The sequence below is a fragment of the Pterocles gutturalis genome, unplaced genomic scaffold (assembly GCF_000699245.1).
Source record: "Pterocles gutturalis isolate BGI_N339 unplaced genomic scaffold, ASM69924v1 scaffold18781, whole genome shotgun sequence".
NCBI lineage: Eukaryota > Metazoa > Chordata > Aves > Pterocliformes > Pteroclidae > Pterocles > Pterocles gutturalis.
Genome location: NW_010098285.1, coordinates 1 through 60780, shown reverse-complemented (window position 1 = coordinate 60780; position 60780 = coordinate 1). Strand labels below are relative to the sequence as shown.

Below are 60780 nucleotides of genomic sequence, written 5' to 3'. Positions count from 1 at the left end.
GAGGCATCCAGAGAGGGGCCAAAAAAAAATAAATCATCAAAGAACCGGCCCCTTTCGCTGCGCCTCTGAATAGGCAGACAAACCAGAGGTCCTCTTCTATCCGCCAGCGTGTTGGGAAAGACATTAGCATAACCTCTTTTTATTTTTTTTCTTTCTTTTTGTTTCCCTAAGCTACCGAAAACCTGGCACTGTGTTTGAATATCTTGTTTTGACAGTTTGTTGAGGGAAGGGAAGAGTGCTGCAGCAGCCTGATGGGTGTCTGTGCAGCTATTTTTTAAAAAAATACATATTTGAACTGAGAGTTTTCATTCGGGTCACCCTAGAATTGTTTAATTGTTTGTTGTCAAGTCGTTAAGATCCAGAATTAGCTCGCTGCCTTTGGAAAGGGTTTACTTCCGAGTGCTTTAGAAATGCAAAGGCGAGTTTTCAAGCCCTGCTTTCTTTTTCCAAATCTGTTTTGATTTCAGCTGGTTTTTGAAGTGAGTGGACACATACACCCTTCACTCAAGCAGCAGAAACTAACTGTAAATCCCCATCCCGCTCTTCAGCGCACATGAGATGGCAGCTCCTGAAAGGTTCACGCCTTTAGGGAAGCTGGCATCTGTTTCGCCGAAACCTTACTAGGCCGACAGGATGCAGACCACTTCTTGCAGCCATTGAAGTCTCAGAAATGAGTCATTCCGCCTTTGACCGGTGGCACATAAGCACTGCGATTGCCATAACTTTTGTGTTCCCCTCAGATGGTTCAGGGCTGTACAGTCAAGGAATGTTGTACATCTTCGGAGCATGTGGGAACGTAGCGAAGGCTTGCATAACTGAAAGGCTCTAATATTTTGAGTGTTAACCTTAATTGTAACTGATGGCGCTACTTTTCATGCTCAGAGCAGAAAGTTTAATACATTATTTATCCATAGATTTGTGGTAGCCACTTGAGTGCATTTAGTATAGCCGAGACCTTGTTTTCAGTTGGTGCTCCTGGGCTCGTTCTGGTTACTTTGGGGCATAAGAAAGTTAATATTGGTCCAGTGCTTTTGTAAATATCAGGGGTATCATTGGATGCTGACTTGGTTAACCTAATGATTTTTTTTTTCAAACCATTGGTATGTATGAGTTGATTAAAAAAAAAAGCAGAGGCTTCTTAAATATAGTCTGTTCTGAATTAAAGGGTGTGGTGTTGGCTTTGAATGAGCTTGATGCAGCAACAAGCATGCAGCAGTTGGTAAATAAAGATGGATTTTCTTTTGTTCTTCTGGTGCTTGCTGCTCATTATTCTCCACTTACCCCGTGAGCTTCCCAGGGAGTGGCAGCTGTTTCTGATGTTAGACACTCTATCAGTGGTAGACAGCTCCAGATTCGGTGAGATACTGTTGCAGGGAGAGAGGAAAATAACCTAACCCTGCATTATTGTAAATCCTCAGTAGAATTAACTTTTCATGAACCAGAAGAGTTTTGTGTTTAACTTTTTCTGAAATATTCAGGCATAAGCGTGCTTTGCAGTATGTGTTACTGTGAAAAAGCTTTTTCTGGCATGAGATGGATTTACATTCTGAGTGTGTGTTAAGTATTTTAATGTGCAGTGTGTGGGGGCAGACACAAGGCAATAAAGGGAAATCGGTCTGTAACAATCTTTGTGTATGTTTCCAGATATATACAGTTGGTGAATCTTTGCAATTTGAAAATTGCTTGGAGTAAACAGAATGGTACATAAAGATGTTAAATAATAAAGCTAGCAATCTACAGACGAGTCTATTTGGTTCCAGGATTTTATATGTAGGATTTATAACCCATGCTTTTGCTTTCCTGTCTCTGCAGTGTTAGCATTCTGTTAGTGAAAACAAAGAAGGCTCTGCCAGGGCATTACACAAGCAATGAATCACAGAGGAAAAAATGTTTTGCTTTGTAAATTGTTCACTTTTCCATGGTGGATCATTATTATTATTTTTTTAGTGTTGTCTGATAGAATTTGACACACATGCTTGCATTTACTGTACTCGGCACAATTCTTCTAGTGTGACTACATAACTACTAATATTAGTGACTTCAAGTAACTTCTTGGATATGATTCTTAAAAACAAAACCGCAACAGGAACAAAAAACGCAGGGCAAAAATTGAAACAGCTCAGTTCACTCTTCAGGCATGACAGCTTATTAAGTATATCAGAGGAAGGAAAAGGTGTTAATGTTTTTCAGTCAGCTTTGTCCCAGTGGTTCCACGTAATTATTTTTTGTCTGTACTGACAAACTCCTTTTCTGCCTAAGATACTTGGATTTGCTGTTGTGATCAATGTGGTCCTCCTCACAGGTTGTAGGAAGTTTATAGTGTTTTAGCTAATAATAAAAAATATAAACTTGTTTCTTAAGAATATGAACTTTGTGCGTTTTCTCAGTGACTCTGTTGGTGAATCTGTGTTTCAGAACTTCTGTAGAGGAACAATAGTTTGCTCAGGCTTGAATGTAAAATTGTACTTACAGATTATCTCATTGGGAGGTCACACACCAGGCAGTGTCTTGCCACTTTGATGCAAGATACAGAAGTAAAACCTCAGTGTGTTATAGTAAAATTTGTACCACAGATGCTGTAGTATGCCTCATACTGTCCTTGGCAAGAGCAATAATCAATAATATGTATGGTTGCCATATTACAGGATTCATTAAGCTCCAGACATATGGAAAAAGAAGTTTAAAATCATGTTACTTATTTGCAAATTAAAAAGGTGGATCAGCAACCAGAACCAGCTAAAGCAACGGATAAGGAAAGGGCCAAGTAGAATGGTCCTTGCAAAATGCCTGTCAGTAATGAAATCCTTGATTTTTCACACAGAAAGAGTTTTTTAAGAGTGTGGAGGGAATGCTATGTATATGTATGGAATACACCATTTTAAAGGCTGATTAATCCTGTTAGGTGATGGGTTTCTAACAGAGAAACAGAAAAGTGGAATAAAGCTGTAAGAAAGTATAAGAGATAAGCATAAGCATCTAATCGAAGAGAAGCCGTCTCTTGTGACAGTGCAGTGTTATTTTGTATAAAAATATGCATACTTAAGTGAAAATAGCCAGCTAATAATTTCAGAATCTGCAAAAAATAAATGTTTCTTCTGTAAATACCAACAGGGAAGACGTGTAGTGTAGATGAGGGAGTAAGCGCAGTGGAAACTCTCTTTCAGATATTTTTTTGTCCCATCCAATTTGTATTTAGTCCTAAGTGCAGGTATGATAAAGGGGTATGTGATAGTTCCTAGGTCTTCTGGGTCTCCTTTATGCAAGAGAGGAAGATACCAATGAGTAGCTTTGTAACAATGCGTTCCAAAATCATGATAGTCCAGGCAGCCGCCTCCCCAACCTGCTTACCTGGCAAACCTCTTGGCAAAGAGCTAGGCTGACCACGCCATATATCTTCTTGTCCCTGTTGTCACATCTGTGGTGTAATAGTAATGAGATTGGAGTAATCTCATGGATCTGGGTTGAGTTGGACTGATGATTTAAATGTGAAAGGCTTCATAATCTCCTACTGATCCCAGAAAGTTTTCAGTTTTTAATTAAGGTCAGAATTAAAAAGACGACAGCAACAAACCCTACATTTACTGCCTTGCTTATAAATGTTAAGTCATGACAGCTATAGGTGACTTCTTCTGAAATTCCTAAAGCAACAATGACATTTTGTAAACCCCTTATTAGGTTAGTATAATGCTTGTAGCTGTAAAAATAATCTGTAACTGAATGGGTTTGTGCTCATTGCTTTTTCTCTCATCTCTTGCCCCATGCCCCGTTTCATCAGTGCAAATGGATGTTTTCTGCAGACTTGGCTGCTTTGGTGGGGTAGCTCTGTGTGACTCTCCCCTTTGGTTCATTAACTCTTATTTTTTTGCTTTAGATTAGAAAAGTAAAAGCCTAACGAGGGCTAAACAGGTGAAAGCAGCAGCTAGAGGTGCTTGTGCCCATGGCCGCATGGCTTGGGCGTTGGGGTTGCTTGTGCTTCTGTGTGCAGGAGAGAAAAGTATGAGTCTGAATGGAGAAGTGACACAGCTGGTGCCTGAAGCAGGTTGAAACTGCACTGCAGAAGGAGAGGAGGTCTGTGGGGAGAGGAATAAGGCAAAGCAGCTGCAGGGGAGTTCCTGGGGCAGGGTGCACATCGCTGGGAGAGAAATTACCGGCAGAGAAGAGCTGAGCAGCAGGAAGAGAGGGCGTGAGCAGAGCCTGAGAGGAGAGCAGCAGAGGTTTGCCAGAGCCAATAAATCTGGGGAGCCTTTTCTTCTTGCTCCTCTTGGCGGTTGTTTGAAGAGCTCACCAGCAGATGAAACTGTCGGTGCTGGGTACCAGTCGTTGCAGGGGCAGTCTCGTGGGGTGCACAGGTGTGCTCCTGCTGCAGCAGACCCGAAAGAAGTTTGGCTCCTTGTCTGCTCCCTCGTCCTCTCCCTGATGTTGAACAAACAAGTGAGAAAACATACTGGATGGAGGAGGGTACAGCTGCATCCCAGCTGTGCGTGCTTGGTAGTGAGCACTTCTTTTTTATTTTTTTAAATCAGTTGTTGCTGAGGTGAGCGAACTTGGAGAATTGTGGCTGGTATGCTGATTAGAATAGCACCTTGAGTGAGGCTTTTGTGATTTGAGGTTCTGGAGAGACTGGCTGAGAAGAAGACAACAGGGGCAACAAGCAAGGGGTGAAACTGAGGCACACATTGACAGTGTCACCCAGAAGAGGCACAGGTGGAACCTGTCTTCCTTCCCTGAAGCCCAACTGAGTAAATCCATTAAAAAACTGAGGTTTTGGTCAACTCTTTTCTTTTTATTCTGCTGCTGGAGATGTTGAACATGTCTGTAAGGCGGTCACGCAACTGTCACCTCTGCAGGGCAGTACCATGGTGTGAGCAAGGGATGTTTTCTCTGACAAAGAAAGGTGGAATGTATCTCGGAATAAATGTTTTTTTTCATCTTTGTGTTCGCTATAGATCACCCAGTGTTTTCCCCTTCATATTGTGATATATCATCTCGTGTTTCATGCTTGAGATGTTGTGAGAGGAGTGAGTGATGTTATGTAACTTAAGCAGAGAATTATCTTCTTATGTTCTAAAAGTGACTGTTGGTTTGATAAAGCAGTTGACTAATTAGTAAATTACCCATTGTTGTTTAAAATACTTGCGCTGCAAAATGTAAATGAAAAAAATTTCTCCACTTGTCAGTATGAAAAATGACAATAGCAAAAATAATACATAGGACATCTGCTCTGATTTTTTTTAAAATTTAAAATGCATTTAAGGCAGATGTTGCAGAATTTGAATGGAAAGCGGGGTAGATGGAAGAAAAAACATAGCTGTTTACCTATTATGAAGTCCCATTTTTATGGTTAACATTGCTAGCAATATCTGACTCAGTGCCTGTATTTTTCCACTGTTTGTATCAGAATGAACTGAATGTTCTTAAAACTACTGCTATATCAGGATGACATATAGTTTTGATACTGAAAAAAAAAATATTGACATGTCAGTATTTCAGGGTATTTTCTGATGTTCTCTCCCTTTGCCCATCTTTCCTTTCCAGGAGAGTACATAAAAACATGGAGGCCGCGGTATTTTCTTTTAAAGAACGATGGCACGTTCATTGGCTACAAGGAACGACCGCAGGATGTCGACCAGCGGGAAACACCTTTAAATAACTTCTCAGTAGCTCGTAAGTGCTTTTTACATGCTCCTTCATCCAGTTTGGGGGTTGATGTCTTCTTGTGATCATAGTACCAGTAAGGTGCATCAATAACATTCAAATCTGCCCAGACCAATGGACTTAAACACTAAATGTGTTTATTTGAAATTATTAAAAAAAAACCCCTCTGTTTCTCAGTAATGATTGTGATGTGGAGGTTTGATGCTCTGCTTTTTTTGCAGTTTTCTACTAATTTACCATTTCTGATTATAGAATAAAACAGGTTTATTTGTTAATATTTTGTATGTCTGCTATTCAGCAAGTTGCTTTAAAGAGAAAAGTAACTCAGGTGTGTGTCTTTGTACTTCGAAGATGGGCACAGCTGAAGCATTTCAGCCTCTGTTCTGCCACCAGATGTGGATTCAAGTGGCATTGATGTAGGTCGAAGTTATTTAATCGTTAGCATAAGAGAACACAGAGTGAGCACTGCTTTTAGTGAAAGACACTCAGTTTTTCTTAATTTTGAACACAAAACCATATTTCTTCTATTAGAGCCAATGAAAGGATTTGGAAATAATAACATCTCCTAACCTCTGCATTCTGTCCTGTGCAAACATTTCCGACTTTGTTCAGGTGCTGCAGCACAGGATGTGATAGAAGGCTCTGAAGATAATTTCCTTTTCTTGCTCATGTTTTTAACCTTATGCTGTATACTTCCAGCTTTTATTTTCTCCTGTTCTTAATCTTTCCTGTCTCATGATCTGCCTGTATGTCGTTCCACCACTTAAAAATAGATCATTGTGGCACCTGCTATTAACAACGATCTGTTCTGTGATCCTGGTGACTAGGGGAAATGAAATTCTGCAGAGAGAAGGGTAGAGGCTTTCCCTCTTCGGTACGGGGTAGCTTGAAATATATGGGGTTCATCTTTGTAGTTGACCTTTAAGCAGACAGATTTATTTTGAAGCACCCTGGGCCCGGAAGAGGGCTGGGCAGCACTAGGAATTAATGCAAATGTTCTTTTTTTTTTTTTTTTTTTTTTTCCACTGGTAACAACATACACCTGTTCTGACTGATGATGGGAATAAATAATGGACATGCTGTTGCCCAGGGCCTCTGTGCAGGAAACCAAAAGCGCTTTGGGTTTTTTTGTCTCATTTTAGAGTGAGAATTGTCATAGTATTTTCATTTTGGTAATGATACAGTACTTTCCTCTTTAGACTGGTATCTTCTTATAGATCAAGAAGGTAAAGGAAAGCAGCAAAAGCCATTAATTCATAAATTAATTAATTACTTGGTCTGTAGCCAGAGGCTATTTAGCAAATGTACTTTCTGCAGGACAGTTCCATCCTGTTGCTAACTGCATTACTTGGAATAATTATTTACTGCAGCTCAGTCCTAAGGAGTAAAAAAAAAGATGTTTCCCTTGCCTTCTCTTTGTCCAAGTTGCCTTCAGAAAGCATTAACATAAATTGGTTTTCACAACAGGAATATGTTGCTTTTTTTGGTAGATTGAGCCCATCAGTCTTGGCATTTATAGATAAACAAATTTGTTACCATGGTATCGGAGCATTGTTGAAAAACACGCAACACATGCCTATAGAATAAGGTGTAGCCCCTATGAGAGGGATTGCAGGGAGGGTGGTGGGTGGAAGGATGTTCCTAGCATTGGCTCTTGCCTAGTGAACCGGTGGCAGGTCGTGAAGGCTTTGATGATGACAGGGAGGCCTCCTTGCTAGGAGTCATTATTGTGGTTTTGGGCTCACTGAAGCAGCTGTTGCCCCACCAGGATTTAATTTCTCATGTTGGTGCTGGCATGCAGTGCTGCCAGCACCTGATGTGCAGTTTCCTTCTGGGTACCCTTCACACTTGTATCATTTGGATGTGTTTTGCACCACAAGTTTTCCCTGTGAACCTGCTTGCTTGGTACTACATTTGGGTTAACTCGGCGATTTAGCATGAGTGAACTCAAGCTGTCTCTGGAGGAAGGCTCAGGCCAGAACTCAGACTTGTGCTGCAGAGGCAGCCTACAGAAACTCCTGCCAGTGAAAGGTGGGGGGAATTTAGCTTAAATGTTTTGTAAAAATTATTCTTCTTTTTTTTTTCTTTTTTTTTTTTTTTTTTTTTTTTTAAGGGACTATGATAGCCTTGACTCTTTTGTTAATTAGTGAACTAGTTTTTTTTTAATGAGATGACAGGCTGTCTCTGCCAGTCTGTTCTTTGGAAGTGGTCCCGTGTTTCTGATTAGAATCTTTACCCTCTTCTGTTGTAAGATAACGTAGGCTTTTTTGTCTTTGCAAATAAAAGGTTTTTCATGACTAGGGTAGTGTAAAATTCATATTAAGTGATTTTGTCAACTCATGAGAGGTAGGAAATAATTCAGGAGAAAAACGTGAAAGATAAAATCCAATGTTGTTTTGTCTTTTCACTTAACAGGTATGAGAAAGTATTAGCAATAAATACAGAGTGTGCTTTCCATGTGCTTAACAGTCTCTTTATTCTCTGCACAAGCCTTTTCCTTTCAGTCTGTGAGGGTTTTGATCATGCATCTTTGAAAGCTTGCTTATAGGGCCCGCCCGTGGGTAAGGAGAGGCTCACTTTTTTTTTGAAGTGCCTTTTTCTCCAACTAATTTTCCATTTAATATAGCTATATATCTATGTTTGTAATTTAATGATATGTTTAAGGAGTTTATTTTGCCTGGAAGTTACCTATTGGTGATTTGCTTAAAAAAAACCCCAACCAAATATAGCAAAACTTCTGAAAGGTGGTGGATGAGCATTTAACTGTGATTTTTTTGAGCCATATTTGTGTTCGTGTTCTGTATTTCACCACTAGTAAGATAGAAGCAATAAAAAAAGTCTGTGCCTAAATAGTTCTGCTCCAGAGACCCTGCAGATAAATAACCAATAGAGCCTGTGTTGTAAACCTGCGAGATAAGTAGCCTTCATACCAATCGTAATCTTGGATTATCATGTATGTCTGCCTATTAGGTTATAAGCCTTTAAAACCATATAGCTCAGAAGAGCCGTATGTTGTGAAAAACCACATGGAAGGAGAGGCTATTCCTGTTAGAAACAAGGGATTATTTCACCGACTGTCAAAAAGGAGGGTGGGCTGTGGTAGTTTTGTCGTACAGCTGAAAACATAATTGCTCAACAATCTAAGTGCTCCTTTTGGGACTGTGTGTGTGCAGTCAGGCATTTCTCAGAGGGCACGGGATGGCCAGATTAGTGGGTATATTTTCTTTGCTGTTACTAGGGGCCACCTTGGTCCAGGTCTGTAACTCGGGGCTCCCAGCTCCTCCCTTTTGCCATGCTGAGCTTTTTGGGGGCGAATCTGTCCAGTGGTGCTACCAGAAAAAGAGCACTTCAGCATAATACTTCTTTTCGCTTTTCCAGAGTTTTATTTATTCATAATTCTTCTTGCGTACTTTACCTTTTTTTCTTTTTTTTTTTTTTTTCCCCCTATCCCCTTCCTTAAAGATTTGAAGGATTCTTCCTTGATATTATTGTTTTAAAGTGTGATGTCATTACATAGGGAGCAGAGCTTGACACTTTCATCGCAAATAATCTGCCTTTTAGTTTAAGTGCTGGGGAAGCAAATATTGTGACATTTTATAAAGTCACTTGGATAATACTAAGTGTCTTTCAAATACAAAATGGTAATTTACATTTGAATGCCTTGGTGTCTATTCCTGTTAGGAACAATTTCTCTGTCCTACTTACTTTAAAAGACCAAATGCCAGGAAAGAATCAAGAGGTTCTTTAGAGCAATTTAAATCATTTTTAAAGGCTGCTGTTCATAGTACTTACTTTGTTGCAAACGAGGAATACTTAGGTGTGCCTGTTTGACAGCAAAAACTGTCTTCAAAGTGGGTAAGCGACCCTCAGCCTGTATTTGAAGTGTGAATGTTTTTATAGCAGAACCCCCAAACATGCCATGAATCAGACCCAGTATCTGTATCTATGCTCTGCTGTAGTGGTGTGTGTTTGTGGTACATGATTATAGAAGGCAGGTTTGGTGCTTCTGTCCCTTGCCAACTACCGTAAAGAGCACAGAGGCAGTTTTAAAAGTAAGAAAAAACCTACTGCTTCATCGTTTTGCTGATGAAATCCACGCAATTGTTGTATATTGGGAGAACTACGTGGTAGTGTCAAACTTTCTGAAACCTATATGGTACAGCACTTTGGTAAAGCAATTTAAAAATAAAGCCTTCTGTATTTCTTGATATGTGCTGTTATGATTGAGCAGGGTAATTAGACAGCATATTGTTCACTAAACAAAACACTTCGATGTGACATACTTGAATTATAGTGGTTATTAACTGACAAATCTCTATTATTCATCTTGCTGTATGCCTTAAAGATTGCTGGATCAGCAAGCTTAACAAATATCAATGGACAGTGCTGATTTAGGGGAAAAGTGCTGTTGTTTAATTGGTCCCCTTGAATGACAAAAAATGCCTTGTGTGGTTTATTATGTTGAAATTAAATGGTTAAAGTTTAGAGTTCATGGCTAGTTTAAATATCTGTGCTGCTACTTCAGAGTAAATACTCTGAGGTACTAAATGTGAATCTAAAGGCTGTTTTAAAAAAGTAAGCAAAACCTCTCAGTGTATTTCTTCATCACGTTGCGCTTCTGGATAAGTAGAGGAGAAGATCTCTGGATTAGCACGAGGTTAGAAATAGCCTGATTTTCTTCTTCGAGTCTTCAGCCAAATCCAGTATCCATTAGAGCTTTGTTGTGCAGGCTCATAGAGGACAGCCCCAGCCTTAATCTAATCATGTTAAGCAGACAAAAATGGGAGACAGAGCAAACACACAACAACAACAAAAAAAGAACAGCAGCTAAGTTAAGGTGGGCAATCCGGGTAGATCTCTTGAGTTGAATTTGTCAAAACTGGGCTTACTGGCCTGCGCCAGCTTGTGCAGTTGTGTTCGGCCCTAGGTGCCATTCTGCAAAAAGAGGATGGAGGTCACTGGAAGGCTAAATGTGGCGCTCTGCAAGCACGGCTGCGTCACTCTGTGGAAGTTCTTTAATCTCGGTGAATGAAGGAGTGCCGTTTAGCACACTAAAACCTTTTCATGATTCATTAATAAACTTTCTCTAATCTAATTGCAGTGCTTTATTAGGATGTAGTGTAACCTCAGCGTGCTATTAAAGAAAAATAAGATTTTCTCATCATGAAAAATGCAAAGTTACTCATTGAAAAGCTTATAATTCCAGTAGCAAATGAGGCATGAAATATATTGCCAGAAATACGGCTCCCAAAAACACTGGCAGTAAATATTTTATCTTGGTGCTAATTAAGAGTTTGAATTTAAAACTGAGCATTCTAAATGTTCACAATAATAAAATTAACCTAACGATACCAGTGTAGCCTTAGTAACGTGCACTGTTATTCTGGCTGGATTCTGTCCTCGGCTTGCACATCGCTGATGGTAGGATGTTCATAGCTGTAGCAGTAAGCAGAAATTTCTTCTTGTCTTCGTAGTGCCTTTTTATTTACTTGGAAGTTGATTTAGAACCTGAAGACCAAATAATAGCAAGCTTGTGGTTTCATTAACTGCAAGGAAAAGAGTTTAATGTAAGAAAAGAAAACCAATTATCTCTCCTTTTTTTTTTTTTTTTCCCTTTCTCCCCTGCTCACTTGGCTTCTTAATTTGACTTTCCTTTGACAGGAGCTGTTTAATTAGCATTATATTTTCTATTAATATAAATCTGAAAAAATGTGGCGTTTTGGCTTCTGTTGTTTCACTGATTTTCTTTTGGGTTTCAGGTCTTCTCTTTTAGTGTAGCTAGCATACTCTTCATCAGGTGTATTTTCAAGCCCAAATTTGAAAGATAAATATTCGTAACAGCCTATGAAGTCTGAAATAGTAGGTGTTATTTTTAAAAAATATAATGCTCAGCTCTCAAAAGACTATTATTATGAAGGAAGTGGTGTTTTTTCGTGTAGCTATACTTCTCTAGCCTTTTTAGGTTGTGCTTAAATACCAGCAGTGATGGAAGCTGTTAGCTGCGTGTCCGTACAGCATCCGACTCTGCCGCAGCTGTCACAAAGGCGTTTTGAACAGGGTCTTTTCTGGGGGTACCTCTGCAGTTTGATGTTCCCTCTAGTGTTTGAGGAATGGAAATGCTGAGTCTAATCTTTGTCAGGTTGCTGTGAAATGACCAAACACGCTCTCTAACAACTCCTTAAAAGCCAAGGACGGGGTTTTATGTCGGGAAAGTCAAAGGGAGGGAACGTGGGGGCTTGGCTTCAGTTTCAGTGGATGTAATTGCTGCATTATCAGCTGACTTTGTCCGTGTGCTCTGCTCTGGATGACCTTTGGCGTGTAGGACCTGAATCTGAATGGCTTCTGTGTCGTCACATCACATTTGTACTTACCTCTCTGGGCAGACTAAATGGGGAGCCTGTCTAAGCAAAATTTGATTTCGGTGCTGCTTAGATGACTATCTCCCAAGCTATTTATTGGTTTCATCAACACAGTAAATTGTCTTAAGTCTCCTAAAGAAGTACTTACAGAGATTTCTGTGGCTGATTAATTGCAACAGTTTGCTAGATAAGAATAAAGACAAATCATTGTTTAAACCTGCTTATGTACTATGACTCTTTCTTCCTTGATTGTGGTAGAGTGCCAGCTGATGAAGACAGAACGACCTAAACCAAACACATTTATCATTAGATGCCTCCAGTGGACCACAGTAATTGAAAGAACATTTCATGTGGAGACTCCAGAGGAGCGGTATGTTTCATTCATATTTAATACATAAACTACTTGCAAAAGCAGATGCAAGTGTTCGGCATTAATAGCAAGTCTTTTTCTGAAGCTCTTATTTGTCAGATGATGTAAATCTAGACTGAAAAGTGACAGTTTCTGAACAGCTCAGTTTTAGTGCATGTTCCAGTATTAAAGGTACCTTAACAGGGGTTTCAGAGAGTGGATCTTGAGTAGTATTTGTAAGTAAAATGTTGCTAGGTTGGGTATCCAAAAGGGACAGGTGCAGGTGTGTACCAGCACACAGGTAGTTATTTCTGGAAGCTCAGAGTTCGTTTCTCTCTGGAAATGTTGTGGTATGTGAAGTGAAGGGCTTCTGACCTGGGAGCTTCTGGAAGGATGAGCCCAAGTAAAATAGAGATTCAGGCAAAGCTGGGTTGTATCAAAATACTGACCTTTTAAAGCCTTTTTAGACACCTTGTTTTTAAAGGAAAAAAATTAGTTGTATCATTGCTGATTGCTAATGTTTTATGCAAATTAGATAATAAAGGTGATAGTTATCTGCTGCAGGTGCAGATTTCTGTTTCAGCTGTTAGGAAACAAAGCTAAGAGCACGCATCCTGTGCTCTCATCATTGGAGAATTGATCTCTTACCTCCTGGGAGAACAGTTTCCCAGTGTAGCTATTCTACAACTGCGGAGTACTTAAATATTTACTTGCTCTTCAGGAACTGAATTCAAATTATTCCAGTACCATTGCCCTAGGGGAAGGGGTGTTTTAAAACCCTTGTCCTCCCTAGATATGATACTGGCACATGTTTCTTTTTAAGATCAGCAAATTCTACCTAATATTCTTTGCTTTTTTCTTTCGTAGCCTTTGCATGCACTTATTTGAAAAAGGGTCTGGTTTGTTGCTTTTGATTCTATTACAATGATCAGAAGAAGGTGAAATCAAATTAAAAGCAAAGAAAAATAAACTGGTCCTTGTTTCCTTTAGTAGCTTCGTGTCAGTGACCCTAAAGGGAATGAATAACAGTTTCCACTTGGGGGAAGATTGTGTTTCAGTCTTGTTTTGTTCCCTCCTAGCCAATTAAGTCAGCTTTGTGACACTTCAGGGCTCACGGTGTTAGTCACCTCTGTTGTGTACGCTTGAGACATAAAAGCTGAGGGTGAAATTCTGGTCTCCCAGAAATCAAAGAGATTCACTTCAGGAGGGCCAAGATCTTAACGAAGTCAGTAACAAACCTTAAAAGTGATGTGAAAGTAGCTATGCCTTTAGACTTCCCTGTGTCTTAAATAGCAACATTTGTTTTTTGAGAGAGATGGAGAGATAAAAATACAGAAGATAAAGTTCTTTTTGTAGTAGTTTTTAATAAGAAAAATTACTAGCAAATAAAGGAATGTGTTTGTGATGGCGAATGAAGAAGTCTCTGCTGGGAACGTAGGGAGAATGTTCAGAATGTTTAGCATTACCTTGCTGCCCCAGACAGGGCTGGATAGTGCCTGTTCAGACAAAATACAAAATAAAAAGTGCACAGGGTGGGCAAGTTCTTATGCGTAATTAATGCAGTTTTTATTAGAATCTTGTGTTGGGTACTTTTTCTAGTGGACTTTGCTGTCTCTGTGGAATGATCTGCCTCTTCCACCCATCACAAACTGAAATTCACATGTTCAGATACAATTTTTAGTTTTTAACCTGTTATTTCCCTGTATAATCTCATAGAACCAGTGAAAAATATGACGTTGATTAGGGTGGCATGGCTTCACTGCAGATTGCACATGGAGTGTTCAGCATTGGCTCCTGTACCTACTGTAGTAGCAAAGTATTTTACCTGAGATGTCCTTGGGAGAAAAGTGTAGCCAGTGCCCAAAAAATGTCAACTAAACCACAGTGTCCCGTTCCCTACAGATACAAAAGGCAGTAAAACGTGGTAAATTCACATAGTCCGCTGAACATGTCTTCAGCCCCTGTTTACTTTAAAGCCCATCCCTGTAAACCCTTATGAGTTGTATGCTTTATGTTCAATAAATTGGCAATTAAATGAAGGCCAAGAACTTTCACTTCAGTAATTTCCAAAGGGGTGAAATTTCCCAAAGGACACTGGAGTGGAAGTGGTCTCCACAGGGATCAGTGGGTCAGTATTAGAGCACACATTGCTCAAACAGCTGTGGAAACCTTATTGCAACCAAGACCTGTGCCTAAGATAGAATGTCACTGCTTTTGCTTTACTTTACTTTACACAGGAGTTTTACTTTACACAGGAGCTGCTGTACTGCTGTCATCATCTCTACAACAGAGGAATAACCTAAGTATCCTGGGCTTTAATATCTTTTCCTAGAACACTCCTTGCCATTAAAATTTGGGATATATGTGCGAAGAGGTGGCATAGTGCCCCCAGCAGTTGGATATATGTGTTTCAGTGCGCCGTAGGAATGGAGAAGCTGTGTTTAATTGCTTTGTGCTGCATGGGAGCCTTTTGCTTCTTGGTTTTGGCAAGTCTGGTTTTGTCATGTAAATCTCTGTATCACCAGGTCAAATCTTGAGCTGCTGACAGAATGCTTATTAGAAATTTTGTTGTCTGAAAAGCCTGATGTTGTATCCAAACTGGGAGGACTTCAGTTGTCTCTGGATTCTAGTACGATTAATAAAGATGTATGTCAAAAGTGCTCCTAAAAATGCATTTTTTACCATGCTTAAAAATGCACATAATTCATTGTATGTTGCAGTGATTCATCAAAGAGCTTTAGTTGCTCTGTATTCCTGGGTGACCCTTGCCATGGCAGATGGTGATCTAAAGTCACAAGTAACGAATATCTTTGCTTATGTTTTGCCAGGGAAGAATGGACAAAAGCCATCCAAACAGTAGCAGACAGCCTCAAAAAACAAGAGGAAGAGATGATGGATTTTAGATCTGGCTCTCCCAGTGATAATTCAGGTGCTGAAGAAATGGAAGTTTCTATGACAAAGCCAAAACACAAAGTGGTAAGTGAGCATGGCAGGAATAACAATATTTTTTAGGTCTTCTCAAATGTAGACAAGAAATAGCCATCAGGACACGTCTGTTCCCTTAACAATCACGCAGTTGGTTCTAGATGCAGCTTCTGGAGGAAACAACTGTCTGAGCTGAGCAGGTACCAGGCAAAGCCTGTGTGGGTCCACTGGAGTTCTGAGTTCAGATGTCCTCACTGGATGGCTTTCAAGGCCAGCTCAGGTCTGGATTTGGTTTGCTTATTTTCTTGTGGTACAGAGCCTGAAATCATAGCTCCTGCTGGACCGCGGGACTGTGTAAACTCTTTGCAGTCTGGTGCAAAGATATTCCAGTGGATTCACAGGACCTAGCGTGAGTCCAGTGCATTTTGTTGCTCTGAATTAAGTTTTTAGGCTAACTCCCAGACAGTTGCTGTGGTGTCTGTCCATAGTGTTCCTAGAGCTCAGGTTTTTGCATCAGGCACAGCGTCGTCTGAAGGCACAAGGCCAGCTCAGCAGTGGCCTTCTGTGAAAGGATTATGTGCCAGAGGAGGTCTTTGCCCTGTGGAGCTGTTTTAGGTATCCGTCTTAACCTTCCTTCACCTCTTTCTACCCCCTTGTGGTCTCCTGCTTGAGTTTCCATTTTCTATTCTTTCCAAATCCAAAGAAAGATTTGATAGAACCTTCTCGCATGTGAATGGTGTATCTGTGGATTGTACCAAGGCACTTCTTTGTGTCCTTATTTCACCATTGTCATCACTTTCATAAATTTGTTTGAGTTTTTGGAAAACCAATGATGTTTTTAAAGAAGAAAGATAGTCACCCACCACTGTCATCACTAAGTATGTGTGCCAGTCTTGTGTCATGTCAGTGGTTTTGGACTGGTGTGGGTGGTTACTGAATTGTAGCTGTCATTAGCCTTCTGTGGCCTTGACTGGGCAGATATGGCTCTGGCTGAGCAGCTCTTCATTGAAATGCACAAATCATCTCTTTGGTCAAATACACATGTTCTAAGGCACTGACTGTCTCTGGGCATGTTAGTGAGGATAACCAAAATTATTATTGGGGTTCTGGCATCAACTGCATTGAACAATTAGCAGAAAGTCTCCTCAGACAGCTCTAGGGAAGAATTTTGAGAAAATCTGCTCTTGTGAGCCTCTTAAAATTTTCCACCAATCAAGGCTGCAGTAGTCTTTGGCTGAATAAGTGTTACTATTGCCGTGTTGGCAATGGTCTTTGATATGACAGTACGGAGACTATTCTCAGCCTGCAACAGATTCTGGTTTTTCCCCAACATTTTTCCTAATGGCAAAATAAATAAGAACAAATGGCTAATCTATGAGGCAGTCATTTTGTCTGTGCATTTTGGTGCTGTTCCGTGAAGCACAGGAAAGCTGAACCCCTAGAGAGCTGGGGAACACTGGAAAAAAGGTCTGGGTTTAAACCCTGGAATTAGAGAAACGTGCCTTTTAGTGAATGTCTGCACTGACAAAGTGGTTAAAATGCGTATGGATTAATAATAATATGCTGTGTGGTATTTGCACAGTTGAGTGTTGAGTCATGTGGAAGAGTGTTCTGTTAATTGAAAGCTTACAGTTTTCTCTAAATAGTTTGATTGATTATCTTTGGGAGTGCACTGGTATTTATTTTTATGGAAGAATAATTTCTACTAAGCAAAAGTATTAAAAAAACCCACATATGCAACATACGCAGTGCATTGTCATGTGAATGAGAAATTCTAGTCTGAGAATGATATACTTGTTAGTTCATGTAATTCAGTTTTTGTTTGTCTGTGTCATTAACAGACCATGAATGAGTTTGAATACCTTAAACTACTGGGAAAAGGCACTTTTGGAAAGGTCATTTTAGTTAAAGAAAAAGCAACTGGACGGTATTATGCTATGAAAATTCTGAAGAAGGAAGTTATTGTAGCAAAGGTGAGTAAATGGGAAACTTGGGAATGTGGTTCACCCTTGATACAGCCTTTAGGGAAGTCATGCGAAGGATCCTCTGAGTAACTTGTAAATAATTGCTCCATTGGTGTTTGAAATGGGCCCCTGATCTGGGGAATAACTTTGCTGATTTCCTTCTACTTGTGTTTCAGGATGAAGTAGCACATACGCTGACAGAAAACCGTGTTTTACAGAACTCGCGGCATCCATTCTTAACAGTAAGCATTTCTCCCTCTGCTGGGTGTAACTTGACATCATGACAACCCAGACTTTCCTTATTTTTTGTTATTTATATAATACATGTGAGATCTGTGCTTTCCAAGTGGCTGTGTATTTTTGTACCCTTCCATTTTTGGGAAGCACAAATTAAAATGCTTTTTTAAGTCTTTTGATTCTTGCAGAGCAGGTCCTCAGTACCTCTTGAAGACGGTGTTTCAGGGTGTGGTTTGACTTTATGGCTCACCCATTTAATGGCTTGCTATCTCTGAGAGAAGTATCTGCTTTCCTTGTCCTCCAAATGCTTGGTCTCCTCTTTGTAGCAGAGATCAGGGTGACCCTGATCTTGTGACAAACAAGTTCAGGAAGATAATGGTGGGGGGAAAACCCTTTAATTTTGCCTTTCTTTGTTGTTTTTTTACGCTCCCAGAAACAGCTCAGTATGGAATCAGAGCACTGGTAATGCCAGCTGAAGGATAGTGGTGGGAGGATGTGGGATGGGGCAGGGAAGAGCAGGACCATGCTTTATCCACTACTTTCCATTTGGATTGGTTTATCTGTGAAATCAAATCATACTCTCAGTGTAGACCTCCAGCACCAGCAGTCTCCAATTCCACCTCAAGATTTTGTTTCTACTATTTATTACAAGTTGGCTCTGAATTGTTTCAAACTGCTTAAGCCCTGTAAGAGACCTGGGATCCTGGTTACTTCCTTTGTCCAGGTACACAAGGGCTTAGCTGGAATTTAGACCTTTTAAGCATGGCCTCTGGAAGTAAATATTGACTGTAGTGGGTATAATCACTAAATGTTTGTTGACATGTCTAAAATCCAATCCGCCCTTTCTCTGCAAAAATATGACTTGTTTAAAAATCCCACCCTTAGTGATGAAGACGGTGATATCATATGCAGTATTTTCTTTTTAATGATTTCATAAACCCAAATATCCAAAACAAGGGCTGTCTTGGGAAGGAAGTCAGCTACGAGACTGGGTTGTGACCAAAAAACTTAAGACTGTGGCAAACAAGTTGGTGCTACTCTTGACACAGGAATCCACGTGACAGGACTGTATAAAGGCACCTTTTGATGCTCCATCACACCCTCCATCCGGTCTGGTTTTGTGAATTGCTCACAAATTGGTATTGACAGCATTGCTCAATCCTCTGGCAGGCTGTCAACGGGAAGCAGTTGCAGGCCGCAGGGCAGAGACCAGGGGGCTGTTTTTTGTAAATGTATATGTGTTTCATATCAGAGGCCTTGTAGCCAGTGTGGTAAAACCTTGTGTTCTGGGGTTTGGTTGTGGCCTCTTGTCTGTGAGGTGAAATTGTCGGAGCTTCTGGCCTGGGGAGGAAACTTCAGAGCCACGATTAGTACGTTTTGTACTTTTAATGGGCCAGGAGTTTGTTTCACAGCATTATAGGTGTTCCTGATAGCTTCTGCAAGGGATTGTTTTAATGTTTCATTTAATTTATTTAAAGAAATAAGTCGGTGGTGGATCAGCTGCAACAGGAAAGTATATTATGTAAGATCTAAGGAGAAAAAGTCCACTAAAATAGGATTTTCATGTCTGTCTTATGTTTCTGAAAATATATTAAAATACTTTTGTAACTGTCAATGTGATCTGTCTTCTAAGTTTTGTTTTAAATCTCTTTCAGGCTTTAAAGTATTCCTTCCAGACACATGATCGCTTGTGTTTTGTTATGGAGTATGCTAATGGAGGAGAGGTAAGAGAAATATAATAATGTTTAGTACGTTGGGATTTTTCTGCACTACTACTAATTCTGCTTGATATTATGTAGCTAAGGCCCATCTTTGCAGTTCTAATTAATCCAAGTTGTCCCAGTTGAACAGAGCTGTTTGCAGGTTTACTAATATTAAGACTCATAATTTTCTTAACTCTGTTTTCAGAGAACAGAGGTTTTGGGTATAGGTTAATATTTTACATGATAGCAACATATTGCAATCTGACATTTAGTAATTCAGAAGGCAAGGTTGCTTTCTAGTTGCTCATCAGACAACTTTTAACACTTTTTAATGAATATCATGAGCACGCGTTACTTTAATGGGAGAATTAGAAATGGCAAACTACTGTTAGTCAAGAAGGAAAAGTTGGAATATTAACATCTCTAAATTGTGCATTAAGCTGTAGTTTTAATATGTAATTGTAGTTCAATCAAAATGAGCTTTTATAATTTTCTGTACGTACAAGAATGTGCAGCACAAACTGGTTATCAGTGTGCATCTGTGAATACGAGATATAATTGTCTAGTCATTTAATTTATGATGCTTTTTAACACATTTGGGAACACAGCTGGCTGAGGATGGGAAGGGCTTTCCTCTTATGTAATATCACATTCCAAGCAGGATGGCCTGCGAAATGTGAGACAAACTCAGAAACATGTTCAATTGAAAGGTAACAAACTATTGCTCTTGTAGTTGTTTTTCCATCTGTCAAGAGAGCGTGTCTTCTCTGAAGACCGGGCTCGGTTTTATGGAGCTGAGATTGTTTCAGCACTGGATTACCTGCATTCAGAGAAGAATGTGGTTTATAGAGATTTGAAGGTACGTAGAAAAATAATTTCATAGGCTTTTTGGGTTTGGGTTTTTTTTGCTAGTCACAAAAAGCAAATGAGTCTGAAATAAGAAAGCCTTTCCTGACTGAACTCTAACGTAACAGTTATTGCAGCTGTTGGGCTTGACTTTACAGGATGTCTAAACACTTTTATAGTCTAAAACATAATGCATTTATCAGGACTCTGGCAGTGTTTCAGAGAATTTTAAGGGGTACTGAGCTACTTGGGTTGCATTTTCACTTGCCTGCTTGTGTTCTAAGAGAAACCTTGCTGGCTCTTCTGTGTGGTGGAACATAGTCCTGGGCTCTTCATCCCAGGTCTCATCAGATAGATGCAAATTCATACTGTGTAGATGTTGCGCTTCCTTGCACTGTGCTGCACAGCACTATCTTCATAGTACCTGCTTGCAGTTAGAATATTGGATAAGCTTCAAGTTGCCTATTTGTTTGGTGAGCACAGAAGGGGAAAAAAAAAAAAAAGAAAACAACCAAAAAGAAATCTCAGGCAAACAAACTTGGGGAAATTCTTGAGGATAATGCAAGAATAGCATTTAATGTTTTTTCCCTGAGAAGTGTTTTGAGGAGAGGATGAGGGGGTACTGGTAGTTCGTTTAGGAGCAATCTAAAATGAAGCATGCTCTGTAATGTTTCCAGGCTATGTCAAAATAATTTTGGGATTCCTGCTCGGATTTTGTCTCCCATATCACCGTAATTCCTTTGAAAGTGTGTTTTATTTCATACACAGTGGAAACTCTGTCCTGAAATCAGGATGGCTTTCTCAAAAATTAGTTGCGCAGGCTAAGATGAATACCATTTGCTGAGTAAATGTATAAAGTGTTAATGCATGTACAGAGTCTCTTTGGAAGTGTTTCCTTAGCCTCGTGTTTGATTTTTTTTTCATTTGCTATCCTGTACTGATACAGACTATTTCATAAAATCACTTAGAGTAAAAGCAGGGATGAAGTTGTGTGAGGGGGAATATTTAATATATTTTTAAAAGAACTGGTGTTCTCTTGGTGATAATATTGTAGAAGCATAAATACAGTGTCTACATTCTGAATTCTCTCTGTATATATGATTGGTTACCCAAAGACTGCAAATTAGGTACCTAGTGTTCCCTGAAGAACTTAGGAAAATGATATAAATGCACATTTATATCATGCATGCTTTGCCAGCTACTATGGTTCCGACCCCAGCAAGAACAGGGCTGAAAACTGATCTGCAGAAATTCATGTCTTTCACTGCCTTGCTCTGGAGTGGTGTATGTAATAATGTCTTTCATTTGGATTTTCCTCTCAGTTGGAAAATCTTATGCTGGATAAAGATGGACACATAAAAATAACAGACTTTGGACTATGTAAAGAAGGCATAAAGGATGGAGCAACAATGAAGACTTTCTGTGGCACTCCAGAGTATCTTGCACCAGAGGTATGTTTATGTTGGCTATTTACTAAATTATATTCTTAAATGCCGTCTGTGATAGCAATAGGGCTACAGAACAATTCCAGTTCCCTAATGTGTTCATACAATAGCTACTGTTATATAATAACCCACACACATTATTCATCATGTTTTGGGACATAGCATAATGATGTGTGATAATTTTTGGGCAGGGTAGTATCTTCCTTTCACTTTAGGGAATATTTACATTTTGCTGGAACAGTGTTTACTTCTTCTGTCAGAAATCTAAAAAAAATAAAATTAAATTACATAAAATACTACTTGATGAATTGGTGACTGTTTTGCAATTTGTTTGCTGCGTGTTGACCCATTTGAAAGATATCAGCAGGACTTGGGTTAAGAAGTAAAAGTATTGTCCAATTCTCTTACTGTTTGAAGACAGTATAAGGTGACATGTTTTCAGAAACAGGACAGACCCAGCTTTTTCTGCAGTGTATAGCATGGTATGCATTAATTTGTGACTGTAAGAGCATGAGATGTTTCTCAATATTAATTTGAACTTTCAGTTTCAGAGGAAATAAATTCAAACAGGGGATCTCAGTCCCCAAACTGTATGTTTGGGGGATTTTTTTTTACTATTTTTTTTTTTTAAGTGTGAAACACAAATGTGTACTTGCGGCTTTCATCCTGGAAATACTCCTGAGAGTTGTGCAACACTCGTGGTGTTATAGCTATGAGTTAGTTACGGACAGATCAAAAGTGAAATTGTGTGATACAGAATATATGTACACATGGTATTTCGCAGGCAGACACTAGTTTTCTCTGCCCACGCTCAGAGCTGGCTGGAAGCAGACTCCGCTGTATTAGTAGGGCACGAAGCCTGAGCTACACGCAGTGTGCCTCACAGAAGGGCTTGTTGTCTTGCAGTGGGTGCTTTGCTACCCGTGGCGTTAAGACTTCCATCCAGCTTGGAGCACAGGCAGAAGCAGGTCTTGGGCTGCCAGCAGATTATGTATTGTTGGCACAGCCAGGATGTAGCCTTTCTCTGAGTTGGGAGACTTGGGCATTGCGGACCTTTCTTGAGCTGCAGTATGCAGAAGTACAAAGTATGGAAAACCAAAGTGGAGGAGGAATATTTCTACTGAGAGCTGATGTCTTTTCTGATCAACACTTCTGCATGCTCCCCTTGCATAGCAGCAGCAGCATGCTCTTGTTTTGTTTTTTGTTTGGTTTTTTATTTTAACTCCTGTCTGCTTTCAAGGGCCTCAAGTCTCTTCGTAATAATGAAGAACATGGGCACCTGTCATAGTAGCTTGCAGCAAGGAGGTGGAGCCAGTCTCATGATAGCTGCTAGCTCTCCATGGATCACCAGAAGTCTTCAGTGAATCTAAATTGGGGTCCATGCACCACAATTTGAGATTTAGTGATGCAGGGAGTAATTAGCAGCGTGACAAGAGTGTTCATTATTCATAAACCTGGCTTTTATTTTAGCTTCCCTCTTAAAATCAGTTGCTGAACTTCAGTTTCTCATCTAGGATTTTATAAGGAGACTAAAAATATTTATTGTTCTGGTTTTGTTTTTTCCTAACCTGGAATGTGGGGATTCCCCATGCAGACATTAAGTTGTTCTTTCTGTTTTATTATTTGCTATTATTTTTCTTTTTAATACTTATGATGAGTTGGCTCATCCAAAACCCTGAAGGACAAATCCTTTTGATTAACCCAGCTCTCTCCCTTACTTGCAAATCCCATCTGTGAGTTGGAGTGTTAAATTCTGGAGGCTTTTGTCATCTGGTCGATAGCATGCAAAAAATCTGGAAATTATGCGCGAGTGTTATTCCATGCGTTTAAGGTCATACATCCTTAAAAGCAAGGGTCTCAATCTTCTTGTCTGCGTTTGTAACTTGAATCCGGCGTAGCGGCGTGTTTGTACAGTTGTTGCATCGTTGTTTTTAGGTTCATGCTGGAATCTCGTGCATGGATGACAGTGACTGAACCATGTCAACTTTGATGTGTCAGATGCATCGATGGCTGTGATGTTTACAGCTGTTGTGTCTTCTCTTTCAGATTCCATATCACAGCAGTCTAGAGCTGCTCATTAGGAAATTATGATCCTTTAGTTTAAGCAAAATGACCTTGTTACTTTACTGCTCCCCAGCTATCCTGCCTGTTGCAATAAATCATGGATGAGTGCAGTACCTTTTTTGTTATAATATATTTTTGATACTAAGACCATTGCTCTGTTTTGTGCAATCACTGATATGAGTGTATGCTCATTGTGATAAAGACCTTTGAAGAAATAAGTTTTTTATATTCTGTTCAGAATTAATGGAGTTGAAGGAAAGAGCCGTAGTTAGTAATCTAGATTATAATACATAGTATCAGTATGCTTCCTAAAATAACATTTGAAGTGTTTGCTGCATTTCGAAAGCACCTGTAGCATTTATTACATACACAACAAAGTCCTCTGTGGTTTTGCTTTTGTTTCAGTCCTCTTCTATTGCATCTCTTGCAGCAGTTTAAAAAATACAAATAAAAATTGCAAGCCCCGTGACTATTTTATTTTAGGTAACCCAAGCGTAGGGGAGTGTGAACAGGAAGCACTTAGTGAACAGGGTGACTCAGAGAGCAGTAACTGCATTGTCACACAATATCTCCTGTGAGCTGAAGGGCTGCGATGCCTCGGGAAGGACGGGGATGGCTCCTGGAATCCTGTCCGGCCAGCAGCTGTGTCGGCCGTATACATATACAGGGCAGCTGCAGAGCCAGCTGTCGTTTGGTGTGAATCATATGGCAGGGGATGCTGTAAATAGACCAACATGGGGTAATCTAATACCTGGCAACCTTTTGATTTTTACTGCAGGTTTTTTTAGATAATTAAGGGAATAATCAGTGAATAAAGAGAGGCAGAGTGCAAGCAGTTGTTACATGGAGTGTCTTGATGCTTCTTTTTTGTATGCAAAACCTTTCTCAAGGTTTGTAAGAGGTTCAGATCCTGCTTTTGTTAAACTTCCATTAAGTTCATTTGGCTTTTTCAGCTTTTAAATTTTGAGTGTAAAGTATTCTGAATTGTAGCAATGTGTACAGCTCATACAGACATGGTGCAACAAGAAAACACGCTGGTGGTGCAGTCGTGGTTTGTGCTCTTAGCAAGAGTAAGCAGTTCAGTGCCAACCCACGAAAAGAGTAAAGATGACAACTAAAACCTGAGGACAGGGTCTGGAACATGAGACTGTTGGTGTCAGCTACAGACAACTGCGTAGGAGACACAAAGTCTAGAGAAGTCCTCGTAACATCCACTCCACAAGCCACAAAACACTCCCAACTCCCTTCAACAGCCTTCAGTGCAGAAGATCAGAAATGCACTATGACAGGGCTTCACTGGAGCAGGCAGGAGAGATGAAGGGCACTGCTGGGGTCCCAACACCCTGCTGGAGCTTTGTTGGGTAGAAGTGCCCAGGGGAGAGGAAAAATGAGCCCTGTTGGATTCCTTCTGCAGTGAGCCCTGGCAGAATTTCACCCCACTGACAATTCCTGGGTTTTCAGCCCTCTAAGCAGAGGCAGGAGTGTTAGAGCTAGTGAGCAAGTGCCTTCAGAGGCTAGGAGGGAAAACATTTCCAGACAATTTGGCTGCCGTTTTAGGGTCTTACAGCAGGTCAAATGTTAGGAGTGGTGTTCTGTCTCTTAGTGTTTGATGTAGGTGAGTCATTTAGTATTTGTGGGTGGTCTCTCAGGATGTGCAGAGCCACTCTTTGGGGGGTGCAGGTTGATGTGAAGATGATGGGGATGTTTGGCTTGTTGCTTGTGAAGTAGCAGCGTGACGGTCTTCTCTCTTCTCCCTGTACTTGGTCCTTGGTGGTTTGGGGTTTTCTGAAAAATTGGATCACATTTGGAACAGTTTGTGATGAAGAAGTGAGAATTTAACAGCTGGCTCTGTAATGTGAGAACAGTCCTCAGCCTTTGGCCTTTCAAAGGTTGTGCTTATCATGACCATAACATGAGGGAGGGTGGGAGGAAGAAGAGAAGGAAGCTGCTGTAGCATACCTGCTGCCTCCTTTTCCTCCTCCTGCTCACCTAGCGCAGTGAATGTGGATGCCAGTTCTTTTCAAATGGATCTTCTGCAAATTCTCCACTGGTAGATTCAGCTGTGATGTGTGAAAAGATGAACTTGCTGGGGTAAATTTTGCCTTGAGTTCTGTGTTCATGCCTGTTTTGGGAATGTTTTCTAAAGCCTTTTCCTTACATTTCTGCAGGTGCTGGAAGATAACGACTATGGTCGTGCAGTGGACTGGTGGGGTTTAGGAGTTGTGATGTACGAAATGATGTGTGGCCGGCTCCCTTTCTACAATCAGGACCATGAAAAGCTCTTTGAACTCATCCTAATGGAGGAGATTAGATTTCCACGCACTTTGTCACCTGAAGCAAAATCCCTCTTGTCAGGTCTGCTGAAGAAAGATCCTAAGCAAAGGTAAGACTATATTGCTTTTTTGTTTTAACTTTTGACATGAGCTGACACTGCAAATAGTGACATGAAGCAGCTTTGGTGATCAGAAGGCTGGACTTCTGAATACGATGGCTGCCATAACACAAAACTATAGCCTGGGACAAAGCAAGTTAACCCTGTCTTCAGTCATAACTAATGCAATGGCTGCTGTGGGTTATAAGCTGCTCTACACTGAATGCTTTCACCTTCTGTCCCAGTTCGGGCTGCTGTCCATTTTCTGAATTTTCGGTTAAATCTGTGCTGGTGATTTAGCATCCTGCTTTGAACAGCAGGTGGTGGTGTTTGTACCCTGTTTGCAGTGGAGATTATACCATGCTTAATCTACTTTTCCTATTTTCTCCTTTTGTGTTTTTTGCTTTGTTTTGTTTTGGGTTTTTTGCTATGCTGTATTATTTAAGAAGTAACCCTTGATTTAAAAACAGAAAAAGCAAAACAAAACAAAAAAACCCCAAGGCCTTAATGGCTAGCAAACAAAAAATAAAACAAGATCCAAAAAGGATGTTGTCCTTCGCACAAAGATAAACATCAGTTTAAAAACCTGCCATCTTGTCAACCCAGACATTTTTAAAACAAATAATATTGTGACTCTGCCCTGAGCTCCTGTCCTGAACCTTCCACTGTAAATGGGCCTCAAATAGGAAATCTTTCATGTGAGGTGCAAACAGAGTATTCTGGTTTGCTTTCTGATGTTTGTTTAGTCTGCGTGTGTGCATGCACATAGCAGGAAAAATGGGTTTTGCCAGTGCGTGGATACTTGTAGCAAGGATTTTTGTCATCACTGTAGGCTAATTCTATCACTTTTTTTGATGGAAGATCCTGTTGAGGGGTCTTGTAGTGCAAATCCATAGTTTGTACTACTGCAGGATTCAACTTAGCGGTGACATGGGGAACCAGGAACAGTTGTAGTCAGGATCATGGCCAGCCTTGTACTAGGGGACAACAGCTGCCCACCTCTCCTGAACCTGGGAGGAGCTGCAAGGGGACCTCCAGAAGCTTGCGTAATTGATTAGCAGCCCCCTAAGGCACTGTGCTCTGTGAGCATGATTGCAGCCCCTGCCAACAGGATTCCTGTCCAGGAAAGTGCTGGGTTAAATACAGTTATGACCCTTTTGTAGCTTATTCAGGTGAGGCTTTTCAGTCACTGGAAAGGGAAGCGGCATCTGCTGTAATTTGTTCTTAAAGGGGCATCTCTGATGAACCAAAATGCAATTTGTTTACAAACAAAGAGCGCCCACTTGTTTCTAATTGCAAGGTTTTCCCAATGCCAATAATTACTCCACAATATGCTAATTTTATACAAATAGCCACTTCTTCACATGTATCTTCTGCAGGCTTGGAACCAGTGATGCTCTGATCTGTTGGACAGATGATTTTTCATGCTGCTGATAGAAATAACTATAGACTAGACAAGCCTGCACACATGTCCACAGCTTGCTAATTACACTGGTGCTTCCCCAGCTTTTTGGATCATGGACCATTCTTAAATACTGTTTTTTCACCAGTCACTGTTCACCCAGCTTTTTTAACTGAAGCTGTGATTCTGCAAATCCACTGCGCTTCATGGCATTTTGGGCAGTATTGAGAACTGAGCTGGAAGCACTAGGGGTAGAAGTTCTGAGTCCTGGCTTTGCAGTTCCAAGTTCTCTTTACTGTGTGGTATGTGTGCTGGAGTAGGTGCCTGGGATACTTAGTAGTTGACTCATAGTGAGTTCATATCAAAGAAGAACAGCCAGATAGCTACAAAAATACATTCAGTGAAAAGTTAAATAATGTGTGACAGTCTGGTTGACATTAGCTCGTTAATGATGCTTTGGGGATGTGTAATTCAACAGAAATCCCCTCTGACACAAGCCCAGTGGTGGACAGAAGTTGGTGTCATCGTAATGTTGTGTAGCAGAAAACATCAGAATTGGCAGTGTTTAGTAACTGCTGGTGAGCTTCAGAGTGGGATAGAGGAGACAGACAAAGCCATGGGGAAAATGAAACTGGGACATACTCCCCGTAAAAGGCCAGGCTGGATGAGGCTTCGAGCAACCTGGGCTAGTGGGAGGTGTCCCTGCCCATGGCAGGGGTGTTGGAACTCGATGATCTTTAAAGGTCCTTTCCAACCCAAACCATTCGATGGTTCTATGATTCTGTGAAAATCCTCAAAAAAAACCCAACCCAAACCAAAAAAACAAACCCCAAGAACAATAAAGGTTGATACAATGAAGCTCAGTGATGAGGATATTTTAAGTTAAATATCAAGGAGCTAGTGAGTGAATTGTGACCTGGGTCAGTGAATTAAATCTTAAAAGTTACCTGTTGTACCTGAGCTGGAAATACAGAAGCAGTCTTAGCATTCTGCATTCAGTAATACCAGTTCAGTCTCAAACTCACTGGCATATGGGAAAAATGTGAAGAACAATAAATTGCATTCTGCTTTTAATCATGGCTGTTTTCTAAATTTGGTCATATGAAATCCATTTTGTAAGAGAAAAGGAATTTTGAAGTTTCTTTTGGGATTGATATAAGTTTATTAATCTTGTAATGTGAGCCCTGATTTTCCTAAGGAGGAAAAAACCTATTCTGTAAATATTTCCTTTTATTATGACCTGAAATTCTCCTTCGCTGCTTTGTGACATGTTTCAACTGGAAGGAGGTAATCACAGTATTTTTTTCACACGTAAAACTGCGAAATTTTTAACTTCTATTATTCTTTCTCTGGCTGTGGAGGCTGCACCTGTGAAAGTAGGCATGGATCAGAGGGTCATCAGAGGGTCCACGTAAACAGGCTGAGTTTAGACGGATGGGTGGGTTTGTAATCAGCAGAGTGTCTCACAAGCTCTGAATCTTGGCAGGTTTTAAACTTGAGAGAACTTCAGGATGGGTTCCTCTGAATTTGGATTATGTGTTTTCACTACATGCCTTAGTTCTCTATGTCACAGGTCAGGGTTGTTCAGCTTCTTTTGGATCGGGTTTGTCACAAGCTGCTTCATCTGCTGACTTCCATGATACTGTTGGACCTTGCCATTCGGGAAGAATGAGAGGAAGAAGATGCAGTATTTCACAAACACCTGTTAAAAGATTTAATGGCTTCACAGAGTTGTAGTTGGGGCTTTAGAACGCTGAAGCTGGTCGTTGGGAACTGGTGATCAGCCACACAAAGATCTTGCACTTTGTTCCTTCTAGTGTTGGTCGCTCTTTCCACATCCAGAGTGCAACTTTGGCTGCAGGTGTTCTGGAAGATCAGGGTCAATTGAGCTTTTGCCTGCATGAGAACCAAGCTCCTTGGTTTTTTTTCCTTTTGAAAGGAGGCGATTTGTAGTTAAGGTGTATGTCTGTCTGTTTGTGGTGCTCTGCTATGGGAAGGGTAGATAGCTTGAGCAAATTTGCTGTCATACACAGCTAGGTCTGCAGCCCGCGCAACTGCTGCTGGAGTTGGAAGGGGCAGCAGTGACTTCAGGGGCTTGGAGGTGGTCCCAGCTAGCTGGTGGCAGGCAGGAGGTAACCTTGAATAGCTGGTCCTCTGGGGCAGCAGACTTCATGCCTTGTGGGCATCCAGAGTTTTGAAACCATGCATGACAAGTGTCTTACGTGTGCTCTGAAATGTGTGTGTGTTGAGCACAGAAGTGTTTCTGTCTCCAGACAACTCCAGTGTCTTAGGTATCACTTGAACTGCAGAGTGCTCATCAAGTCTTCATATATGTTTCACCAGGTGCTTTGAAGTACACTGAGATTTAGCTGTTGTGTATGATAATTTTAGTCTCAATGAGTTCAGTCCAGAGCTATTCAGAACAAGCTTGGACAAACTCAAAACAGTTCATCTGTAAGAGATCTAAATTGTAGCTGAGGAAAACAAAAAAGGCAAATTTAAAGAGATTTTTTTCCCAGCTTTCTAGAAATGGGTAGTTTAGAGACTTCCCAAGCCTCAGCATCCTCAAACATGACTCCTTTGTGGTTACTTAATGTGGGGATGGGAGCTTTTCCAGTGTTACTGGATCCACTACATTTGTGTTGCACATGTGTGGTTAATGAAGAAGTGGGAAGTAAAGCTCAGCATGGAGCTGGGAGTTGCATTAGGCTTTACAAAGGTCTTAATCTCTGAGGAGGTAAGCCTGCAAAGACTGTATGTACAGGGCTTGGGGAAGAATGTGGCCTTTTCCTTCCAAATCCGGAGTTAACAAATTGTGCTGTTCCTGAAGCCAGCCAGAGCTTCCCTGTGCTGCTAGTGCCAGAGAAAAGCACTGTAGGTGCAGTTCCTAAATCCTTCCCTGCAGCTATTAGAGACCTCTGAAGGTAAGGGCCATTGTACAATCTATTACTAGTCTCCATCCTGACTGTATCAGAGAAGGAGAAATACACATCTGTGTGCTCTGAGCTAGTGAACACCGGTAGCTTTTGCTGAGCTGATTTTCTTGAGCCTGGTGGGTATATTTGTAGTGCTGTAGAACCAGATTTGGGGGCACTGGGGAGTCAGAGAAATCATGTGAAGATAGAATAGCAGCAGAAATTGTGCCTAAAGCTGTGGCCATGCTCTCAGATGAGGATGATGCATCTGCAAATCTGTAAACAACAGAAATCTGTCACCTGAAAGTATGACAGTCTCTTTAGATGACAATCCGCCCACAGAGAGAACCTGTATTGTGGCTCCTAATACGGTGAAGCACGAGTTTGTGAATGGGATTATTTGGCAGGGCAGAGTGAAGGTGGTTGCTGCCCACTTTCCTGCATTGGAGCCTGGCTGTCATTACTGTAGAAACTTTTTAATTATAAATCTAGAAGTTTGTGGGTTTCTTCTTAAAGAGCTGGAATGGTCCTGGGTGCTGGGCACTGTTTACTTTTACATGGACAAGTAGAGAAACAGTATTTTTCCTGTGATCCACTAATTGCGATCTTCTGGCCCATGATAATAATACTTTCATTGTTGACTATGTGTTTATGCACTGTATTTTTTAATATATATATTATTAAAAATTACAGTGGAATGATAGCTGTTTGCCCTTGACTCATGGAGCACAGACATTTGTCATTAAATGATTAAAGGAACTTGCAAGCAATACACAGTTTCATAAAAATTAAAAATGTGGAAATAGTTTAATATTATTAACTTTATTAATAATTTTCTCTTTGGGATTTAGCTGAAACATTGAAACAAAGCCTCTCAGACATAGGTGGAAGTTAAAATGAATGACCAGAATTGTTTGGCAGGTTTTTTTTAAGGAAGCCAGTTTACTCAGAAGTTGGAGGTGGGTGGGGTTTGGTTTTGGTTGCTTTTTTGGCCTATACACTTTCTGTTATGTTTCCTTGTACACTATAAATCTCAGTAGCTTTTTCTTTTCAAGTCCTATTTATACAATTTTTGATTCTGTCTGAAGACTTAAATGCACCTAATTTAACTTTATTGTACAAGGATCTTTTCAAGACTTTTATTCCTCCTATATTTTTCTTCAGTTGATGCATGTCCTTATAAAAGACAAACCTGCTCCTTTTTCAGGTCTCACTGGGGCTTAACCATGATGTTTGTGTTAGGTGCTGATTTAATTTTGTTCTCCTTGAGAGGGTCCTTTCATAACAATAACGAAAAACAAGAGTGTGTTTTGGAATAAGTACGTATCCAAAATATGAGATTTCTGTTGTTTCCCCATTCGCTTTGAATGGATTTGTTTAATAGTACAGATTTTTTAAAGGTAAGTAAAACATCTGGAGTTTTTCTTGGCATTACACTGAGTATATATTTGTCCTTCGTGGAACAAAGGCTTATATTAGATAACGTATTCTCCAAAGCACTCGTACATGGCTGCAGCCAGCCAGCCTTCCTGCATGCTTCTGCAAAACATGATTCAGGTTCTTGTTAGCTCATAGTCACACCTGAACTTTTGTGCAGAAGTGCAGTCTGCTGACATTTGTGGATAAAGAGGATCGACTCCACCCTCTTCTTCACCGGTCATCATCATCTGCACTGGGGAAGCAATGCGGAGCCTGGTTCAGACTTGGCAAAGCCTCTAGACCTGTGGGGAACCCGCCGAGAGATGATTACTCACAGAGTTTGTCTCTGTTCCCAGCCTGCCCTGGAGTTTGTCTCTGTTCCAGGCTCCTCTGCAGCTGTCTAATGTGCTGCCAGGCAGATGGGAGAGCCATCGTCCGTCTTGTTTTGGCCTGTGGGGCTCTAGGGTGAACTTTACGCTTGGTCTTAGAGCTTACCTGGGGAAGGAGGGCATCACCCAGCACTTTGTGGATCAAAGCCTGGGGGCCCGTTCCTTGTTCCACTGCACATTTCCTGAAGGAACGTGAAGGAGTAAAGCCCTTAGGTTGCTGTGCCACTAAATGGAAGAGCACCAGGAAGCGAGCATGGACTCTGAACTCCCAGTCACCTTTGTCACTTGGTCTCTGTGGTACAGCTGTGGCCCCTGCCAGCCTGTGCTCCCTGAAGGCAGTGCTTGGGCATGGCTGAGAAGGTTGCACATGCCAGGATCCATTCCCAGTCAGCAGTGTGGACAAAGTGTCACCGTATTTGACTACTACAGTAAACAATTGTCCAACAGTGTCCCAAGCCTTAGAGCTACATCCCAGAGCATGCAGTGCAGTCTCAAGCTGTAAAAATACCACTTCAATGGGCTGTAGAACAGCCTTCACATTATCACTGATATTTTGAACCAAACCCCTCTCTTCTGTCCCCAAATAATCATGTATTAAGGCCGCAGGGTTACTGCATGTGGCCCGAAGGAGATTCAGGGCCAGCTGCTGTGCAGCATGGATGGGGCCTGGCCGGGCAGCTTGGCTTCGGGTTCTTAAAACAGTCCTTGGCCCTTTATTCTGTAGCGGTATAGCTCTAGCCTTGGTCACATAGAGCCATTGTTCCAAGCTCTTAAAATAGGGATAATCTCTCAGTTTGCCAGTGGCACCAAGAATCAGAGAAGAGGCAGATAGTAGAGGTTGGCCTGGATGGACATGGAGAAATGTCTTGTACTTAAAATCCTGAGCGTCGTCTTAACCTTGGTACCTGAAAGTAGGTCTCCTGCTGATTACTTCAGTGTGTGTTTTGTTTTCTCAGTGCATGCCTTTGCTTGCAGATGTGGTTCAATCTTTTAGAGAACATTTTAACATCCACAGCAGAATTTAAGCAACTGTTAGCTCAAGACTGTAGCTAAACTGATTGCATCTATAAGCTGTGTGGACAGTTTTATTTTGGAATAGAAGTGCTTTATCTTGATATACCTTAAGTCAATAAAACACCCTTTGTGCCTTCGTGAAGCCAAGGAAGAGGAAAGATTTGCATACAACATGATACCATCACTGCAGCTGTCAACTGTTTTCTTTAATGGAAATTTAAATCAGGTTGCATAAATCAGTTTGTCTTAAAGATCCTTGCCTCTGTTGTGCTTTGAAATTAAATTCAGTTTTACTGCTGGCATCACTCTGCTCTAGAAAATTGTGAGGGGTGGTCACTCATTAATTTAGAAAGAGAGACGGGTGTGTGGCTCAGACCTTTTACTTGCAGGATCTGCTGTGGTCCTTAGGACAGCATCTTTCCTGAAGGGCAGGTCTTTTGAATTGTGATTATTTTTTTTTTATTTTGTTTGTTTGTTTGTTTAAGAGAGACCTTTATTCTAAATTTATTTGTTAGCATGTTTTCAGATCTTTTAGTGGAACTGTGTTAAAGCCTAAAATAGACTATCCTGCATCCCTTCCACAAAAAACAAATGTAAAGCAAATGCTAGAACTGTTCCTAAATGTATTGTATACACTGAGAATGTCTTAACTACTGTTTAATAAAAATTGTATGAGAAAAATAACTGTACTCAAACTTTTAATTACTTATTTTGTCCCAAACAGGTTAGGTGGTGGTCCTGATGATGCCAAGGAGATTATGCAGCACAAATTCTTTGCTGGCATTGTTTGGCAAGATGTATACGAGAAAAAGGTACTTGTACAACTGTTCCCCCAAGGTGAATTGTAGCTGTGGATGTAAGGAATGTGTCAAATTTTTTTGCCGTCTGTAAGGTACGCAGAAGCCCTGCAGGGAAGAGGTTTGCCATTGTTTTTAGCAAGGCTAAACTGCTTCATGTTTCTTAAAATACTGTGATCAGATTACCTCTGACCCAAAGCTTTTTTTTCACAATGACAGAGTATCTCTCAATGAGGTACTTGTTGTAATCAAAATTGCTTCCAAATCTATGCAGTGTATAATCTTTTAAAATGGCTTTTCCTCTGAATTCTTCTTGCCATTCCTTGCTATCAACTGACACGTCCCTTGCGAGCGCAGGAGCTACTGTTGGTTCCTGAGCATCTGGAAGCAAAACTTCCTAGAAGCAGTAGTGGAAGATGGGCTGTTTGTTCCCTTTGCATTTCTCCTGTCTTGAATGATGAAATTAGACTGAATAGGCAAGTGCAGAGAAGTGTAGCCTTTACACCAATCTGAGTCTTTTTTTTGGTGATAGAGGGCAGATGTGAAATGTCTGCACTTCATGGTGTTTCTCATTGGTTTTCCTTGAGACCCACTGAGTTTGTAGGCTGTCCAACAAGAGCCGCTGAAGTCAAAGAGCCCAGCCCTTTCTGTATGAGTGTGTTTCATCAGTTGTCTATGCCTTACTGTCCTTTTGTTCACAGATAACTTATTCCACTCCTCTAAGATGCCCTGTTTCATGCTCTTGGGGTGATCTGCTGTTGTCCTCTCCCATTTGGTTCTCACCAGCCACATAAGCTCACATGAAATGCAGCTAACTAAAACATGGGTCTGGTGATTCAAGGCTCCCATCTACTGGTGCCACATGATCTCACTGAATCCTGCCCTTTCCTGATTTCCCTCCTTGCCCCTGCAGCCCCTCATGGTATCAGACCTCATTTGATCTCTAAATACAGTTTAGTTTTCCCTCCAGTTGGTGGGAGCAGGTGAGAAACTTAGCAGAAACTGAGTTTTAATTCTTTGTATTTTTTTTGGTAAAACTGATACAGTGATCTGTATACAAATGTTATATATACATTAGCAACATTTGTATTTAAAAAAAAAAATACAGCATAACACTGCAGGTTTCCATACTATAGTGGGAGAATTGTCCAGTGCTTGTATACAATTACAAAGAGTGTTCTGTTTCCTTCTCTTTCACTTCCTCACAGATACGTGTGGCTAAAGGGAACTGAAAAATCATAAAACTATTTTTTGTGCCTTGAAAGTGTAGATGGAGTTTAAGACCTCTGTCCTTTCAAAGCATCCCTTGAGAAAGAGCTGCATGCAGCCGTGACGGCAGGAGGGGGTTGTGTGGAGTTGTATCCAGTACAATGTAAAAAGCGTATCTGAATTACTGTTCTAAACAGGAGGTTATCCCCGTTTTCACCCACCTGGGAAGCTGAATACTTAAGGTTTTGCTATTTTATTGCAGTTTAAGGTAAAAAGTTGGTAACAGGGCTCAAATATCTTCCGTTATTTGTTAACAATGTGATAGTTGCCCTGCTTCCCTGAATGGAGGAGAAATCACACAAGCTGGTGGCAATTCATTTATCCATAGGACTGAGAAAGCCTTCATAAATTGTCCCATGGTACTACCAACTCAGACTGTTGTGAAAACTGAAAAATCCAAATGTTACATATTATGGGAAAACAGTGTGCTAATGGAGACTGTTTCTAACTTTGGCATTTCCAAGGAGGCTGGAATCTGGTTTTGCTCCTGTCCTGTTAGCATGTGCATCTGAAATTGGATATAAAGCATTACCTACTGTAGAAATAGCTACGCTGTGCAAATGAAGAGATTTCAAAAAGCCTGTGAGTAATTGCTGCATATGTTCTCGGCGGTCCAAAGAGAATCTTGCAGCATTTACCTGAAATGCAGTCTCACAGATAAAAGCTAAATTTTGTCAGCTGCGTCGAGGTGTTTATGTGCTACGCTTGGTTACCCACTATCTCCAGATAACAGTGAATATGTTTATGAATATAGGCTTGGGGTAATCGAGAACACTTACTTTGTAATTAAGCTTTTTGGAAAGATAGCTTTCCTTTGAATTATAAGGAGTTCTGAATAACTGGGCTTGTCCCAAGAATTTAAAATATTCATTAGACTCTCCTGGAAGAGTGGTGTTATTTGTCTCTGGTGCAAACAAAGGTACGATTTAATTTGCAGTATTTTGCCCACTCACAAGTGAAACATACACAATGAGATTTTAATCACATGGTTTTTTTCTGGTCTTTTTCATCTCTTAAACCAACATAAGCCTGCGGATATCATGCTGGTCTGCAGCAGTGGGAGGCTACAGGTGGCACCTCTCTGGCAGTTAACTGCAGAGCTATCGCAGTGACAGCTTTTCAGTAAAGCAACATATTTGCTTGGTAAAGCCAGTGTTAGAGCTGTCTGTGGCTTCCCCTCTGTATCCAGCTTAATGTTCTGAATTTGACAGCTAGGGGGAAAAAATTGCCTTGTGGTTGCATCATAATCTGTCTCAAATTGCTCTTAACAGATACTAAAATAAAAGGGAAAATGATACAGGCAGAGCTAGCCCATTACACGTGTGTTCTGACTTAGGATTGCTGCTCCAAGCCGTTCTGATGTGCATAGTTCAGGTGTCTGCTGCAGTGCCCAAGTCCTAAATCACTCTGCTGTGCACAGCAAGCCAGAGCAATTGCATTGCGAGTGCCAAAACCACCATTCGCGTAAAAGGACAGAGAGAACTTCACACGCGTGCACGCACAGCTTGTCAGAAGCAAACCAAGGTTCGCTTTAAGGAATAGGCAGAAGACTGCTCTAAGGAGAAAGAGAATAGAGTTAAAATGTGACAGAAAGAATGCTCATCCTCAGCAGGGTTTTTATGCATATGTTGGTGTGACTTGATTGAGAATGGTATTATTAAGATTATTATGTGAAGCATTCCCTCTTCAGTAGCTTCAAGAGAACTGTAAGGCTCAGAGTCACTCATGACTTTGGGATATTGTGTTTGCTTTTCCTTTTTCAATTCAGGACATAAAGACCACTTCTAAGGAACTTTTTTTTTTTTTTTTTTTGGTCAGGAACATTTGCCAGGCTCCTTTAAATCATCCTTGGGCACAGAGGATCATCAGTAATTAAAAAAAAATTATGATGAATGTATACTCTAATTGTGCTCTCTCATAATAACAGCATTTTTATGTCCCTTAATTTTTAAAAATTGGTTTTAAACTGTAGAATGTTTCTTTGTGTTTGGAAATACCATGATATGTGTAGATGACACTTCTTAAAGTCTTTACATGTAAAATGAAGGAGCTTTATTGGATTGTTGTTTGTAAGACAGGACAACACTCTGTTAGGTGCTCTCAAAACAGATCAGAAAGATGATCCTGGCAATAGGGAGCTTGAAGTCCTTTTCTTACTAACTGACTTGCCGAGCAAATTATTCTTCAGATTTAAGCTGGAGGAAAAGTTGGGGCTGGGGAAGAGTTGTTTTGTTCGCTCAGGATTTGCTGATGTTTTGCAGGTAGTGATTTCTGTGGGTGATGTTCTTATTTCTGTAAGAGAAAAAGTGCAAGTCTCGGGGTCACTGCTTAATTCCAGTTGGAGCAATTTACCATTTGCCTTCGTAAACCTTTCCCTGCCGTTTCATACTGGAAGGCATACACTTCCTCAAGCACGCTCCTAAATTGTTGCCTGGTGTGGCTCTGTGCTATTAAAAGATGGCCATGCTTAACCCCAGTGGTGGGCGAACTGAAGCCCAGCCTTGAGAGCTATTACATGTCCTCTGTGGGAGGGCAAAGAACAGTGTTTACATTCTGTTTCTACCACATCGTGCAGCGGGGAGGTGAGCGAGGTCTGAATCCCAGCTCTGTTGCCCTCCAAAATTGTACGTGTTCCAGCTCTGTGCATCTGTATGCAACCAGCTCTGCCACCCCGCTTCCCAGGCCCGCTCCTCCTTCAGCCCCAGCCGAGCAGCTCTGCTCCATCTGGAGTTCCTCTTGCCAGAGCTTGCCTAGGTACACATGGATGATTTCTAGCCCGTCTGCCCAAGCGAGCATCAAGGATAAAACCCAAATAGCACAACTCACCGTGTACCAAGAGGAGGATGTTCTCTGCTAAGCGTGCTTGGCTTTTTGTAAGCACTCTAGGTTTTCTAAGTTCAGAGTTGATATCAAACAGCTTTTGGGGACCTGGAATATAAATGCTTCATGTTGCTGCTGCCTTGTCCTGAATTCTCCCAGCTTGGTCTGACCTACAGAACAGGAGCCGTTGGAGCTGCATGGGCACAGTAGCTCTGCAGCTGAAATTTTTTTGTGAACGTTGCAACTGTTGTGGTGATACACAAGTCTGGCTGATCAATTTGGTATTACTGAGCATGTTTCTTACTCCTTTTCATCCTCCTCAAGTGTAAATCAGGCTAGATGCAGTTGGCAATTTTCATATAATTAGGTGGGAAACCTATATTTAAACATATATAAACAGTTTATTACTTGACGAAGCATTAGGTTTTTGTAGGATTTTCTTTGTGCAATTAAATCCTAGAGGCAAAATTACTTAAATGCCCCATAAACCGGAAGTGCACACCTAAATAAATACTTTCTACTGTATATGATTCCTTCTTTATGAACCAGGTGTTTTTAACTTATTTTAGGGATGTAGGAAAAGGCACTGTATCTTATAACTCTAGTTCAAATTTTGTCTGTTCCAAACAGTAGTTCAAGAACCTGTAAATGGACAGTGTTTTTCCTCTTTCCACAGCTTGTACCTCCATTTAAGCCACAAGTTACATCTGAAACAGACACAAGATACTTTGATGAAGAATTTACAGCACAGATGATAACAATCACTCCTCCTGACCAAGGTAAAGTTTTCCCAATTGTTGCCCACTACGTTCTCCAGACGACCAGAAAAAATTTGCTGTAATGTTACCTGGTCTCTTTAGACCATGTGAAAAAGCATCAGTTTAAATTTGCTGGTTTTCCTTATAGGTATTTGACCAAGAAGTTAGTAAACTGATGTGAAACTTTCCACATGTCTTTCCAATTTGGGAAATTAAAACCTTATTTAGAAGATAGTGAAATTATTTGTACTCTTGTATTTTCCAAATCTGCACATTCCCACTGGAAAATAATTCTGTTCATGAGTTTTGCGTGTGTACATCTACATGCACACTGTGTATATGCAAGCAGTCAATTGAGTACGGACTAACATCTATATTCAATCAAAATATATTTTATTTTCATGGTAGCTGAGTATGTTTGATGCTCTGAAATAGCAATTGCCAGAAATTCAGAACACTAAATATGGATTTAAGCAATGCAGCTCCTAGCAATTTTAAAAGGACATCCAAACAACTGGTTACATACAGCAACCAGGATCTTCTGTGATGCCCATTTAATGGGGCGAGATGTAACACTTCCCATTTCTTTGTCCTTTCAAGTTGTAGAAGAAAAAGGCATCAGTGACATTTCTGGAATAACTTGACCATGTGTTATCTTATTGTTTGCTTACTTAGAATTAAAAAGGTAGCAAATGTTGTCTACTGTGTTTTTTCATTTTTCAGATGACAGCATGGATTGTGTAGATAATGAGAGAAGACCTCATTTTCCTCAGTTCTCCTATTCAGCCAGTGGAACTGCTTAATGTTTTGCAATGTTTTCTCATTCAGAAACAAAACAGACTGCATTTTGGGGACCTTACTTCAACGGACACTAGAGAACTTTCTATATTATCTGAATTACAAACTGTGTTTGTATTACGATTTAGATGAATTTGTAGGAAACCTCACAGATTCTGTATTTAAAACGATTCTTTGATGCATTTTTGAGAAGGAAAACAAATCCAATCTTAAAGTATTACGTCAAGGCTTTTATGCTGAATGACCATAGGTTTTTAAGAATATACACCAAAACTGTTTACTTTAGAAATAATTAAGGTATTCAACATATCAGCAACTCTGACCAGAAAATCCCCTTATTTTATTTATTTCATACAGTTCATTATCTAAATATAGAATCTGCACTCTGAACAATTAGATTTATATAGGAAGATATAAGACTTTAGTAGCTAGTGCAATAATATAAGCAACAAAGTGAACAAACTCTGGAGGGTTAAGGTTCAAACTCATTTTGGACAGCAGTGAAGTGTCATCCAACTCCAGAAAACCAACTATAGGAACAGCATTAATGGCCTCAGTGAGGTAAATCAAAAAGCAAAAGTTATTTTTGTTATAACATCTGCTACAAGACATTACATATCAAACTGAATCCAGTGGAATTGCCACATCGTACAGATGAGTATTCCATTCTAGACAGTGCATTTAATTATGCCATTTGCGTAGAGTTTAGGAATTCTTCATAGGATTGGCTTCTCAGAACCTAGAAGACGCTTGGTTTACCAATCTAATATGAAATGCAACAATGCAAAATCACCCACTTTCACCACTGTATAAAAATAGCATACAGGTCTAAGTGAGAAATCATCGTAACGAGTGAGTCAGCCAGACAAAAGTACATTTTGGCACTGAAGTAATGACTTGTTGCCGCTTTTTTTTTATGAAAAGATATATGAATATATATAAACACTTAATGATTTTTTGCATCATGCCAGATCATTTCTTGTTTCTTGAGTGTGCGTTAAAGGTATCAGCCAACAGTTCATGGTGCCTTTTCACTCTTGAAGATTCACTTTAACAGTGTTTCCCATGTATAAGAAAAAAACTAGGTTGGAACTTCATATGTGTTTGAATAATAATGGTGTTCAAAAAGTGAATTTTTTTTTTGTTTTTCATTTTTAATCTTAGTGGAAAATTACCCACACCCTATTTTTTGTTGTATCATGTTGCTTTGTAATTTTCATAAAAGCAGTCTTATTCTGTCTCTGCTGCGAATGAATTTATTCCATTGTAGGTTGCGTTCTCTTAAATTGCTTTTTTTTTATTTTTCGTTTTCTTGACTGTATAAAAAATGATGACATGTACTGCAGTTAACTAGCATTTAATTTTTTTATTTGAAAGGGAGTATGTTATGAAAACCCTCGCCTTGCCTTTCCATCGGAAACTGCTGTGTTTGCACAGAGAGCCCATCATCTTGACTTTTTTTTTTTAACAGCATTCAAATCTAGTATTTTTACTCATGATATGAAAGTTTCCCTCCAAATACTTAAATAAAAACTGCTTTAACAAGTTAGGTTCTTATTTCTTGTGGTAGGAGCCTTCTGAATTTGTAGAGATGCAACAGCTGCTCCAGTTTCTCAAATCTGATGTGCACATCGCTGAGGGATTTAGGCTTCTCAGCCCCTTCTCAGTTATTTCATCTCTGTGCTGATCATTATGCAATGATAATTTTGGAAAATGTTTGTTATACACCCTATGCCAGGAATAGTTTGTCTTAAGGTGAATGAGGACAGGCCTCATTTTGCTGTCCTCTCAATGCCAGTGCGATTGTGTTACTGAGGCCCTAATCTTCAAAGGTATTTCTATTCCAGTCTCTCTGAGCAGGGCGCAATATATAATACTGCGTTTCCTTTCTAGGGACTAATAGTAATTGCTTCTAGGAGGTAGTTACACAAGGCTGGAATGTCCTTTTTCAAACAAAAATACAGAGAAAAATACAAGAATGTCCAAGAACAACTGCAGTGTGCTTCAAACTAAGGACAGAGTTGCAACTGTAGTAAGCCATTAAACGTCCAAAACATTTTTTTGGTTCAAGGAATTTCCAGTAGAATTTACTGGACATTGTATGCAAGGAGGGAAGGTGAAAGGAGGGATCTGTGTCGCTCTAGGGGATACCTTGCACTGATGCTGGACAGCCTCTCCCATTCTGCACATCTGACCTCCTCACTGCTTTGCTTCCAAGCCTTCATCTGAGTTTGCAGCCAGCCAGAGGACGAAGTCCAAAGAACTCTTCTGCAAGTCTACAAGCCTCAACAAGTTCTGAACTAACACACTGTGCATCCAAATATAGGCAACATGAATGAGCAAAGGTTACCACAGTCTGCCCTGGGAAAATCTGGTTTTCCAAATGCAGGAACAGACATGGATCAGGTTCTTCTGTTCAGACTGATTATGTCTTACAACAGTATTTTTCTGCCACTTGTTGCTAATGGATTTTTAACTCCCTTATATATAAATGGAACTTTAAAAAAAACCTGCCAAAAGATTGTTAGTATTGTTAGCACCAGTGAGCTGGGAGGGCCACACCTGAATGCAGGGTCTTCTGGATATTTTCCCTCATTTTTCCTGGGATAATTCAAAACACCTTGCCTTCTCTGAGTGATTATTGATGCTACAGCTGTCTACCTGCAAACATAAAGTGTGTTCTTTAAATGTTGATTTAGCACAGAAAATGAAGAGTAGTGTATCAGCCAGTGTCAGCATCCTGTTGTCTTTCCCTGCCTGCCACAAAAGTCTGTGACAGGAGTGTCATTCACCTCAGATTGCTTTTGTACCATATGTGCCAAGACTGCTTAAATCTTGCACATTCCTTTAGCTCTTTTATTTGAAAGTCCCAAATTTTTCTGTTTGTACAGCCAAAACCTTCTCATTCTTTCTTCTGGCATTGACATATGTTATCTGGTTCTGGTGTCATATATTGCATCAAAGGTGGTGCATCCCAAGCCCTGCACGAGGACGAATGCTAAGACATCTATCTGCAGAACAGGGCTAGGACACATGTATTACAGCCCAGGAACTTGGTTGTAAACTCAGGCTGAGAGAAAAGTAGGGGAAAAAAAACCACCTTTGCAACTGCAAATAAGTAACACGCAGTTCTCCGTGTGCTGCTGACTGCAGGCAGAAGATGAGGACTGAGCACTGGTTGAAAGAGAGATAACGCTGCTGCTTGTGCTGCTTGGGGTTGAGACATTGGCAGAAGCCAGGTAATTCCACAAATTCCACTTTATATTCTCCTGTGAAATTAAAACATCCAGTACAATCCCATTAGGATGTGGCAGGCTGTACTAAACTGTGTGAAGACCACCGTGGTTTATAGCATTCCAACTATGCAAAAACTATGACCTCTCACTCCCCACAATAAAATAAACTGCTCTTTCTTTATTTTTCTTTCTACACCATCACCCCTCCGGCAGGTCACCTCCACGTGCTATCCAGCTGCTGCACAGCTCTCGTGCAGGCCTCAAGTATCTCTTCCATTCCTTGAATTTGCCCCCAGTATTCCACCTGATAATTTTTGGAGGCTTGAGGTAAAAAATTTCATTGATTGTTGGAGTTTGGTGGTCTTTGCCTTAACTGGGGGTGAATTTTCTTGTCTGATAATTTGGATTGCTTACATGCATTTAAATGTTCAGTATTCTTCGTGCTCTTAAGTATTTGGGCTTTTTTTTTTAACTCTTTGTCAGAGAAAATTTTCTTTGCTTTTTAGAGAGCATATGCCAAGTCAGATTTTATCTCCAGTAGCAGGTTTTGGGATGTGGGTCCCAAATTAGAGGTCAGAATCTAATTTGGGATGACAGCATCCACTCCAAGGAGACAAAAGAAGCCTACACACATAAAGTGCCTGTGAGAGTTGCGTGGGGCTTCTGCCTGAGAAGTTTGGGAAATGACAAGTTAGGAGGAAGGGTTGATTTGTTTCACTCTATCTAAAAGAGCTTCAGAGGTAAAAACACATTTGAAGAAATGGGCACATGTAAAAGGATCTTGTTTCTTCAGTGTCGCAAATGAGTGTGTTTGTCTTCCACTTTTTGCTCAATTTTCTTAATAACAGGGATGTTAATTGCCACTAGAAGTAAAGCGAAAAGAACACACAGTGCCTATAGCAAATGGGAGCTTATTATCCCCAGTGCAGCTGAGTGTACAGACGTTTGGTAGCTCTGTCTAATGGAACATATGTTGCATTCTAATCAGGTGATGACTAGTTGCTCTGTGTCTGAAATAATTTTGTACAAAAATGTTTTATTACAGTAGTCCCTGTGTGACACCTTTTTTTTTTGCCTTTTTAATTTTTTTTTTTTTTTAACTGCTGGTTACCATCCTGGTTCTGTGAGCATGGTGGGTCCTCTCTTGAGGATCACGTTGAGGACTTTGTATGTGATCACACTACTTCCCTCTGTGGTTTCTCAGTCTGCTTGTAGCTTGGTTCTCAGTTTCTCCTTCGCTGAAGCACTGCTTCACGTGGTCATTGGTATGTTGCTGCCCACTACCTGTTTCCCCAGAGATGGACTGTTGTGAACTTCTTCCTATGTTAAATGTAACCCTTGTCTATGCTAAGATTACATTTTTATGAATTTTTTTTCACACCATTTCTTCATGTCTTCTGTCATAGTGCCATATCTAGTTGTATTTTGCACCTTTGTCAGGTCTTCTGAGTTTGTTTCAAGAAGGTAATGATAACACCGATGGGGGTTGCTGTATTTTCTGAATTCTGAGGGTCTCCAGAATTCTGCACATTTTAAAAAAAATACATAAGTTTCACCCCACAGAATATACTATAATTATTTTGAGTACAGGAATGAAAATTCTTCAAACAGAGGAGACACAATCCCTGCCCCAAATGTTGTGACCTTTATTTATTTGTAAACTCTACCATATCAATTTCCTTGCACTGTTATGTTCTTACAGTATGGATGCTGTTAGCCAGAAAACTTGTGTAGCACTGAGAAAAACCATATCAGAACAAAAAGAAATAGTGACTGTGATCTTCAGCACAGCAGCTGGGAATTCATTGAAATTGGGTGCAAATGATCAGAAAATACGTGCGTAAACATTGTATTGTTTTGGGAAAAAAAGCAAAATCAATAATACTGTTCTTCCTTCAGCTTACTGAAGCACAGCAATTGGAACAAATTGGACTCCTTTGGGGAAGTCTTGCTGACCATGTGGACCAGGGGCACCGGGCTACGCGATCTCCAGAAGTCCCTGCCTCAGCTGGTCTGTGATGCCATTTAATGGTTTAAGTCCTGAATTTGAGAGCATGTGCTTTAGTGAAGGAGGTTCTTCATGTCCTTTTTCTCTCTCTGGTGTGTATTTATACTTTAAGACTGACAAGACCTATATACTGCTTCAATACAATCGATGTGACTCGGCCCCAGCCTTGCTTTGAGATGCTTCCATTAGTACGGATCCTGCATTTTTCTCATTTATGTCCTTGGCCCTGGTCATCCCAAGTTCACTGCACTTACTGTTTTAAGCAAAGTATGTATCTTTGTTGAATTCGTACATGGTTTATTGCATTAGTCTTGTACATAATTTTCTCAGTATATGAAGAGTATATTGTATTCTGACTGAACTGGAGGATGTCAGCACATTCCTCTGAAGGAAGAACACCAACACTTGCCCTTCCATTGCTTCTGTGGGCACAGGCAGGCTGGATACTCCGGGTTTCCTCCTAGAGTGAACAGGGAAGTGACAAGGAGAGAAAACCCTGAGTGATACTGACTCTCTCAAGTGGAGGATGATGGCTGCTTTGCATTAGGATTTGCATTCCAGGAGGATCCTCTGGCTGTTCCTGAAAGGCTGTGTTAATAGCATCACCACCAGGCATCTCTGCTTGGGTTTGGTGGTTGCAGCTTTTCCTTCCCACAGTCTCATGCCCAAGATAGATTTCTTTCATGTTCTTTTCACCTCTCTGATACCAGTCACTCAGAAATTGTTTCCAGTGCAGGCTGGAGCTGGTTACTATGTGCAGGTTACAGCATATAGTAAGCTTTCCCTGTGGTATGTTCATCTGCTGCATTGTTCCTTATTTTGATATTATTGGGGGAGATGAAACTAAACAGGAAGTCAGGAATACCTGCTGACAGTCCAGGAATGAGTATAAAATGTAACAGAGTAAAAACAAAGTGGAAGGAGCAAGGTCACTTGGTGCAACTGCAGACTGGAAAGTTGCAGAGGCAGGGAAGTAAGAGAAAGCAGAACAGAATGTACTTATTTACACAGGTGAGGTTGTCATAAACTTAATGTGTAACTAAGATAAAGGGATTAAACTGAGGATCTCCCTTTACTTGATTGTAACACTTAAAATCACGTTACCTTCCAAAGTTTTACTTTCTGTGCCGATTTTCTCAGCTGGTAAGGAAGTGCAGATCAAAGGTGACTGCTTGTTATTTTAAATGGATTTTTTTTTTTTTAAATTCTAGTAAGCAGCTCACTGAGTTGTGATGAGGGTATGCAGTAGTTTTCCAGGTAACTTTGAGAAACTTGAAAGACCTGTGCTTTGTCAGAGGTTGGAGAGAATCATAGAACCATTACGGTTGGAAAAGACCTCAAGGATCGTCAAGTCCAACCATCAACCCAACACCACTTACAGGAAAGCACTGAGATTGATTAAATCAGTGTGAGTGAGGTAGGGGTATCTGGGGTTCCTCTGTGCAAAACAGTCACGTCAACTTCCTTTTCAGATCACTGCTGGTGGCCTAGTTTTTATTAGCAAGCTCTCTATAATGAAAAAAAAACCAGGCATATGTTACAAGAAAGGAAAAATCAACAAGGATACTTTTCAAACATGGAGAAAACCTTAGCTATAAATACACCTATTTTTCTAACAGGTTCAGCTGAAATTTTCACAGTACCGAGATGCATGTGCGCACATGTCGAAGTAGCATATGATATGGGTATGCAGGCTGGTGGAGGCCCCAAGCACTCGAGGGCTGCTGGAGAGGAAGGCTGTAGCAGCACAAAGAGGCTTCCAGCTCCCCATCTGGAAAAATCCCCCACAGGAGCAGAGGCAATGGCAACTGCCATCTGTCTTTCTTCTGCAGAGCGGATCTCCTCTCTTGGGAGCAGGAAAAAAGCTGGCACAGGGAGGTGGGCTTTTGGTTCCCTGCTGCACAGTGGCTGGGTGTTACCTGTAGAGACCAGGCTGCTCTGTTCTGCTCCCTCTCCCTTTTTTTAGTCACTTTTTAATGAATTCCAGTTCTCTTTATTTTGCCTTTTTACTTTTTCCTCATAACACCTTCCTCCTCCCCTGTCTCTTCCCAGCAGACAAGAAACAATGGATTTATTCCCCCTCCCCTGCCACTTTAGCCTATTTCAGATCTTCTGCAGTCCCTTCTAGAGGGGGTGTTATGAACTCGCATTATATTTCCTACTTTAAATAATTATTTTCTCTTGGGCAGTGTCCTGATGCTGGATGCTCCTTGGGTCGCTGTGGAGGCTTCAGAGACCCAGTATACAGCTATATGCTCCCTTTTAAATGGTGAAAGGAAGCAGCAAGACCCCCTTCCCTTGGTCTCTCAGACAAGTGCTGATTTAATGAGCAAAAGGAGGTGCAGTAGTTAGTCTGTAGTGCAGTCCATCCTCCCATCAGCACTATCCGTTGTGGCACATGGACTGGGAGAAAGTCCCGGCCATACCTTTCAGTGTGGGTCAGGACTGTGCCTGCTGCTGGTCTGGGTGTGGTGGCTTTCCCAGAAGAGAGAAAATACTGAAGACAACCGAATATTTAGGGATGGCCATATTAGCTGTGCTCTATCAATGTTAATCGTATTTTGTATACTACGGTTCCTTAATGTAGTGAAGCTGCGTGAATTGAATTTTGTCATCTGGCCCAAAGCTATAGGACCACTTTACATTGACTATATAAACCTACAGCCTCAGGTTTCCTGTAGAATCTTGACTGATATATTTTGGCATGAAATACTGGCCTAACCAAAGAAAACACCAAGTTTTAAACTGATTTCCTTTTCCTAGTGATATTTGCAATAGATATTCTGCTGATGATTCTGCTGTGGAAGCACTACTAGAAATAACTAGGTTAAAAAGAGGAGATAACTGCCCCGTGCCTTTTATCATGTACTCCTGTTCCTTTAGTAGAGTTAGGAGAGAGTTGCTTTCAAAAAAAAAAAAAAAATCCGGTCATCCCTCACTGTCTGGCATCTATTTCTGTTCCAGAACGTCCCTAAATTTGCATGGTCATCCAGCTGGTAAATGTAAGAAATCTGGGGAGAGCAAACCAGACCATTTCTCTGGCCTTTATCTAGCTTATCTTTTCACTGTGGTATCAAGTTTAACCTATCCAGAGTTCTCTATAAAAATAGTTAAACCTCTGATAGGAATTGACTGAAAATTGCTGATGGAAGATATTTACATATTTTTTAAACTCTTATAAACAATTAGTAACTCTAAAATGTGGGAAACTAACACCAGCCGACTTCAGCATCCTCAAGTTCCCTCTCTCCGTCTGCAGTTTGTACATCCTGAAGCCCATTTAATCCACTTTCTAGTGGTGTGAAAGGCTTGTAGTCCAACTCAACAACATGAGTTCAACTCTTGGAACACACAACTTAATCATGTCCTTTCCCATCCTACTTCTGCAGAACCACTGAGGCTTTCCATCTTTGGCACCCATCCTGTGTTATCCCCTGGGTACCCACTGAACTAATTTGCTAAGAGGAACAGCGGGAAGTCCTGCCAGGCAGCGCTGTGGAAGTTGCCCAAGAAGTTTCAACACCCTATTCCTGGATGATATTGTCCCATCCTATAGTTACCCTGCTTGGCTCCATCGAGTCTGCAGATGCAGCTTCAAAACAAAATCAAGACAATATAACCTCCATATTGCTCCCTCCCCCCCTTGTTTAGGCAGCTAAGTGAAATACAAACATATGGACTCCATAAATTCTTTTGTGAATGGCCTTGTGTTAAATACTCAGCCAAAGCAATGGTTATCATTAAACAAATAATGACAACACTAGAGCATGACACAAATTATATGCAGGACGAGCTCCTCAGCTGTGTAGCTCAGTTTGCCCAGTGACACCAGGCTGATTAACACCAGTCCTTTGGGCTTGGTGTTAGTGCAATCAGCGAACTGCTACAAACCCAACAAGGAATCCACAGTATCCTCTTGCAAACCTCAAAGCAGCGCTCTTGCAGCTTGCTAAACTCTGAATGAAATTAGGTTTTGTAGTGTTTGCAGAAAAACAGACATGATAGCAAATCTTTCATTAAACATACAGCTTAACCAAGAATGCATCCACAGCGAAGAAAACCAGACTAAAACAACTGAAATAAAATACTGCTGGAGACAGGTTTAAATATAGACTGACTCAAAAGCATGTGAAGAGCAGTTCTACTGCTGGGGGAAACTGTCTCAGTAATATGAAATGCCATAGGGAATGTGTCAGAATAGTTTGCCATAACAAATAAACACACATGCACACATCCCCCCAGCTTACTAAATTTCTCTTGTAATTAGTGGTAAATTCTTATGTACAATCTAGGTATCCACAAAGCTTTCTGAACAGTAATGAAACTTTACAGCACATTAAGTACCAAGATAATGACCTTGAATTTATGTCACACCTTCCAAGGAGCTCAGGTCATAGCACTTTTGCTTGTGTGGCATCTGACCGGATTGTCAAAACCCTTTCTTACGGGGTGCTGCAGGGTACTATAACTTCAGTGATTCATGCATGCAGCTGTTGGAACTGCTTGTTGGGTTGTGAAAAAGCTCCTGGTGCCAAGTGCTGATCTAAGAGAACTCGGATCATCAGCCATCTTGGCTCCGAGTAGTTAGTGAACAACAGATGGCAGCATGAGTTAAGCAAACCAAGAAAATAATCTGAGTGGAGGAATAAAGTTTAAAGCCTTGCAAGAACTGAAATTCTTGAGAAAATACAGAGAACAAGTGTTGAGGTTTGAACTAGTTTTCATGTCCAAGTGACGTATGCCACTAAACTTTAAAGGATATGCTCATTCCTGAGTGTTTCTGGAGCACTTGTTATTATGAGAGTTTTCATTTAACTTGGGCAGAAGAGACTATGTGTGAAATTAATATTACAGACATTTCAGATACAGCTCAAAGCCACAACTCTTGTGTATTAAGCTACACTCTCACTGTAAAACACAACCAAAGAAAGACAATACCTGCCACTAAGGAAAAGAGGAAAGGACCCCAAATCACATCATTTTGCAGTGGATTACAAGCAGCAGCAGCAATGAAGGGACAACATCAGGAACTTGGACAACATCAGGAACTTTAACAACATCTCCTCAGCAGAGCAGGACAGCACTACACTTTCACAACTGGAAAACTTACTGGTGTTAAGGTGAGCAGAAGCACACAAGCTCTTGCTGTATCCATATCAGTAGCATCCGCACAAAAGGAACAAATTCAGTACAAGATGTAAGAAAAAAGTTATACCAATGATCCTAAACACATATACATGGGTATATGAAAGTGCATGGAGTAAACAAAGAGTGGGAGACTTCTAGTAGTGAAGCGGGAAAGTCCCTCAAACTTGGTTTACAATAACTTCTAGTTCTTGTTCTTACTAGGACGGTGTTCTCCAGGATTGGAGGGGTGAGGAACAAAAGGTATTTTCAGGACTTAGAGATGCTTGTGTTTAACAGTGCTGGTATGAACACACATGAATGAAGCAGTTCTCTAGAGAACTTCTTTACTCCATGGGATGGCTGAATCAGAAAGCTCTTGCCTTCCATGTGAAAAGCTGACCCGTCTAAATACACTGGTACCTGAAACCTGCTCCGTAAGTAGCAAGACATGTGACTGCACCCAACTGAGACCAAGTCCTCTCCTTTTCAGAGAAGTGAAGACTTCCAGAACAACCTGGAGTTAAACCACTCAGCAGAAGATGAAACAAGGTATGAAGGAAGTATTTGAGCTGGCTTTCTTCTTTTAACATTTTTGTGAGGAGACTGTGAAAATTTGCACATTGCCTATATATTTTCAGCTTTACATTTTACTATACTTTAATTCCTTATACTGTGCATTCAAACTGAGTACAGTCCCAGGGCTCTAAGCTTGTTTTTACTGGGTTTAAAAATATTTTAAAATCTAGTTTGAAGCAGTAAATAATCTTGCTATTACAGAAAGAGAAATCAGAACAATCAGATTACTCATTTAGCGAGGTATTACTCAGTGCAAGAAAGCGTGGGATAATCAAGCTTCTAAAATGAAACTCACTGGGACTGAGATACATAATAGTGTGTAAATTTTTGTATGTATGTATGTATGTCATAGTTTTGACCCTGGCTGGCAGCCAAACACCACAACAACTGCTCCCTCGCCCTCCCCCCTCCTGGGATTGGGGGAGAAAATTAAAGGGGTGAAGGGAAAAGAGACTCATGGGTTGAGATAAGAACAATTTAGGAACTAAACTACAATAAAATTGAAAATAATAATAATACTAATATATACAAATATACAAATGAGTGATACAGTGATGGTGCTCACCACCCAATGACCAAGGCTCAGACTGTTCTTAGCTAATGATCCCGGAGCAGGGATCACAATCCTGGAACAGACATAAGAGACCAAGATGACTCAAGAGACAACCTGGAAAGAGAAAGAGCACTATCGGACAGTGCTGGGCATGACGTGCATGATATGGAATAGACCATTGGCCAATTTGGGTCTCAGTCCTAAACCTAAGGTTGAATCCTAGGCTAGTAATTGGGGCTGTGCTCCCTCCCAGCTTCTCCTGCCCCCGCAGACACCGGCACAGCAGAGAAGCTGAAAAGTCCTTGACTGTCCTGGAAACATAAACATCAGTATGTGATCAGCCTTCTTCTCAGCACAAATCCAAAACACAGGCTCACACTAGCCACTGTGAAGAAAGTTAACTCTGACCCAGCTGAAACCAGGACATTGAAAATTTATTTATTTCTTTAGGCTCAGGAATCTATATTCTGCAAAGCCCTGCACTCTACAGCACAGCCTACCAAAACACTTAAGGATGTAAGTTTCATCATATCAGTAGTTCTAGCAGAGTAAACAGGATGTAAGAGTGGACATACTCAAACCACATATCCCTTTACCAGTTCCTCACTTCTGACAGCTAGCAGCAATCAACGCTCAGGAGAACAGAGGAAGAATGCAGCGGGCCTAAGAGCACTGAAGAGTTTCAACAGTGCTGTAAATTCCTAAGTGTTCTCAAAAGCACCATACAAGAATACACAGCCTTGCAGTCCCAAGAAAAATCATAAAATACTTGTGCTTTTGATAGACTCTCAAGGCCACAGACTGTGAACTGGAGTCGCGAGGCTTCCTGTCCCTTCCTGGTGTCTCTCTGCACTGTAGGATCTTCAGGACCACTAAAGCCTCCGTGTGCAACAGCAACACCTCTGGATCTCGTGCACCAGGGGAACCGTGCTGCCTCTGCTCTTGCTCACGCAGCCCAACTGTTTGCCTTTATCACGGCAAGGACACACCGACTCAGGTGCAACCCACCCCGCAGAACACCCAGGTCCTTTCCTGCAGAGCTGCTTTCTAGTCAGTCAGCACCCACCCAGGGCTATGGGTGGAGTGACTCTGTCCCCAGTGCAGGACTTGGCATGTACCCTCACTGAATCCAGGAGGCTGCTGCCAGCCCGCATCTGTGGCTTGCTGAAACTTCTGTGCTGCCACCCCTCAGGTTCTGACCACTGTCCCCAGCCCAACATCATCCAGAGACTGGCTATGGGTCTGCTCTGTCCCACCACCCAGATCATTAGCAAAGACATCCAACAGCTTCAGCTCCAGTAACAACCCCTGAGGAATGCTACTGGTAATCAGCTGCTGGCTGGGCTTGCCCTGCCTGTCGCAGCCCTTTGTATCCGACAGTCCAGCGAAGCTTCCACTCACCTTAGGTTTACCTGTTCAAACCATACCTCTCCAGTATGGCTTCTACAACAGCACCTTGGGGGACTGTGTTGAAAGCCTTGCTAATGTCAAGGTGAATGACATCTCTTTCTTTCCTCTCATCTGCTGATGCTCAAGGTCTCATCAGAAAAGGCAGTTAGCTCGGTCAGACGTAATTTGCCCTTGATAAACCCATGTTGACTGTTCCCAGTTATCTTTCTGCCCTTCACATGCCTGAATGTGGTGCTGGACACAGCTTTTGTGAGGATTCACAATATAATCTTCCTGTGGGCTGAGGTCAGAGTGACCAGGCCATAATTCCTTGAATTGTTCTCTTCAAAGAATGGCATAACCCTCACCTTTTCTTGGTCACCAGGACCGTCCCCCAGTTGCCAGTGCCATTCAGAGGTGAGGGACAGCAGCCTTCTAGCGATGTTTGCCTGCTCTCTCCGCACCCACCGGTACATTTCAAAATCCAGCTTTACTGGCATAGCAATCACTGTACTCTTCCATGTCTTTATGAGAAGCAACTTGTGTGTGATATGTTAATTTAATGGAACAATATGTGGAATGTGACATAAGGTGTTTAGGGTTTTTTTGGTTTTTAAGAAAAGAGCAATATCACAAGTATTTTCTGGCATATAAATGCCCTTGTTTATGATACTGATGCCTTAAAATTCAAAGGAAAAATAATGTGATCAGTTTATGTTTATGCATAAGATTTACACTTTGCTTTTGTCTTTGTAGCCAGCAAAATGGTCCATTTTGAATTTCAGGCTATATTTTATGAATGGTACAAAGTATTTTGGATTAAAAAAAAAATCCGTTTTGGAAACCGTTTTGGACCTACATATTTTTAAGGGGAATATTTTAAAATACCACTATCCCCAAAACTAGCAGTCCAATTATAACAGTATCAAGCTGTGAGGGCTTGAACGAAAAAAAAAAACAAACACTCAACCAACTTCGGTAAGGATCTACACAAAACTAACGTAGTCATGCCACCCTGTGGCTATAACACGAAACTTCTACTGAAAAGACAGGATGAACAGTTATGTTTTATCTTAAGTATCTGATCAGATTAAAGCGGACTTCTGCACAAGGAGCTGCTGGCAGTTTTCAGAACTTCTGTGCAAGTTTAAGGGCATATGTATGTAGAACAGATGAAGATAATACCTGCTGAAGCTATGTTGATTTTGACATTGCCGTGCTGGTTATCAAGCGGACACCTGGCCCCTCTACCTACAACTGAATTTGTCAGGGAAAGAAACAGAAAAACGTGTATCTTACAGAGTAAGTGACAGCAGAACAAATGAGTAGAGGATCATGATTTCAACTACATTTGAGTAAAATAATAAGGAAATACAATTAAATCAATCCTAAAGTAAATCCATCCAACAACCACAAAATGTTTAAGCAATAACCTCTGCAAGAGGTAAGTAATACAATACCTACCACTGGGTTTTAACGGAAATCACAACCACAAGAACTAAAACTTGTAATAAAAGCATAATCTATAATAATTTGATTCCAGCTGAAGATCTTCCTTAAGGAAAAAAGCAAAATAACAAAAGCCCAGAATACACAACACTAGCAAATATCATTAAAAGTTGTATTACAATGGTAGCAGTTCAAAATGCAAACAACTATAAAAAGCATAATATTTCAATATCTTTAGAAATAATTTATCTATACAAAAGTAAAAGGTAGAAGAGTTATATATAACTGATAGTTATTAAAATATTATAAAGTATACAGTGTCTGATCACTTTCACTCTATATTTTATTAATGTAAAATAGAAAGTAAGATTTAGAATAATTTTCTTCCAATTTTCTATCCACAAGCAGTGTTGGTCTTTGAATTACATAGCTCCTATTTGTTTTTTCAAGAAGCATTAACATTTTCTGAAGCCTCTTGGCTACTTTTAACAGGTTAACCAATTAGCTTCAATATGAACAAAATACAATGTTCAAAGCTTGGCTACCTTCCCCTGTAAGATTCAGTAATGAAAAACCCTAAAGAGAGAGGAAGAAACAGCACAAGGAAACTCAGCATCAGGGTATGTGTAGTCTTTCTCAGCCTTATCTGTCCTCATGCAAAAGCCTGCTGGAAGAAGGGTGCCCTCTTGGAAGAGCCTCCCACCAACCCTCTCATTTCCCATTTGCAAAGCTGTAATACCCAAAATTACACAACAAAGTTTGGCTATACAATCTTTGTGCTGCTGTAGCAGTTTTGTTCTGCCCATTGGTAAAATGCTTCTGTTGGATGGTTTGAGGTTTTCCTCCCTCTGCTTGGACAACCCCACACATTTCTACAATAGCTTGGGATCTAAGCTTGGTCTGACAATTGATGGTAAACCACTGCACAAAACAGAGGTCAAGATATATACAAAATAAACTGTGGAGATACCCTGCCACACTCTATACTATCTGGAATTTCCCCGAGCACTGAGGACTTCACGCCTAGGTAGCCAGCACTGTTGGAATCTAGGTGGAAGGCAAAGGTGGCACAAATAGCTAAGCTGCACCATCTGCCATGATGAAACAATATTACCACTAACCAAAAATTACAAGGGAGCAGTATTTGTAAGGTTGTACACATACAGCATAGGTAGGAATTCAATATTGGTTAACTTTTGCTGGGATTCAATTTTTTAATCCAGTCTCATCTTGTCAAAACACAAAACCATCATGCAACTACCAGTAGGGTCCTGCGTGCTGCAAGGGAGAAGTATGTATTATTTGTGTAGTGCTGGCATTTGCTGTTGTCTAACCAACTCACCTAGAGGCTAGCTGGGCATCTTCAAAAGAATCAGACCTAACAAACCTAGGGACAAAGATACTGTTCCCATTTCTACTTCTTGGTTGCACCTCTTCAGAAAAGATTCAGAAGATTCAAACCATTTGTAGATTGCTGCTATTTCTTAGTATCTCACGTCTGATGGTAGCAAACAGCACAGGAACAAAACATAAATGTCTTACCTGTATTCATAAAGAGAAAAAAGTCATGATCTTTCACTTACACCTGAGTAACTTGGGGCTTGTGCCCTGTCCTGAGATAAAATACAGCTGCATCTAGTTATCACCTGCCCAGAAAGAAGAGGGAAAAAAAAACAATGGCTATGAACTGGCTACAAGTCAGGTTGCAAATGGGGGGCTTGTGCCCTGTCCTGAGATAAAATACAGCTGCATCTAGTTATCACCTGCCCAGAAAGAAGAGGAAAAAAAACCAATGGCTATGAACTGGCTACAAGTCAGGGTGCAAATGGGCAGGATGCTAAAACAAAAGTAGGGGAAGAGGCTTAGGTGCTGGCTGCATTAAACAAAAAAGACGTACCAATTACACAATGGCACTGCTTGAATTTGTGTCCTGAGCTAAGATTTTTTTATTTTTTATTTTAGGGTGTCTGGATCATCTGTGGAATGGCTCACTTTTCTCTCGGAAAGCAAACAAGCTTCTGACCCGATCTCCAAAATATACAGGAATTACTCAGTGCACGCACAAGGACTAACATTATTTGTGTGACCACCACATCTGATCTGCCCAGCAAGAACACAACACGACTATGAGGGATGCAGATAATGGATAAATGCTATTGAAGGAGATAAGTGTATTTGATCTTTTTACTGAAGTTGTTCATAATATTGTGTGGTTTTGTTCTAATGCAGACTGTAGATAGTGGAGACTATTGAAGTAATTTACCACATTAAATTGTTCTTGAAGGAACATCTGCTATCTCTGAAACCATACATTTCTAGCATTTGCTTGCATGTAAGGCTTAAAAGAAATTGTTTCATCCTGATCAGATCAGTTGACTTCCTTTTAGACGTAAAACTGCTCTTTGAGACTTCCTTCACCAGTAATGATAGGCCTCAGAAGTTTCTCATTCATCTGTAAAATCATCACTGTAGGATATTTTCACCTATCAATATGCTGGCTCCTCAGAGGATCTCCTTCCCTCTGAACACCAGGCAAACTTTGATTTTTTGACACTTTGCACTGAATAGGAGGGGAAGGACTTATAATAACAACAACAAAGCACAGTATAAAAAACAATTTTCTGCTCAATTAATAAACCAGACAATTTCTCTGGCTCTCCCGTGCAGTCCTAGGAGTACCCAATTTACAGCTCTATGACCAGTGGCAACAGACAAGGCCCTGTGAACAGGAGTAAATTGGACAAAGAGAAAAATCTCTGGACCTCTCACCCAAAGATTCCTCTCTTCCCATAGTTTTTTACTGTAGGCAATATCAAGATTTAAAAACAGTCCCCAGTCCTACCTCCCATTGTTCATGTTCATCTAAGAACTGCAGGACTAGAGCAGGAACTTTCCTCAGTAATGAGATTTGAGTCTTTTGGGAGGTACAAGCACATGAGAAGCAGTTTCTCACACATTTTGAAGACAGAGAAGCAAATGAGCTGATAAGCACTAAAAAACATTTCTTAAGTGTGTGATGCCCCATCCCGACACAAGAGCTGACCACACTGTTCTGTGCTCCTGCCCTGCTCCTCCCAGCCTCAAACCATTCCCTTCCAGCCCTCCTGCTTTTTTTCTTCTCTCAGCTCTTCGCTCCACATCGGGTATCTGTCCTAATGAACAACCATCTTTCAAGGGGCACAATAGAAGATAACAAATAAGAACTTTAAGCCATGAAATCCATGTCATTGTTTACAGAGGACAGCTTTCTATGAAATACAGCGGCGACTAAATGAGCCAAAAAACCCTATCTAGCAACTACCTTGAAACATAAATCATTCGTAAACAACATGTCTCCTCTCTGGGAGCCTAGAAGCAAAACAGTATTTTCAGTGTCTCACCCTCAGGAGAGAATGAGAAAAAGCAGATACATACTTAAAGGTTTCAGTTTGATAAACATGCTTGACGGAAAAACATTTTTGTTCACTGCCTACAGCTTCAAATGAAATGAAGACAAGTTTTAAAATTCTTTCCTAAAACTAACATTTAAATGCAGTAACCCACAGATTCTTCCCATTCATAAAATTCAGCTTTGTGTTTTAAGATGATTACCACAGGAACAACATTTTTATCTGCCCTGTGATACCTGACAGCTGTGAACTGCACCAGAGACCTGCCGTCATCCTGACTTAATCTATTACAGTTTTGAAAAGACAGATAATACTGGGGAATTACTGAACACTCTGACTGATACTTTTACTCCTAGCTCATGTGGCTGACACAGACTTTTTATGTTTGTTTGTTTGTTTTGGGGGTGAGGACAAGATACATTTTACAGTTACTCAGTTACTTCAAACAGAAATGGCAAGAGGGGAGGGGAAGAGGTAAAAAGTTACTCTCTGCAAAACATACTAATCACAGCTAAGAAGACTGGGAGCATGAGTGGCAGACTTTGCTTTGGGAATTCAGGACAAATAAGTTGGGAAACAGAGCATGAGCTGTGAGTGCCATGTGAATTTCTCTTTCCTCTCAAATCTGTTCCTTTTTTTCTACAGTATGAAATCAGCCACTTAAGTCATGATTTTCCTGAAGACCACTGTAGTTTTATCTTACGTATGGTTGGTTTGCAAGATGAAAAGTCTGGTGTTTTTATTTTTAAAAACATAGCAAAAGTAGCAAAAGAAAATTACTTTGAGGGGCTTTCAAGGAGTACTTAATGATGGTCTCACTCCTACAGCACAAACAATACTAAGGAACTGGTCTCTGTAATGATATGAAAGGAAAATGAGGAACCAGTTAGTTTATGGAGATGTACGCTTGAGCGCTACCCATTTTTCAGACCACTTCATGAGCTATTTTGAGTAAGTATTCAGGACAATATGAAGTTCACAGTACAGATGATCAACTCATACAAACAAGCCATTTTCCAGGAAAGACCTTGCAAGAACAGTACGGGAAAATTAGTCTTTGGCACTTAACTATTGAGAAAAACTTTTTTTGCTCCAAGCCTGGTATACCATTGTACTTTCTATCAAAGTTACTATGGGAAGAACAATTAAAACCATTCAAGCTGTCAGTAATCATAAGATGTTTGTGACAGTTTAAAAAAATTTAACCAGAAATTAGCAAATTTTCTCTTTGGAAAAGCATACAGACCTGGCTGACTTTCCTAGTTAGCTCACTAAGAAAATGTTGTGTGTCCAGAACAGATTTACACTCACCTGAAAGCACACAAAGAGCAACTGATTTCTATTCTGATCCCACAAAAGTGTGTCCTAACACGAGCAACAAGTGGAGAGACACTGAATGAATATTCTGAATTCTATAAGGAACACCAGGTCAGAGCACAAAGTGGCCCCTTCCAGACAGGCATATCACAACTAGGGAAAAGAGGAAAGTTGATGCGAAATAATCTAGAAATCCTCAAAATATAAAAGTTTATTTAGCTACAATACTAAAAAGTACAATATAAAGATATAAAACATAGAAATTCCATAATTAATTAATTCACGTGCTAAAAGGATTAATCGACCAGCCGTAAGGAGAAGACTTCATGAAATTCATGGACATCTTAGCCATAAAGGCTATTCCATCAAGTTTCAGACTTGAAATATTGAACAACCATTGCAGAGAACTTGCTCTCCCACATCACCATGACTAGGAAAAAAAAAAGAAAAACAAACAGAAAAACAAAGTCAGTGTGTCCACCAGCGTGTCCACTGTTTCTGGAACAAAACAACGAATGTCATCCTATTCCCTTATTAACTGCAACCACCGGACTCCCACACAGAACACTCAGTATTACTTTGTATCATAAAACTGGTAACAGTGATGGCAAAAACTTCAGACCACTCCCTGGAAATGTCCTGAATCATCACTGGCCAGCATACTATATTGCTGGCAGAAAAAGGGGATTTTTTTTGCCTCCAAGAACATTTAAATAAGAAGCTAAACTAGAATTGCACTAAGACTGATTAGACTACTTCACATAGGCATTTTATTCTCCGTGTTTCAGACAGTTTTACTGCTGCTAAAGGAACATGAGAAGAGTTCCAAGTCCATCACACGGATGAGACAGATATCTTGTTTGGTCTTCATATGCTATAGACAATTTTCAGGGCATATATAATTAAAATAAGCTTAAAAATTCAAAAGGCACTTACTCAACAGTGGAGCACAAAGAACAGGTAACTGCGTTACAGCAGCTGCAGAGCCTGCTGCAGTTCTGGCAGATGAACTGGTCGCACTGTGTACACGCTTCCTTGACATCAGCAGTTCTTACACACGATGAACAGGCTTTGGAAACTCCCACGGGTGGAACTGCTAGGAAAAGTTGCAATTAAGAAGAGATTTGCTTTACAGCAAAACAGAGAAAACACTTGGAAGTTCCGAGAACTGCAAAGTGTGGTATCTCCACTCAGCATCACAACTACAGATGGCAGCACTTTGCAGAACTCATCTGCAGGCACCAGCACAGGGCCCACCGCTTACAGCTTTGTTGGTTCTTTTTTTATTCAATGGCAAGACCACTAAGAGACTGTCAACTAGACCATACATGCAACAGTTTATAAATCCGTCAGTGAAGCTCAAATCTAACAGTTCTGTTAGAAAAAAGGAGAATGAATTGAGAGCAGTCCTGAGGAGAAGGACTTGGGGGTGACGGTTGATGAAAAGCTCAACATAACTTGGCAATGTGCGCTTGCAGCCCAGAAAGCCAGCCATGTCCTGGGCTGCATCAAAAGCATAACCAGCAGGCTGAGGGAGGGGATTTCTCACCCTCCACTCTGCTCTCATCAGACCCCACCTGCAGTACTTCATCCAGCTCTGGGGCCGCCAACATGAAAAAGACATGGACCTGTTGGAGTGAGTTCAGAGGAGAGCCACGAAGATGGTCAGAAGGCTGGAGCACCTCCTGTACAACAACAGGCTGAGAGAGTTGGGCTTGTTTAGCCTAGAGAAGAGAAGGCTCCGGGGGGACCTTATTGTGGCCTTCCAGTACCTAAGGGGGGCTACAGGAGAGATGGGGAGGCACTTTTGATCAGGAGTAGAGTGACAGGACAAGGGGCAACCATTTTAAGCTGAAAGAGGGTAGATTTAGATTAGATATTAGGAAGAAATTTTTCACTGTGAGGGTGGTGAGGCACTGGCCCAGGTTGCCCAGAGATGCTGTGGATGCCCCATCCCTGGAGGTGTTCAAGGCCAGGCTGGATGAGGCTTTGAGCAACCTGGGCTAGTGGAGGGTGTCCCTGCCCATGGCAGGGGGGTTGGAACTCGGTGATCTTTAAGGTCCCTTCCAACCCAAACCATTCTGTAAGTCCATGAAAAAGAAAATAAGAACTACGGAGGAGGACACACACCCCCCCCAGAGCACACCAGGCAGCCCGGGGAGCAGAAAGCAGCGCCCGCAGCCCCCGGTTCCCCCAGCAGCCAGGGGCCACTCACCCTTCTCCGCGGCGGCGGGGCG

The 60780-nt window shown here is 40.8% G+C and overlaps 2 protein-coding genes across 2 annotated transcripts; one reads left to right on the top strand and one right to left on the bottom strand.

The window, feature by feature from the left end:
- Positions 1-5537: 5537 nt before the first annotated feature.
- AKT1 (v-akt murine thymoma viral oncogene homolog 1) lies at positions 5538-40120 on the top strand. Its single transcript, XM_010072493.1, has 12 exons — positions 5538-5664; positions 12273-12384; positions 15192-15339; positions 17130-17261; positions 17429-17494; positions 19145-19213; positions 19926-20051; positions 21361-21489; positions 25716-25930; positions 33782-33869; positions 38620-38722; positions 39425-40120. The coding sequence occupies exons 2-12, from the start codon at positions 12284-12286 to the stop codon at positions 39502-39504; spliced, it is 1257 nt and encodes a 418-aa protein (XP_010070795.1). The 5' UTR covers positions 5538-5664; positions 12273-12283; the 3' UTR covers positions 39505-40120.
- An 18611-nt stretch (positions 40121-58731) lies between these two features.
- Positions 58732-60777, bottom strand: SIVA1 (SIVA1, apoptosis-inducing factor; the record flags this gene model as incomplete). Its single annotated transcript, XM_010072504.1, has 3 exons — positions 58732-58973; positions 59480-59636; positions 60759-60777. Coding segments are annotated over 3 exons (234 nt in total), but the record flags the coding sequence as incomplete, so codon positions are not given.
- Positions 60778-60780: the final 3 nt, after the last annotated feature.

Bases quoted from the DNA above. Each gene is read 5' to 3' on its own strand.
- AKT1 (XM_010072493.1), top strand. From the start codon at position 12,284: ATGAAGACAGAACGACCTAAACCAAACACATTTATCATTAGATGCCTC. The intron at 15,340-17,129 runs GTAAGTGAGCAT...TGTCATTAACAG, and splicing joins CAAAGCCAAAACACAAAGTG to ACCATGAATGAGTTTGAATA. The intron at 33,870-38,619 runs GTACTTGTACAA...CTCTTTCCACAG, and splicing joins AAGATGTATACGAGAAAAAG to CTTGTACCTCCATTTAAGCC.